The sequence below is a fragment of the Mustelus asterias genome, chromosome 13, assembly GCF_964213995.1.
Source record: "Mustelus asterias chromosome 13, sMusAst1.hap1.1, whole genome shotgun sequence".
NCBI lineage: Eukaryota > Metazoa > Chordata > Chondrichthyes > Carcharhiniformes > Triakidae > Mustelus > Mustelus asterias.
The window spans coordinates 47,242,790-47,299,823 of record NC_135813.1 but is presented as its reverse complement, the minus strand read 5'-3'; the positions used below and the strand labels follow the sequence as shown (position 1 = coordinate 47,299,823).

The 57,034-nt window shown below is 46.8% G+C and overlaps 1 protein-coding gene across 3 annotated transcripts; it reads right to left on the bottom strand.

Moving 5' to 3' along the window:
• Positions 1–13,344: 13,344 nt before the first annotated feature.
• On the bottom strand, positions 13,345–54,108 carry ndor1 (NADPH dependent diflavin oxidoreductase 1). 3 transcript variants are annotated; one of them, XM_078226704.1, is made up of 16 exons: positions 54,032–54,108; positions 48,274–48,337; positions 46,538–46,672; positions 45,436–45,513; positions 43,280–43,377; positions 38,074–38,172; positions 36,127–36,228; positions 35,358–35,567; positions 31,559–31,680; positions 26,917–27,137; positions 25,902–26,009; positions 23,471–23,585; positions 19,151–19,297; positions 17,691–17,809; positions 15,788–15,882; positions 13,345–13,792 (listed from the first exon to the last, which is right to left on the bottom strand). In XM_078226704.1, exons 3-16 carry the CDS (start codon positions 46,670–46,672, stop codon positions 13,648–13,650), a joined length of 1,794 nt encoding a protein of 597 aa, XP_078082830.1. In that variant the 5' UTR covers positions 48,274–48,337; positions 54,032–54,108; the 3' UTR covers positions 13,345–13,647. The 3 variants fall into 3 exon arrangements, with proteins under 3 accessions (XP_078082830.1, XP_078082829.1, XP_078082831.1); XM_078226703.1 differs by having other exon boundaries at positions 53,857–54,064; XM_078226705.1 differs by lacking the exon at positions 48,274–48,337 and having other exon boundaries at positions 54,032–54,054.
• Between the last annotated feature and the right edge of the window lie 2,926 nt (positions 54,109–57,034).

Here is a 57,034-nt window from a genome sequence, read left to right as displayed (position 1 = left end):
TTTGGTAGCACAAGGCTCTAACTTTCGGAGCGCTGCCCCTTCATCAGGTGAGTGGGAGTTCTGTTCACAAACTGGGCATATAAAGACACAAACTCAATTTACAAAATAATGTTGAAAGGCGAGTCTTTACAGGTAATCAAAACTTGATTACCTGTAAAGGATCAGCTTGATGAAGGGGCAGTGCTCCGAAAGCTCGTGCTACCAAATAAACCTGTTGGACTTTAACCTGGTATTGTGAGACTTCTCTCAAAAATTATTGGGACATGAACATTTCTCTTAGGTATAAAAATATTGAGAACACAGGAACATGGCTGATAAGCTGAGAAGTTAATTCTATTGGGTAATGAATCTTTTAGCACAGGGAGGCAGTACATCACAATGATGGATGTGTGGCTGGAGCATGGGGGCAAGCCATGCGATGAAACCTCCAGGAATAGATTTAATCATAATACAGCCCTTCCTGGGACCCAGAGAGAACCCCCTTGGGCGGGACTCCTCAGACTCCTGGTGGGGCAGCAAGATCCCTATGGTCTGGTCTCTAGCAACGCACGGCAGTGAACTGTAACCTAAGATTGACAGAGATCAAAGCAGGTGCACAAAACTGGAAGTGGAAATTAAACATGATAATGGCAGGCCCTGAACTGGAGGGATTTACCTGATCCATGAGTTGATTTCAGTGATAAGTGTTCTGGTTAACACAATCTGGCCCATATCTTGCAGACCTTCCAGATATAATATCATACACAAGTGTAAATCTTGTTCATCACCAAGATCACCTACAGACACCTCAGTAACAATGCCCGTCTCTGATATCTGCACTAGAAACCCTCATCCATGCCTCTTTGTCTCCTGATTCATCTATTCCATTGCCCTCCTGGCTGGCCTCCCATCTTCCAACAGCCATAAACTTGAACTCATCCAAAAATCTGCAGTCACCATGTTCAATTCTCCATCACTCCTGTGTCACTAACATCCATTAGCTCCTGGTCCGGAAATCGATTGAATTTAAAAGTCACAATCCCATGTGTTCAAATCCATCGATTGTCTCATAGAAACATAAAATATTACAGCAGAGAAAGAGGTCATTCAGCCCACTGTGGATGTACTAGCTCTTTGATAGAGCTATCCTATTAACTCCAACCCCCTGTTCTTTCCGCATTGTAATTGATTTTAGTTTCCATAGTAAGGACTTACCAATTCATGTTAATGTTGACTCTTTCCCTCACTCTTTCAAGCAGTCGGTTTCAAGTCATAACACACTGTATTCATTATTTTATCCTCATTCCAGCTCTATTTGTTTTGCCAAATCACTTTAAATCTGTGTCCTCTGGTTACCAACTCACTGGAATCAGTTTCTCTTTATTCATAAGAACGTAAGAACATAAGAAATAGGAGTAGGCCATCTAGCCCCTCGAGCCTGCCCCGCCATTCAATAAGATCATGGCTGATCTGAAGTGGATCAGTTCCACTTACCCGCCTGATTCCTATAACCCCTAATTCTCTTACCGATCAGGAATCCATCTATCCATGATTTAAACATATTCAACGAGGTAGCCTCCACCACTTCAGTGGGCAGAGAATTCCAGAGATTCACCACCCTCTGAGAGAAGAAGTTCCTGCTCAACTCTGTCCTAAACTGACCCCCCTTTATTTTGAGGCTGTGCCCTCTAGTTCTAGCTTCCTTTCTAAGTGGAAAGAATCTCTCCATCTCTACCCTATCCAGCCCCTTCATTATCCTATAGGTCTCTATAAGATCCCCCCTCAGCCTTCTAAATTCCAACAAATACAAACCCAATCTGCTCAGTCTCTCCTCATAATCAACACTCATCTCTGGTATCAACCTGGTGAACCTTCTCTGCACTCCCTCCAAGGCCAATATATCCTTCCGCAAATAAGGGGACCAATACTGCACACAGTATTCCAGCTGCGGCCTCACCAATGCCCTGTACAGATGCAGCAAGACATCTCTGCTTTTATATTCTATCCCCCTTGCGATATAGGCCAACATCCCATTTGCCTTCTTGATCACCTGTTGCACCTGCAGACTGGGTTTTTGCGTCTATTCAATTGGACTCTTTGTGAGCTTGAACACCTCCAGCAAATCTCCACTTAATCTTTTGTGTTCAAACGAGAACGATCTCAGTTCCTCCACATAACTGAAGCCTCAGATCCCTGGCACCAGTCGAATAAATCTCCTCTGCATCCTCTCCAAGGGTTTGACACCACAATCCTCCAGTTGCGGTTTAACTGTCTTTTTTACAAAGGTTTACGGTAACTTCCTTACTTTTCTACTGTCCATCTCTATTTCTAAATCATGGAGCCTTTCCAGCAGACTTCTCGAGTAATCCTGCCACCTTTATAGACTTGTGTACATGCACCGCTAGGCCTTTCTGTTCTTTTTAGTTTATAATGCCTCTCCTTATTCTTCCTACCTCTCTATGGTGAATTTCATTTTACCATTTCACCCATTGATCAATGTCCTCCTGCAGCGCAGTCCACAAATCCTGACCTCTGGGGATCATCTGAAAAGCAACCATTCACCATTACCCCCTGCATTCTGTTCCTGAGTTTATCTCTTATCCAAGCAGCCAATGCCCCTTTAATCCAATGAGCTTCAAATGTGTTCTTTATTACACAATTTTTGGAAATTCATGAGAACATCAATTTCACTACCCTCATCAAACCTCTTTATTACTTTATCAAAGAACTGAATGAAGTCACTCAAACATCACCCTTGTAAGAACTCTATGCTGGCTTTCCGTTACTAACCCACATCTTTCCAAGGACAATTGATTTTCTCTCAGGTTATTCTCTCTAGATCTACATTAGCTCCTGGTACAAAAATAGGTTGAATTTAAAAGTCACAATCCGTTTTTCCCCCACTGTAAATCTGCCTGACATGTACCTGCCAGGATTTGAACAGGACCGTTACATTTCCAGTCCTCCAGGACTCAGGCTCCCGTATCCAACAAAGATTTTGGCCCGTTCCACCACAACTTCTACCCAATATCTCTCGGATGCATCCCAACCAGACCGGACGACTTTGCCCCTCCCTAACTACAAAAGTATGACAAAAACAACATAGAAAGAGACCCCTTGGCCAAGCAGATTCATGTTCCACAAGAGCCCCCACCCTCCTTCAACTATTCCCAATGGAAAATAAAAGGATAAAACATGTGAATGCATGGCTGGGGACTGATGTTGGAGGGATTCTTTGACATTAGGTTTTTATTGAGGCGGGGGGTGGAGGGGGGGGGGGGGGGTGGGGTGGAGAGCAGGGGGATGTGGAACCTGTACAAGATCAGATGGGTTGCACTTCAACAGGGGGTCAGGACCTTAATCGCAATGGACAGATTTGCTGGCTCAGCTGGGCAGAGTTGAAACTAGCTTGGTAGGGGAATGGGGGCCTCAGCACAGATTCAGAAAGGAGGGAAACAAAGGTGGAAATGAAAGGCAGGAAATTAGTAAACAGGTTTGGCAAAAACAAAGACAGAGATTAATGGTATAGACTTCAATTCAAGGAGTCCAGTGAATAAGGCAGATGAACATAGGGCAGAGATAGAAGTTTGGAAGTATGATCTCACAGCTATTACTGAGACACGGCTTAAAGAGGAGCAGGAATGTCAGCCTAACATTCCGAGTAGTGAATTTTTAGACAGGATGGATAAATGGATTGGGGGGGGGCACAATATTTGGGGGCTGAACAATAGCAGACCTGTAGAGAAATGTATGCTCAAAGAATTATCAAATATGGCCATACAGGTTACAATGAAGACTACAAAAGGAGCGATCACACTGCTGGGAGTGAGCTATAGACTCCAAATAGTCAGAGGGAGGTAAAAGAGCAAATTGCACACAATCAGAGTGGGTACAGCACAGAAGGAGGCCATTCAGCACATTGTGTCTGTACTGGCTCTCTGAGGAGCATTTCATTTAGTGCCACACCCCTGCCTTTCCCCCACAACCCTGCAAAGATTTCCTCTTCAGCAAATGATCCAATTCCTTTCTGAATTCCTTGATTGAATCTGTCTCCACCACACTCTCAGACAGTACATTCCAGATTCTGACCACTCGCTGTGTGAATCTGTCTCCACTACACTCACAGACAGTACATTCTGGATCCTAACCGCTTGCTGTGTGAGAAAGTTTCTCCTCATGTCTCCATTGCTATTTTTGACAACTACCTTAAATCTGTGTCGTCTGATTCTCGATCTGTTCCCAATGGGAACAGTTTCTCCCTATTTACTCTGTCCATACCTCTCATGACTTTGAACATCTCTATTAAATCTCCTCTTAACCTCTTCTCCAAGGAAAACAGTCCCAACCTTCCCAATCTATCCATGTAACTGAAGTTCCTCATTCTTGGAACCATTGTCATTAAACTTCTTTGCACTCTCTTGAATTCATCGAATCTTTTCTAAAGTGTGTGCAAGAACTGGATACAATACTCCAGTTAAGGCTCAACCAGTATTTCAATATTTAACAGAAAATGCTGGAAAACCTCAGCAGGTCTGGCAGCATCTGCAGAGAGGAACAGAGTTAACATTTTGAGTCTGAGGACTCTTGTGTCTCTCTCTTTGCAGATACTGCCAGAACTGCTTAGATTTTTCAGCATGTTTTGATTTTTCAGATTTCCAGCATCTAGTTTGTGGATATTTTAATGATTGACATCTTTTAGATTCATTCATTGATTCTCTAGGCCAGTATTTATTGCCCATCCCAATTGCCCTTGAGAAGGTGGTGGTGAGCTGCCTTCTTGAACTGTTGCAGTCCATGTGATGTAGGTACACCCACAGGGAGGGAATTCCAGGATTTTGAAGGATGGTGAATGACTTGGAGGGGAGCTTCCAGTTGATGGTATTCCCAGGCATTTGTTGCCCTTGTCCTTCTAAATGGTAGCAGTCTTGGGTTTGGAAGGTGCTGCTTAAGGAGCCTTGGCAAGTTCCTGCAGTGCATCCGATAGATGGTACACATGGCTGCTACTGTGGTGGTGGGAGTGAATGTTGAAGGTGATGGATGGGGTGCTAATCAGGTGGGCTGCTTTGCCCTGCATTGTGTCAAACATCTTGAGTGTTGTTGGAGCAGCACGCATCCAGGCAACTGGAGAATATTCCATTACGTTCCTGATTCGTGCCTTGTAGATCATGGACATGCTTTGGGGAGTCAGGAGGTGTAGGATTCCTCGTGTCTCACCTGCTCTTCTTGCCAAAGAATTTGTATAGCTGATCCAGTTCAGCCTCAGGTCAATGGTAACCGCCAAAGTGTTGGCAGTGGGGGATTCAGTGAAGGTAATGCTATTGAATGTCAAGGGGCGATGGTTAGATTCTCTCTTATTGGAGATGGTTAGTGCCTAGCACTTGTGTGGCACGAATGTTACTTGCCACTTTTCTGCCCATGCCTGGATATTGTCTGGGTCTTGTTGCATTTAACATGACTGCTTCAGTATCTGAGGAGTCACAAATGGTGCTGAACATTGTGCAATCATCAGCGAACATCCCCATTTCTGACCTTATGATGGAAGGAAGGTCATTGATGAAGCAGCTAAAGATGGTTGGGCCCAGGACACGACCCTGAGGGACTCCTGCAGAGATGTCCTGGAGCTGGGATGATTGACCTCCAACAACCACAAACATCTTCCTTTGTGCCAGTTATGACTAACCAGTGGAGTTTTAGAAACAGAAAAACTACAGCACAAATAGGCCCTCGGCCCACAAGTTGTGCCGAACATATCCCTACCTTCTCGACCTACCTATAACCCTCCATCCTATTAAGTCCCATGTACTCATCCAGGAGTCTCTTAAAAGACCCTATTGAGTTCGCCTCCACCACCACTGACGGCAGCCGATTCCACTCGCCCACCACCCTCTGTGTGAAAAACTTACCCCTAACATTTCCCCTGTACCTACCCCCCAGCACCTTAAACCTGTGTCCTCTCGTAGCAGCCATTTTCACCCTGGGAAAAAGCCTCAGACTCCACCCGACCTATGTCTCTCAACATCTTATACACCTCTATTAGGTCTCTTCTCATCCTTCGTCTCTCCAAGGAGAAAAGACCGAGCTCCTTCAGCCTATCCTCATAAGGCATGCCACTCAATCCAGGCAACATCCTTGTAAATCTCCTCTGCACCCTTTCAATCTTTTCCACATCCTTCCTATAGTGAGGCGACCAGAACTGAGCACAGTACTCCAAGTGGGGTCTGACGAGGGTCTTATATAGCTACATCATTATCCCCGGACTCCTAAACTCAATCCCTCGATTGATAAAGGCCAGCACACCATATGCCTTCTTAACCACTTCCTCCATCTGCGGGGCCGATTTTAGAGTCCTATGGACCCGGACCCCAAGGTCCTTCTGATCCTCTACAGTACTAAGAGTCTTTCCCTTTATATTGTACTCCTTCATCCCATTTGACCTTCCAAAATGGACCACGACGCATTTATCTGGGTTGAAGTCCATCTGCCACTTCTCTTGCATCCTATCTATGTCCCTCTGTAACTTCTGACATCCCTCCAGACTATCCACAACCCCACCAACCTTTGTGTCGTCGGCAAACTTACCAACCCATCCCTCCGCTTCCTCATCCAGGTCATTTATGAAAATGACAAACAACAAGGGTCCCAGAACAGATCCCTGGGGCACACCACTGGTGACCGACCTCCATTTAGAAAAAGACCCATCTATACCCACTCTCTGCCTCCTTTGGGCAAGCCAGTTCTGGATCCACCGGACAGCAGCCCCTTGGATCCCTTGCCCTCTCACTTTTTCGAGAAGCCTTGCATGGAGGACCTTATCGAACGCCTTGCTAAAATCCATATAAACCACATCTACCGCCTTCCCTTCGTCAATGTGTTAAGTCACATTTTCGAAGAACTCCACCAGGCTCGTAAGGCACGATATGCCCTTGACAAAGCCATGCTGAGTATTCTTGAGCAGACTAAACCTCTCTAAATGCTCATCAATCTTGTCCCTCAGGATCTTCTCCATCAGCTTACCAACCACTGAGGTTAGACTCACCGGTCGGTAATTACCTGGGCTATCCCTATTCCCCTTCTTGAAAATAGGAACCACATCTGCAATCCTCCGGCACCTCTCCCGTCTCCATCGACGATGCAAAGATCATCGCCAGAGGCTCTGCAATCTCTTCCCTCGCCTCCCACAGTAACCTGGGGACATCCCATCCGGACCCGGCGACTTATCTATCTTGATGCCATTCAAAGATTCCAGCACAACCTCTTTCTTAAAATCCACATACTCAATCCTTTCAGTCCACCGCACGCCCGCAGAACATCCACCCAGGTCCTTCTCCTCTGTGAAAACCGAGGCAAAATACTCATTGAGCACCTCTGCCATTTCTACTGGTTCTGTACAGACTTTCCCGCCTTCACCTTTTATAGGCCCTATTCCTTCACGTCTCATCCTTTTACTCTTCACATATTTATAGAACGCCTTAGGGTTCCCCTTAATCCTATCTGCCAGGGCCTTCTCGTGACCCCTTCTGGCTCTCCTAATTTCCTTCTTTCATCCCTTCCTACAAGCCATATACTCTTCTAAATCCCTATCTTTGCCAAGCTCTCCGAGCCTTTTGTACGCTTTCCTTTTCTTCTCGACTAGGTCCCCCAGATTCCCATTGATTTCAGTTTTGCCAGGGCTCCTTGATGCCACACTCAGTTGAATGAGGCCTTGATGTCAAGGGCGGTCAATCACCTCACCTCTGGAATTCAGCTCTTGTGTCCGTGTTTGAACTGAGGCTATAATGAGGTCAGGAGCTGAGTGACCCTGGCTAAACCCAAACTGGGCATCACTGAGCAGGTTATTGCTGAGCAGGTGCTGCTCGATAGCACTGTTGATAACCCCTTCCATCACTTTCCTGATGATCGAGAGTAGACAGAGGGGGTGATAATTGGCCAGGTTGGATTTATCCTGCTTTTTATGCAAAGAACACACCCAGCAATGTGGAAAATTGCGCAGATAAACGTCAGTGTTATCGTTGTACTGGGATAGGTTCACTAGGGGTGTGGCAAGTTCTAGAGCACAATATTGCTGGAATACTGTCAGGGCGGCATGGTAGCACAGTGGTTAGCACTGCTACTTCACAGCGCCAGGGACCTGGATTCGATTCCTGGCTTGGGTCACTGTCTGTGGGGAGTTTGGACGTTGTCCCTCGTGTCTGCGTGGATTTCCTCCGGGTGCTCTGGTTTCCTCCCACATTCTGAAAGATGTGCTGGTTAGGTGCATTGGCTCGAAAAGGCGCCGGACTGTGGCGATTAGGGGAATTTTACAGTAACTTCATTGCAGTGTTAACGTAAGCCTTACTTGTGACTAATAAATAAACTTGTTACTTTTTAAGGGCTAATAGCCTTTACAGTATCCAGCGTCTTCAGCACTTTCTTGATATCACATGCAGTGAATTGAATTGACTGAAGACTGGTATCTTTAATGCCGGGACCTCTGGGTGAGGCTAGATTGATCATCCACTCAGCACTTCTGGAAGAAATTGCTGTAAATGTTTCAGCCAGATGTTTTGCACTGATGTGCTCGACTCCCCCATCAGTGAGGATGGGGATATTTGTGGAGCCGCCACCTCCACTGAGTTGTTTAATTGTCCACCACCATTCTTCACTGGATGTGGCAGGACTGCAGAGCTTAGATCTAAGTAAGTAATAAGTTTATTTATTAGTCACAAGTAAGCTTACATTAACACTGCAATGAAGTTACTGTGAAAATCTCCTCATTGCCATACTCTGACGCCTGTTCGGGTACACTGAGGGAGTATTTTGCATGGCCAATGCACCCAACCAGCACGTCTTTCAGGCTGTGGGAGGAAACTGGAGCACTCAGAGAAAACCCACACAGACACAGGGAGAACGTGCAGACTTCACACAGACAGTGACCCAAGCCGGGAATCGAACCCGGGTCCCTGGTTCTGTGAGGCTGCAGTGCTAACCACTGCACCGTAACAACAGCGTGATCCGTTGGTTGTGGAATCACTTAGCTTTATTACTTGCTGCTTTTGCTGTTTGGCTGGCAAGTAGTTCTGTGTTGTTGCTTCACCAGGTTGACACCTCATTTTCAGGTATGCTTGATGCTGCTCCTGGCATCTTGTCCTGCACACTTCACTGAATCTTTGTTGATTCCCTGGCTTAGTGGTAATGGTAGGGTGGGAGATATACCAGGCTGAGGTTACAGATTGTGAGTACAGTTCTGCTGCTGCTGATGATCCACAGCACCTATGGTCGTCCAGTTTTGAGTTGCTGGATCTGTTTGAAGTCTATTCCATTTGGCACTGTGGTAGTGCCACCAACATGATACAGGATGTGAAGATTGGACTTTGTCTCCACAAGGACTGTGCAATGGTCACTCCTAGTGATGTCATGGACAGATGCATCTGCAGCTGGTGAGGGTGAGGTCAATTATGTTTTTCCCTCTTGTTTCCCTCTCCACCTGTCCCAGTCTAGCAGCTATGTCTTTTATTACTCAGCCAGCTTGGTCTATGGTGGTACTACACGAGTCACTCTTGGTGGTAGACATTGAAGTCCCCCATCCAGAATACATTCTGCACCCTTGCCACCGTCAGTGTTCCCTTGAAGTGGTGTTTAACATGGAGGAGTACTGATTCATCAGCTACGGGGGAGGTGGTACATGGTAACCAGCAGGAAGCTTCCTTGCCCATATTTGACCCGATGCCATGAAACATTATGGTGTCCAGAATCGATGTTGAGGACTCTCAGGGAAATTCCTTCCTGACTGTAGACCACTGAAATCACCTCTGCTGGTCTGTCCTGAAGTTTTCCATCTTGTATTCATCAGGTCAAACACAAGAATTCCAAATTTCAAACAATCAACAATTGGATTGAATCAATCAACACAGGATAAAGGTTGCTGATTGGTTGGCAATTTGACTCTGATATTACTCTTCCTACCAATGATGTTAAAGTAATTGAGTTGGAATTTCTTCAGCATTTCTATCTCCCTGCTGAAATACAGGAAACACGTTCGCTGCCAGTCTTCTGGCACTATTTCCATTTTTAATAAATTATCAAAGGATTACCAAAGTGAACCCATTTGGTCTGTTAGGTCTATGTCAGGTCTCAGAGAGAGCAACAGAACCACCCCCACTTCCCTACCGTTCCCCCCCGCCCCCAAATCACAGCAAATCCCCTCTCTTCAAATAATTATCCCATTCCATAGAATCCCTACAGTGCAGGAAGAGGCCACTCAGCCCATTGAGTCTGCACTGACTTTCTGAAAGAGCATCGCACACAGACTCTCCCTATCCCCATATCTTGCACAATGACCATGGCCAGTCCCTCTAACCCGCACGTCTTTCAGACTGTGGTAGGAAACCGGAGCACCCGGAGGAAACCCACGCAGACACGGGGGCAACATGTAAACTCCACACAGTGACCCAAGCCGGGAATTGAACCCAGGTCCCTGGCACTGAGAGGCAGCAGTGCTAACCACTTTGGAAAGCCATGATTGAATGTGTCTTCACCACACTCTCAGACAGCATATTCCAGATTCTCAGCACATGCTGCGTGAAAAAGATTTTCCTCAAGACGCTTTTGCTACTCATCTTCAATCAGTGTCCTCTGGTTCTCAATGCTTCCAAGATGACAGTTTTTTATTATAAATGTAATAATGCCTCTGCTATCGCTTCCCTAACTTTTAGTATGTGTGGATGTATCTATCCAGACCCAGGGTTTTAACAGTTTGATTTGTGTACCAATTATCTCTCCCCTTTCTAATCTCTTATTCTGATGTCATGCCCACCAAGTCAGTTTCTCTTGTAAATACTAACGCAAAGTAATTATTCAAAGTTCCTGCCATTTTGTTCCCATTATTTGAGAGTTTATTGTGTGTGTCCCTCACAAAAGATATCCTCTAATAAGAACACAAAAGATATCCCTTATCGCCTCTATCCTCATCTTGACTTTTCACCTGTTATTCAGGTGTTTTTGGAATACCTGAATTTTCTTTTTATCTTCCTCAATATTTTAATTTTCCAGATTTTTTTGTTTCCTAACTTTTTTTTAACCTATTCCCTAATCTTTCTGTATTCACTTTTGTCATCCAGTCCTTTGGTGCCTTTGTATTTGATTAATTATCTTTCTTTACATTCAATTATATCCTTATCTTTTTATTCATCTATGGTGCATCATTACTAGATTATTCCTGTTTTTCATTGCAATATATACCTCTAGGAGTAGATTATCATGCCCCTCGGATGCCCCACCAGCAATTGTTAACTCACACGCAGTAGCTCACTGTCCAGGCTACCTGGTAAGAAGTCTCACAACACCAGGTTAAAGTCCAACAGGTTTATTTGGTAGCAAAAGCCACTAGCTTTCGGAGCGCTGCCCCTTCGTCAGGGGAGTGGGAGATCTGTTCACAAACAGGGCATATAAAGACACAAACTCAATTTACAGAATAATGATTGGAATGCGAGTCTTTACAGCTAATCAAGTCTTAAAGGTACAGACAATGTGAGTGGAGAAAGCATTAAGCACAGGTTAAAGAGATGTGTATTGTCTCCAGACAGGACAGTTAGTGAGATTTTGCAAGTCCAGGCAAGTCGAGGGGTCAACCGGGATCTTGGGTTCATGTCACACTATCTGTAACCCCCACGACTTGCCTGGACTTGCAAAATCTCACTAACTGTCCTGTCTGGAGACAATACACATCTCTTTAACCTGTGCTTAATGCTCTCTCCACTCACATTGTCTGTACCTTTAAGACTTGATTAGCTGTAAAGACTCGCATTCCAATCATCAGGTCTTGCACTTTGGAAAAAAGAATAGAGGCATGGACTATTTTCTAAACGGTGACAAAATTCATAATGCTAAAGTGCAAAGGGACTTGGGAGTCCTAGTCCAGGATTCTCTAAAGGTAAACTTGCAGGTTGAGTCCGTAATTAAGAAAGCAAATGTAATGTTGTCATTTATCTCAAGAGGCTTGGAATACAAAAGCAGGGATGTACTTCTGAGGCTTTATAAAGCACTGGTTAGGCCCCATTTGGAGTACTGTGAGCAATTTTGGGCCCCACACCTCAGGAAGGACATACTGGCACTGGAGCGGGTCCAGCGGAGATTCACACGGATGATCCCAGGAATGGTAGGCCTGACATACGATGAACGTCTGAGGATCGTGGGATTATATTCATTGGAGTTTAGGAGGTTGAGGGGAGATCTAATAGAAACTTACAAGATAATGAACGGCTTAGATAGGATGGACGTAGGGAAGTTGTTTCCATTAGCAGGGGAGACTAGGACGCGGGGGCACAGCCTTAGAATAAAAGGGAGTCACTTTAGAACAGAGATGAGGAGAAATTTCTTCAGCCAGAGAGTGGTAGGTCTGTGGAATTCATTGCCACAGAGGGCTGTGGAGGCCGAGACGTTGAGCGTCTTCAAGACAAAAATTGATAAATTCTTGATTTCTCGAGGAATTAAGGGCTATGGGGAGAGAGCGGGTAAATGGAGTTGAAATCAACCATGATTGAATGGTGGAGTGGACTCGATGGGCCGAATGGCCTTACTTCCGCTCCTATGTCTTATGGTCTTATTATTCTGTAAATTGAGTTTGTGTCTTTATATGCCCTGTTTGTGAACAGAACTCCCACTCCTGAAGGAGCAGCGCTCCGAAAGCTAGTGGCGTTTGCTACCAAATAAATCTGTTGGACTTTAACCTGGTGTTGTGAGACTTCTTATTGTGTTTACCCCAGTCCAACGCCGGCATCTCCACATCAAGGCTACCTGGAGCAGTGACATCCTCCGCAAGCTCAGTCTTCCCCCTTCTCCGCTAATGGAAAGCTCACCGAGTATTAAGAAGCTGGCTGGTTGGAGGAGTGTGTTCAGAATGGTTGAGGAGAGCCAGGTGACCGGGAAGTGCGGGGGGGGGAGATCAATAACCAGGGGGTATAGATTTAAGGTGAGGAGCAGGAGATTTAGAGCAGATTTGAGGAAAAACTTTTTCACCCAGAGGGTAGTGGGAATCTGGAACTCACTGTCTGAAAGGGTGATAGAGGCAGGAACCCTCACAGCATTTAAGAAGCATTTAGATGAACACTTGAAATGGCATAGCGTACAAGGCTACGGACCAAGTGCTGGAAAATGGGATTAGGATAGATAGGTTTTCAATGGCCAAAATAGACACAATGGGCTGAAGGGCCTCTTTCTGTGCTATGAAACTCTGTGACTCTATGAGTCCGTGTTCTGTAGCTCCTCTGGAAGCATCCTTCACTTCTCACCATCCTCCGAGGAGTCTGAGCTCCACCATGACATGGAGCTTGTTGTAGCTGTGGCATGTTCAGCACCAACATCGCACACAAGGGAAATAGAACTCAATTTCTGGCCCAGAGCTATTTTTCTCCATTTTATTTAATTAAATTGTAACCTTCAGTGTCCTCACAATTGATTCTGAGTAATCAGTGATCCTCTGGGACAATTTTGTGAATGATAAATTACAATACAACATTCAAACACATTCCTTTCCGCTCCTCAGTGGCAGAATGATCAGTCAGATAAGCTAACCCAGGGTTGAGTGTTGTGTAACCGGACTGCACTCACTGTCGCCTCATTCCAGGACAGGCAGAACGTGCTGCCTGGGCTCCGGGCCCCATGTAACTGACGCGCTGCTACATCCCGGGACACTCAGGACCAGGTCTCTGTCTGGAATCGACCACATCGCTCCAGGTCTACAAGAAGGTTCTCGGACTCAGCTTCAGAGAGACCACCCTCTGACTGGAAAATAGATTTCAGGGAATCTGTGACCTGCGCTGGCATCATCTTAGCATTGCTGTGGGAGAGAAAAAACAGAACAACTCAGACTCGGCAAATGGTCAGAGAAAAGCAAGATCATCAAACCAACAAGCCACCAATAAATCCAACAGAAAATTCAAGAGAAACATCTTTCCCAGGGAGAAGCTAGAATGTGGAATTCATCACCACAGGAAGTAGTCGAGGTGAGTAGCAAATGGATTTAAAGGGAAGTCCAAAAAACACAATAGGGAGATGAGGGAGAAAGGAAGAGGGGTATAGGGACAGGGGGACTCCTCAGATACTGAAGCTGTCTGTGCCAAATGCAGCAAGACCTGGACAATATCCAGGCTTGGGCTGATAAGTGACATTCACGCCACACAAATGCCAGGCAATGACCATTTCCAATAAGAGAGAAGCTAACCATTGTTCCTTGACATTCGAAGGCATTACCATCACTGAACCCCAACTCCTCACCATCAATACCCTGGGGGTCACCATTGACCAGGAACTGAATGGACCAGCCATATAAATCCTGTGGCTACAAGAGCAGCTCAAAAATCAGAAAGCTTGCGGTGAGTAACACACCTCCTGACTCCCTAAAGCCTGCCCACCATCTACAAGGCACAAGTCAGGAGTGTGATGGAATAATCTCCATTTGCGTGGATGGGTGCAACTCCAACAACACTCAAGACACTCAACACCATCCAGGACAAAGCAGCCGCTTAGGCATACTGCACAGTAGCAGCCGAGTGTACCATCTACAAGATGCATTGCAGCAACTGCCAAGGTTCCTTTGACAGCACCATCCAAACCCATGACCATTACTGTCTGGAAGGACAAAGTGAGCAGATACCTGAAAGGCAATAAATTCTGGTCTAGCCAACGATGCTCACGCCCGTGAAAAATAGATGAAGTACAGTGGGAGGATGGTCATGTGGAGCATCAAGCCCAGCATGGAGTTATTGGGCAGAATGGCCTGGTTATGGTGTAAATACTTTGTATTCTATAAGATAGTGAAATAGATTCACTCCAACACTAACATCTCCTCAAAGACTACAGGGGTCATAAACTGCTCTGTGACTGATATTTTTGACAGTGTTACGAGTGAAGTTTTCCATTTGGTCCATTACAAGCACCTGACCATCAACTCCCGGGAGACCCAGACTGCTATCTGCCTATGGCTGCCCGGGAAGATGTATCAGAAAGGGCAAAGGTCAGTGATAGAGTACAATCCACAGTAAAACCCCACAACAGACTGAAATATTGCGCAGAATCTGGGCTGAGACATGCCAATGCTGGGGATTTGAACTGAGGGAGAAGTGTTGGAACACAGCTCTAACTAGGACATAGTGAGGACTCTATGAACCTGGATTCATGGCATATCTCCCAATCCTATGGATAAAACATAATGGCATCAACAATACATCGACAATTTCAGCATCTGTTGTCCCAAGTCTTTGGGTTCCTCTGTAATATAATGCTTAATTAAGTTAACTGAAATATCATAATGTAATATCACTATCGATTGTTAGCATTTAGCCTTTATTAGATAACAAAGTGTGTTGAATCTTAATTTAGCTGCAAGATTCTACAATGGTAATTCTGCCCATGTGAACCGAGATCAGTCCGTGCAGCATCAGCAGGTTCCAATGCAAAGTAACCATCTGCTTTATGAGAGACGTTAACAGGAGCTCAGGAAGAAAAGTCTCTCTCTGCCAAAGCACAAAAAACAGCGTGACTACTGTCCCACTGGAAACCAGTGCAAAGGCCCCAGCTAATGGACACACAGAAGCTGTGTGAAGACACTTAGACCCATCTTGAACATTGTAACAGGAATCTGTAGCTGCCGGGAACTATGCAGAACGTGGGTGTATAAAATTCATCTTGTACAGCAGCACAGAATCACCAGCAGCAAATCAACAGCACGTTTCACACACGGTCCATTTATCATTTCCGTTCACAAATTACTGTCACTGGCCCTCCTCACAATGGGACAGTCCATCGCTAATATCACCACCACTGCCACACTCACCCTGCTATGTAGAAATACGCCTGTTCCTTCTGAATTAGGTTCCAGATGAGGGGTCCTTGTTCCTTTATCCGATGTTGGACATAGATTTTATCCTCCTACATTAAAACCACACAGAGGGCGGCTCTTATTTAAAATGAAAAATGGAAGCACATCAGGAGCCCAGTCCATCATGGAAACCAGCCTCCCACCCACTGACTCTGTCCACACTTCCCGCTGCCTCGGAAAAGCAGCAGCATAATTAAGGCTCCCACGCATCCCGGACATTCTCTCTTCCACTTTCTTCCATCGGGAAAAAGATACAAAAGTCTGAGGTCACGTACCAACCGACTCAAGAATAGCTTCTTCCCTGCTGCTGTCAGACTTTTGAATGGACTTACCTCGCACTAAGTTAATCTTGCTCTATACCCTAGTTATGACTGTAACACTACATTCTGCACTCTCTCGTTTCCTTCTCTATGAACGGTATGTTTTGGCTGTACAGTGCGCAAGAAATAATACTTTTCACTGTATGTTAATACATGTGACAATAATAAATCAAATCAATAAAAGATTGCAACATGAGACAGGGACGATCCTGCACAATTTGTCCCAGAGCCTGGAGTTCTCATTGTTGATTTGATTTGTTTCTTTGGCTCTTTCTCACTCAGCTGTGCTCAATGAGTCAGATGATTAAATGTTACTCGCACTCTCGTCCAGTACTGAAGGGATAATGCACTGTCAGAAGGGCTGTTTTTTTAGATGAAGCACCGTCTGCCCTTACACAGAAGTAAAAAATCCCGGGGTCACTATTTCGAATAAGAGCAGGGGCGCACCCTGGAATCCTAATCTCTAAACCAGCATCATTAAAACAATTTATCTGGTCATTTATCTTATTGCTGGCTGTGGAACTGGCTGTGTTTCCTACATTACCTCTTCTCAAATGAAGCCTTCACAAGGCCTCAATGAGACTCATTCCAGGTCTCAGCCTGTGCGGGTTCAGTTAAGGCTTGCCAAGGCTGTGATGGGTGAAATTTCACAGGGAAATCATAGAAACCCTACAGTGCAGAAGGAGGCCATTCGGCCCATCGAGTCTGCACCGACCACAATCCCACCCAGGCCCTACCCCCACATATTTTACCCGCTAATCCCTCTAACCTACACATCCCAGGACTCTAAGGGGCAATCTTTTAACCTGGCCAATCAACCTAACTCGCACATCTTTGGACTGTGGGAGGAAACCGGAGCACCCGGAGGAAACCCACGCAGACACGAGGAGAATGTGCAAACTCCACACAGACAGTGACCCGAGCCGGGAATCGAACCCGGGACCCTGGAGCTGTGAAGCAGCAGTGCTAACCACTGTGCTACCGTGCCGCCCCACGGGGCTGATGCCACCTCTCACCCTATCAACATCTAGATCTTGACAGAGGGTGGAAGCAGCTCCCTACAAAACAAAACTCAAAACTTCAGCCCACATTCTGGAATGGCACCCAGCCTCAGAAATTTTAGGGCCTTGTCATCATGGATCAACCAGTTTTCAACTAACTCCGCTACTTCCCGAAAGAATTCCAGTAGACTTGACAATCTGCAAATCCACATCTCTTCATCACTCCATCTTTCCTGAAGCTTCTCTTGTTCAAGATCCTTTCTGTTCCTTTACTTTTAAATCTCTTTTTATGAGCTACCTGGGTTTTGCACAGCAGATCTGGCAGTAGACTAGATTTATTAACAGAAGTTTGTTCGCAAGTACAGAAATGACTCTCAAAATAAGCAGTAACATTAATGAAGGATCAGACAGAGAGTTTCTTTAACAAAGATACAGGTGGAGTTTAAAAGGTGGCGATTTTTCACCACTTCCCCACCTGTCACAAAACAGCAAGCCCAGTCTCAGTTCTCTCTCCCGATCCCACTGCACAGCCCTTACCTGGTCCCGGGAAAAAGCTGTGAATAGGGTCAGGACACCCTTCTGATTCAGCTCCTCCCACTCTGTTTGGCAAAAGAAATCCTTTGACTTCCCACGGCAGCCAAAAAAGAGGTAGTTGCCTAATAGAGGAAAGAGAATGTCACAACGTGAGATTCGGTGACCATTCCTAGAGTTCCGAAAATCATTTACCAATGATTTAAATGTGTGTCTGGGGGCCTCTTTTCCCCAAGCAGCCCTCAATGCTGAACATTAGACTCGAAACGTTAACTCTGTCTCTCTCCCTCTCTCCACAGATGCTGCCAGATCTGCTGAGTTTTCCAGCATCTTTGTTTGTATTTCTGTCACCACGCTGGGTTTGAGCAGGCACAGGCAGGCGAGGGGTGGTTTAAATATTGGACGTGCAGTTATTTTGGGCGGACATCATTCATTAATAAAGCCTCAACATTCAGAAGACAACAAACACTCGACTGTTGCCTAATTTCTTTAATCTTTGCAAATCTTCGAGGTATTGCCTTTAAGAATCAACACAGACATCCCACATGGGTCAATAACTAGGTTGCGAGCATTGAGAGGGAGACACTGTCATTAGGTTAAGGATGTACTGGAGTGAGGGAAAGTGTTTATTTGTGTTGTGGTATGTGAGCACTTGTTGAACTGATTGATTCTGATGAATGTAACAGGCTTGTGATTGGGGAATAAAACAACTTATTAACTCCATCAAATTTCCTATTTTCTACGTTTCTATGTTGTGTTTCAAACAACACTGCTTTTAATATTTGCTTGGTGATTTGAGAAACTGAAGGAGCACTCACGCTCCGGACACAGCGACCATCCCAGAGCAGGGGAGAGCTTCCTTGTTACCCTGCCAGCTCAGGCTATCTTACCAGCAAAGAAAGGGGCATTGGTTAGCATGTTGTGTCAGAAGGTTGTGGGTTCCAGTCCCACTCCACAGATTGGAATACAATATTTAGGCTGACACTCAGGTGCAGTACTAAGGGAGCACTGCACTGATGGAGTGACTGCCTTTAGTTGAAATGTTTAAACCTAGATCTGCTTTGTTCTCTCACAGACATAAATGATTCCATGGCAGCAATTGGAGGAGAACAGGGGAGTTTTCCTGGGTGTCTCAGTCAATATTCATCCCTCAACCAACATACATCACAAAAAAAACCAATTATCTGGTCATTTCTCTTTGTGGGATCTTGCCGTGCACAAACTGGCTGCTGCATTTCCTACATTACAACAGTGGCTACACTTCAGAGGTAATTGATTGCCTGTAAAGTACTTTGGGACATCCTGAAGTTGAGGAAGGTGCTGTATACATGAAAGTTCTTTTCTTTTCCTGTGAAGAGGCAGATAACCAGACATTTAGGATATTGCAGACCATAACTGATAACGAAGTTATTACAGACAGCGGCCACTTAACCAGCAAGATGTGCTTTGAGACAATAACCTCTGACCTTTCTTTCCCTCCGCAATACGTTCCTGTATCGCTGCTCGGAATGGCGCCACCCCCGTGCCGGGGCCAACCATTATAACGGGGATTTTGGTGTCTGCGGGAAATTGCAACATCCCTTTCTTCACCCACAATGGCACATATACAGAACCTGCAGGCGGAATTGAAGGAAAGTGAGGCACAACAATGAGTCTTTCCAAAGGAAATCAGGGAAAGAGGGAGGGGATTTCAGATCTCATCAGGGAACACCAACAAACACAGTCCCCCAGAGCCAAAGGGATAAAGCACAGTAAATAGGTCAGGAATGTTAGAGTGAGAAAGCAGTGCAAACTTCTGCATGCAGTCTTTCTAAAGCTCCTAAACTCAGGATAAAACATCCTGAGCAAACCACACAGGAAGCACAAGTTTAACATTTGAAATAGTTTTCTCTGCGAGCTATGAAGGTATTTTGGCACCACATGTGCATTGAAGGTGTTTGACCATTCCAGAAAGCCAGTTGGTGAAGGATAGAACTGGAGCCAATCTTCCTACACTATATTTCCATAGTTCCTCCAAATCCAACAACCAGGGTTTTAGCTTGTATCTGTTTATACTTCTTCTGTAAACCTATTACAAATTAACTGCCCACATTTGAAAGGGTATCAAAACAAACAAATCAACAAATTGAAACTTTGAGGGAAACAGCTTAATAATTTAAACTGGGAATGTCATTCCCAGGATTAATAATGCACAGGCACACAAGTGAACTCCAGTGAATGCCCACTACCTGCATAATGTAAACACAATTCATAACCATTAACATATCACTGCCTAAATAGTAATTTTAGACAATGCACCAAGATATTGATAAAGATAAGGTCTCTTTTGCTATGCGTGTTTAGCAATCTGTTTGATGAACTTATGGTTATAAGATGCCCAATAAGTTCAACTCAACGATATAAGGGTCACAAGCTAAAACTCGATGATTTATGTGAACTGTGAAGGTTATAACTGTGGCAGTAAATCGATGACGAAATGACCATAAAGAGCAAACCATGGTGGCACAGTGGTTAGCACTGCTTCCTCACAGCGCCAGGGACCCGGGTTCAATTCCGGGAGTCTGCATGGATTTCTCCAGATACTCTGGTTTCCTCCACACACCAAGATGTGCGGGTTAGATCGACTGGTCATGCTAAATTGCCCCTTAGTGTCAGGGAAATTAGCAGGGTAAATCCGTGGAGTTACAGGAAGAGGGTGGGTGGGATTCTTGTTGGTGCAGGCTCAATGGGCTGAATGGCCTCCTTCAGCACTGCAGTGATTTTATGATTCTGGTACTTCAAGATGACAGGTACAGAATCTGAACCCAGCTGAGTGTCTCCAGTGTGATTCTGCTGTCACCAGTTTGGATCAGAACAGGACAGACAGACAGACTCATGTTGACCGTCTATTGATGAACTGTCCAATTAAGTGCACGACCTTCTGACTAATCAAGTAATTTGTTGAACTAATGTCCCATTAGTTCATTAAAGCCAGGACTTAACACTTCCTCCATGTTGTCACATAACAATAGAAAGGGTCAGAGAATGAATTTAACTGCACCACTTCAATCATTCTTCACCCACCCGACACTCTGCTGGAGTCTGAGACAGGCTGTTCACTGAGAGGCAGCTATAGAGATCATAGACTGCATTGCCACTGCCGACAAAGATCCAGGAGTGATCCAGTGACACGAGCAATGTCAGCAGCACTCCTTCCCCCTCACACAAAAATAGGAAACTGTCAAAATCCAGCGGGAAGGGAGATGCTTTTTATTGGCACTACCTCTCAGTTATCAGGACACTGTATATTTTATGCTTTCAGGGTCAGCTCCAGGGTTGCACCCTCACCTGATTCAGTAGGTTGTGGAGTTGGGTCCCACGCTGGAACTTGAGGACACAATCTAGGCTGACAGTCTAGTGTAGTACAGAGGAGAAGCTACTCTGTCGGAGGGGATGCCTTTCTAATGAGATGTTAACATGGTCTGTCTTTTCAAGTGGATATAAAAGATTCCACAGTATTATTTCCCAACAGCAAGAAAATTCTCCCCAACATCCTAGCCAATATTTATCCCTCAACCAACATGACCTGAAAACAGGCCAATTGGCATAAGACATGGTTCTCATGAAATCATGAGACAATGACCAGTTCCAGTCATAACCACTCACTGAAGAGGGTTTGGTTGACAGTCAATGACAATGGGCATTATTTACAGTTCAATTAGCACAGACAAAGATTTCAGGCTCTTTATGAGATAAACTTCCAGCGACAGAGCTTTTGAGGAGGTTTCCGAAGTGGAGAGAAAGAACTAAATTAGAGAGGGAGAAATTCTGGAAATGAATTCTTGAGAATGGAGCCAAGGTAAAGGGGAGCCTCGCAACCAAGAGCAGGCTAATGACACACAAGGCTGCAGATCGACATGTTATTGGGCAGGGTCTAGGGCTGGAAGAACATGGTCAATGAGGGATTTATAGACAAGGATTTCAGCTTTTGGGTACAGGCAATCCTCTATTTAACGATGCTCAAGTTATGATGAATGGAACTTACAACGTTTATAAATTGATACTTTATTTGAATTTACAACTTTACAATGCCACGCCAGTGAATAAGATCAAATATTCGTACATGGTCACTGATGTTCTACACGGTCCATCTTCCTGACTCAAGACTCTCAGTTGCCATTTTCACTTGGTGAATCTTTATGTTTATCTTTATGGTGGAATACAATATGGAAAAGTGTGAGGTTATGTATTTTGGAAGGGGGAATGGAGGCATAGACTATTTTCTAAATGGGAAAATGCTTAGGAAATCAGAAACACAAAGGGACTTGGGAGTCATTGTTCAAGATTCTCTTAAGGTTAACGTGCAGGTTCAGTCAGCAGTTAGGAAGGCAAATGCAATGTTAGCATTCATGTCGAGAGGGCTAAAATACAAGAGCAGGGATGTACTTCTGAGGCTGTATAAGGCTCTGGTCAGACCCCATTTGGAGTATTGTGAGCAGTTTTGGGCCCCATATCTAAGGAAGGATGTGCTGGCCTTGGAAAGGGTCCAGAGGAGGTTCACAAGAATGATCTCTGGAATGAAGAGCTTGTCGTAGGAGGAATGGTTGAGGACTCTGGGTCTGCACTCGTTGGAGTTTAGAAGAGTGAGGGAGGATCTTATTGAAACTTACAGGGTACTGCGGGGCCTGGATAGAGTGGACGTGGAGAGGATGTTTCCACTAGTAGGAAAATCTAGAACCAGAGGGCACAACCTCAGGCTAAAGGGATGATCCATTAAAACAGAGATGAGGAAGAATTTCTTCAGCCAGAGAGTGGTGAATCTGTGGAACTCTTTGCCACAGAAGGCTGTGGAGGCCAGGTCATTGAGTGTCTTTAAGACAGAGATAGATAGGTTCTTGATTAATAAGGGGATCAGCGGTTATGGGGAAAAGGCAGGAGAATGGGTATGAGAACAATATCAGCCATGATTGAATGGCGGAGCAGACTCGATGGGCCGAATGGCCTAATTCTGCTCCTATGTCTTATGGTTTCCAAACTTTTGCTTAAAATTTAAATTTTATGTTAATTTATTGCTATTTATTTTATAATTGATTGAGTACAAAATTCTCAGTCATTTGGGTGAAAATAGTGCATCAATAGTTTCAGGAACCAATCCCTGATTTATAACAATTCGACTTGGATGCATTTTTCAGGAAGCAATAGAGTTGTAAGTCTGAGGACTGCCCACGTAGGGATTCAGTGGAGATCAGCAAGGGCCAGTGGGTGACTGGGACATTGAAGATTGGGATACAGGCAGCTGAATCACAACCTTCTATCAGGCAAGTTGTCACGGACACCTAATGGCAAGGAGTGGAATCACATGAGGAAAATCCCATGAAGATTTTGTGGTCAACCCTATATCAAGCAAGACAAACAGGAAGTCAAAAGTAGAATGGGTTTGATTCTCTATTCCACCAAGTGGGTGATCTCAGCCACAACACCAGGGCTAGGCGTGTGCTCCGATATCTGTTAGCTCCCTGCAGCTCAGGAAGAAAAATATATGGGTGAAGATCACCAGGTCACAATGTACTGAAAGGATGATAAACAAGTCCACCCACCTCAACAGGAGGAATATGGAGAGTCATCTAAGATGCAAACCCTCACACAAAACCATAAATTGGTGTATGCAATCCCAACATCAACCACCCATTGCTATCTGGCTGCAACCTTCAATCTCAACATACCGAGCTGGGGAGTGAGAATCAGCCTTCAAACAACAACTGATGATCGTGGGTTCCAGAACCGAGGGAGCAATGGGTGAGACTTACTCTGCTGAGGGTTCTGGGATGCTAGCCAAGTGGAGCACAGGCCGCTGCGAGGCTTCTTTAACTTGGTTCTGTACTGAACGACAGCCATCAGAATCTGAATCTGACTGGGATAAGCCTGAGAAGCAGAAAGCAGAGTGAGAATCTTGTATTCACATTGATTTCCATCAACCATTTGATTGTTCCACTATTTTGGGAGGAGGGGAAAGCTCGATCCAGCACCTGCAGCATGGAAACCTGGATGATCACGAGACTCAACTCTACTTCTGTATCAGGGCAATCAGCCAAAGTTACAATTCCTGTACTTCTCAGAGCCATGATTTTTACAAGGGCCATTGCTATTCATCAACACCATAATACCCAGGCTACAATACGTTACCACATTACATCAAATTAACGTTTGTGGGAAAATCCATAGGGAGGATCAATGAAGAGACAGGAAAAGGAATTAAGCCAGGGAAGTTTACACCTCACTGCTTCCAATGACTTGTTGGAAGAACAAATCCGGGTGAAACAAAGGGGACTCAGCTGGGATATTCTCCTAAAACACGAATGTTTGAAGTTGAAGTTTTAAGTTTATTTACAAGTCACAAGTAAGGCTTACATTAACATGGCAACGAAGTTACTGTGAAAATCCCCTAGTCACCATGCCTGCTCGGGTACATAGAGGGAGAATTTAGCATGGCCAATGCACCTAACCAGCATGTCTTTCAGACTGTGAGGAAACTGGAGCACCCGGAGGAAACCCATGCAGACACGGGGAAAACGTGCTGACTCCGCACAGACAGTGACCCAAGCCGGGAATTGAACCCAAGTCCCTGGCACTGTGAAACAGCAGTGCTAACCACTGTGCCACTGTGTCGCCCATGTTGCCACACAGGTGGGATGTTCTATAACCTGCACACACTGCCTGTCTGGCATGACAAATGCAGAATAGCTGCTGGGTCAAGCTTTGGAAGGCTGCTAGCCCTGTGATATCTGTACCCCAGGAAGAGTCACTGCCTTCAGCACGGACTGGGTGATGAAGGTGAGGGAGTGGTGGTGGAAACAATGGGGATAAAATGTGGCAGAATTCCCCCCTGTTTAAGTGTGAGAGCTTCACATGAGGCACTTGGGTCCATGAGGGCTGCTGAGTGCGTCATAGGTCCAGATCAACCTTTGTGAGCAAACACGCTGCAACATACCAATAACATACAAGCAGGAGACAGAGAATGTTTCCCACAGTACAGCCTCTCGTCCCTGCTGATGGGAGACAGTATTTGCTGTTAAACGTGTGCACATTATAGAGTGTCTGCTCTGGTGCTAAATTAACACTCACTCATTTGGCGAACAATACACTGAGAATTTAAAACACAGAGTATTTCTGAAAGATGTGACTTGCAAATTGAATCATTATAAGGCTGGGATTTATTGTCTATCCTTCTTTGTCCTAAAATAGTTAAAATAAAGAAGGATCTTGTTAGACATCTTCAGAGAATTAATCTCCTGGCACAGGTGTCACATATAAAAACATACGAGGCAGGAGCAGTTAGCGTTGCAGTCCCTCGGACCTGCTCGGTCAGTCAATGAGAACACGACTGACCTTCTACATGAATTCCACTTTCTTTTCCTTTATCCATCAAGACCCAGACTGGGATAAGGGCAGCAGGTTTCCTTCCCTAAAGGACACGAGTGAACTGGATAGGTTTTTCCAACAATCCAATAGCCTCATAGTCACTTTCACTAATACTAGCTTTTCACTCCCAGAATTATTAAACTGAATTCAAGGGTACACAGATTCAAGATAAGGAGCAGTAGGTGCAGAGGGGACATGAGAAAGAACTTATTATGCAGAGCATGGTGGGTGTCTGAAATTCACTGCCTGAGTTGGTGTTGGAGGCAGAGACCCTAAACACTTTTAAAAGGTACCTGGATCCTCACCTTAAGTGCTGTAAGATATAGGGCTATGGGCTGGCATAGACAAGATGGGCCAAATGGCCTCCTTCGATGTTGTAGCTTTTGAAAAGAACAAAGAAATTTACAGCACAGGAACAGGCCTTCAGCCCTCCAAGTCTGCACCAACCACGCTGCCCGACCGAACTAAAACCCCCTACCCTTCCAGAGGCCATATCCCTCCATTCCCATCCTATTCATGTATTTGTCAAGACTCATGAATAGGTTCTACGATTCTATGGTATTGAAACGGCCTCAGTGGAATCTGAACTCAAAACGTCTTGGTTATTAGTCCAGTAATATAATCACGACACTATCAAACACTGAACCCTTTCACCCTGTACGCTTATAGGGGAAGTCACCTGATCTGCTGTTCTGATAGTTTCTATAAAGGGCAATCTAATTGCAAGGCCAGTTTGATGCCTGGGCATCAAGTTGAAAATCTACCCCACAGTGAACAACAGTGTCTCAAATGAATACCATGAAGGAGTGGGGTCCTTACCAGCTGCGATGAAGCAATGGAAAATGCCCGTGGTCGGATTTCAGGAATGAGGTCGAAGAGATAATCAGGTGGAATGGCAGAGGTGGTCTGGGGAAAGTCGTACAGAATCTAGGAAAGAGCACAGGAATTTCAGAACTTTACAGAACTGAAAGTAGACCCAGAGAGAACAGAAACTAGTACAGGATTAAAGCAATGCCTTTGTCCTGAAGCTGTGCTGCTGGGTTACAGCAGGATGCACTGAGAACCGAGTACTGTTGGCTCTCCTCCAAGCTGGTCCTCAGAATGTCTTTGCTTATCCATTTTCAGATGAAGCTGCTGTTCCTAGCCATTTGTATATGAGGAGACAGTTGGTAACAGGAACTTCCTACTCCTTCTCCAGTGTCTTCCCTTGGCTCTGGAAAATTGGCTGCCTCAATCTTGAATAGACATCCCCTCCAAACTCCTTCTTCCTCCCAAGATATCCCCACCTCTGCCCACTTTAGAATAGGTGGTTCCCCCTGGGCCACCCTCCCAGACCAATGGCTGCCAAACTGCTCAAGGTATGCCTGCCCCAACTCACGTCAATGATGATCCCCTCACAGTGGAAGGCTTTGGGCAGCAGATCACCCAATTTCTGTCCACCAGCTGCTCCTGTAGGCTTCATAACTTAACCCTTGACCTTCAGAGCTTCCCATCTCTGTGATCTGCTCCAGCTCTACAGCCATTCAAGATATGTGCGCTCCTCTAACTCAGGTATCTTGTGCATCCCCAGAATTCTTTGCTCAACCATTGGTTTCTGCGCTTTCAGCTGCTGGAGCCCCAAGCTCTGGAATTCCCCCATAAATTTATGACTCTCTGCCTGTCAAAGACGCTGCTTAAAATCTACTACTTTGACTAGGTTTTGGTCACCTGTCCTAATAATTCTTCTGGTTCAGTGTCATATTGGGTTTATTAACAGGGCTGTGAAGCACATTCAGACATTTTACTCGATTTAAGGTACTAGATGAAAGGAGAATTGTTGTTTCCTCTGGCCTACCTCCAAGGTGGTCCTACGAAGCCTGTTGCAGTAGCTGTACAACTCCTCTTGGCCCTCAGCTGAGCTGAATTCCTTTAGCTTCTCCAGCTCCATCTCATCAGGTGAGAAGTATGACAAGAGTTCGAAGAAGGAACGTCGCGGGACACAGTTAATATCCAGATAATGTTCCACCAGGTACTGAATTGTACAGGGTTGTGGCAATCGAGTAGGAAGAGCCATTGCTGAACAGAGAACGTGTGGGATGTCAGTCACAGCAGCAGGAGGTAAAAGGGAAGTTCAAAGGCATATTTGATTGCAAATTACAAGGAAGCTGAGCCCTCATCACATCTTATTTCCTACATTTACAACTGGATATGAGTAGGTTAGGTGAATGGGCCAAAATTTGGTAGATGGGGTTAAATGTGTATAAGTGTATACATTTTGGTCAGAAAAATAGAAGGCAAATTATCTAAATGGAGAAAAACTTCGGAGTGCTTCAGTGCAGAGGGAACAGGGTGTCCTCATGCACGAATCATAGAAAACTAGTGTGCAGGTACAGCAGATTATAAGGAAGGCAAATGGAATTTTGGCATTTATTGCCATTGAAGAGAGTGTAAAAGTAGGGACGTGTTGCTGCAACTATACGAAGCATTGATGAGACTGCACCAGTATTGTGCACAGTTATGGTCCCTTTATTTGCGGAAAGATGCAGTGACATTAGAGGCAGTTCAGAGAAGGTTCACCAGATTGAATACAGACATGAGTGGTTTGTCTTATGAAGAGAGATTGAGCAGTTTTGGCCTATACTCTAGAGTTTAGAAGGAGAGATCTAATTGAGGTATATAAGATAATAAAAGATATTAACAAAGTAGGAAGCTGATGCTTCCTCTTGTGTGGTAAACTAGAACAAAACGCCATAGTTTTAGCATAAGGGGTGACAGATTTAAGAATGAGATGAGGAGAAATTACTTCTCTGTAAGCGTTGTGACCAGTGTGGTGGATGCTGGGACACTGAGTAAATTTGAGGAGATAAACAAATTAACAATGGGTTCAAGGGTGGCGGAGAACGGGCAAGAAACTGGAATTAAGGTCGAGATGAGATCAGGCTCGAGGGGCTGAATTGCCCACTCCTGTTCCGAGTTCATATATTCTGATATTGATTGTTTTGGAATGATACGGATTGTCTCAGCTGTCAAAATGTGAGCAGATTTTTCAGAGCAGGTAGTTAGAGTCATAGAGTCATAGTCATAGAGGTTTACAGCATGGAAACAGGCCCTTCGGCCCAACTTGTCCATGCCGCCCTTTTTTTTTAAACCCCCAAACTAATCCCAATTGCCCGCATTTGGCCCATATCCCTCTATACCCATCGTACCCATGTAATTATCTAAATGCTTTTTAAAAGATAAAATTGTACCTGCCACTACTACCACCTCTGGCAGCTTGTTCCAGACACTCAACACCCTCTGAAGAAATTGCCCCTCTGGACACTTTTGTATCTCTCCCCTCTCATCTTAAACCTATGCCCTCTAGTTTTAGACTCCCCTACCTTTGGGAAAAGATATTGACTAACCTACCTTGTCTATACCCCTCATTATTTTATAGACCTCTATAAGGTCACCCTTCAGCCTCCTATGCTCCAGAGAAAAAAGTCCCAGTCTATTCAGCCTCTCCTTATAACTCAATCCATCAAGTCCCGGTAGCATCCTCGTAAATCTTTTCTGCACTCTTTCTAGTTTAATAATATCCTTTCTATAATAGGGTGATCAGAATTGCACACAGTATTCCACGTGTGGCCTTACCAATGTCTTGTACAACTTCAACAAGTGTCCCAACTCCTGTATTCGATGTTCTGACCGATGAAACCAAGCATGCCAAATGCCTTCTTCGCCACTCTGTCCACCTGTGACTCCACTTTCAAGGAGCCATGAACATGTACCCCTAGATCTCTTTGTTCTGTAACTCTCCCCAACGCCCTACCATTAACTGAGTAAGTCATGCCCTGGTTCAATCTACCAAAATGCATTACCTCGCATTTGTCTAAATTAAACTCCATCTGCCATTCGTCAGCCCACTGGCCCAATTGATCAAGATCCCGTGGCAATTGGAGATAACCTTCCTCACTGTCCACCATGCCACCAATCTTGGTGTATCTGCAATCTTACTAACCATGCCTCCTATATTCTCATCCAAATCATTAATATAAATGACAAACAGTGGACCCAGCACTGATCCCTGAGACACACCGCTGGTCACAGGCCTCCAGTTTGAAAAACAACTCTCTACAACCACCCTCAAGAAGCCAATTTTGTATCCATTTAGATACCTCACCCTGGATCCTGTGAGATTTAACTTTATGCAACAACCTACCATGCGGCACCTTGTGAAAGGCCTTGCTAAAGTCCATGTAGACAACATCAACTGCACTGCCCCCATCTACCTTCTTGCTTACCCCTTCAAAAAACGCAATTAAATTTGAGAGACATTATTTTCCACTCACAAAGCCATGCTGACTGTCCCTAATCAGTCCTTGCATCTCTAAATGCCTGTAGATCCTGTCTCTCAAAATACCTTCCAACAATTTATCCACCACAGATGTGAGGCTAACTGGCCTGTAGTTCCCAGGCTTTTCCCCGAAGCCCTTTTTAAACAAAGGCACAACATTTGTCACTCTCCAATCTTCAGGCACCTCACCCGTGACTATCGATGATTCAAATATCTTGGCTAGGGGACCTGCAATTTCCTCCCTAGCCTCCCACAACGTCCTGGGATACACTTCATCAAGTCCCGCAGATTTATCTACCTTGATGCGCTTTAAGACTTCCAGCACCACCTCCTCTGTAATATGTACACCCCTCAAGACATCAATATTTAATTCCCCAAGTTCCCTAACATCCATGCTTTTCTCAACAGTAAATACTGATGAGAAATATTCATTTAGGATCTCACCCATCTCTTGTGCATCCGTACATAGATTACCTTGTTGATCCTTAAGAAGCCCTACTTTCTCCCTTGTTACTCTTTTGCCCTTTATGTATTTGTAGAAGCTCTTTGGATTCTCCTTTGCCTTATCTGCCAAAACAATTGCGTGTCCCCTTTTTGCCCTCCTGATTTCTCTCTCAACTCTACTCCTACACCCCCTATACTCTTCAAGAGATTCACTTGATCCCAGCTGCCTATGCATGTCATGTGCCTCTTTCTTCTTCTTGACCAGGGCCTCAATATCTCGAGTCATCTAGGGTTCCTGACTTCAGCCAGCCTTGCCCTTCACTCTAAGAGGAATGTGCTTCGGGGAAAAGCCTAGGAACTACAGGCCAATAAGCCTCACATCTGTGGTGGATAAATTGTTGGAAGGTATTTTGAGAGACAGGATCTACAGGCATTTAGAGATGCAAGGACTGATGAGGGACAGTCATAGAATCATAGAAATCATAGAATCATAGAAACCCTACAGTGCAGAAGGAGGCCATTCGGCCCATCGAGTCTGCACCGACCACAATCCCACCCAGGCCCTATCCCTACCCCCACATATGTACCCGCTAATCCCTCTAACCTACGCATCTCAGGACTCTAAGGGGCAATTTTGAACCTGGCCAATCAACCTAACCCGCACATCTTTGGACTGTGGGAGGAAACCGGAGCACCCGGAGGAAACCCACGCAGACACGAGGAGAATGTGCAAACTCCACACAGACAGTGACCCGAGCCGGGAATCGAACCCGGGACCCTGGAGCTGTGAAGCAGCAGTGCTAACCATGTGCTACCGTGCCGTCAGCATGGCTTTGTGAGTGAACCCTGGTTAACATACTTTTGAAAGCATGCCACTTACCAGATGTCCCTTTGCCTTCCCACAGACTCCCCCAATTAACTTTTGAAAGTTCCTGCCTGATACCATCAAAATTGGCCTTGCCCCAACTTAGAATATTAACTTTTGGGACAGACCTATCATTCTCCACAGCTATCTTAAACCTAATAGAATTTTGGTCACTGGCCCCAAAGTGATCCCTCACTAACACTTCTGTCACCTGCCCTTTCTTATTTCCCAAGAGGAGGTCAAGTTTTTGCTCCCTCTCTAGTCGGGCCATCCACATACTGAATGAGAAATTCCTCCTGAATACACTCAACAAATATCTCTCCATCCAACCCTCTAATACTATGGCTGTCCCAGTCAATGTTGGGAAAATTAAAATCTCTGACTATTACCACCCTATTTTTCTTGGAGCTATCTGTAATCTCCTTACATACTTGCTCCTCAATTTCCCGCTGACTATTTGGGGGCCTATAGTACAACCCTATCAAAGTGATTTCCCCCGTGGATATGGATTGGGCTTGAAGCCAATGAGATAGAAGTGCTGAATAAAAATCTTCCTTTTTTCAGCTTTGTAGTTACATAGTGTCAGCCAGGCAGGGATAAGGCCTCTGAGTAGAACTGGATAATTGTAATCAAATTCGGTTAACACATTGTGACAGGGGTATGAATTGTGAGTACCCTCTTCACTTGTTGATAAACATGATTGCAAGAATACTTTAATAGCAGAGGGCTGGTTCATTTATCGCAAAGGTCTGTCCGTTATTCAAAATGCTTCACGTTAGGCTCGGTGAATAAATGACACTTTTAACATTTGCATTCAATACTAGCCAACAATCGGTGAAGAGGATATCCAACCTGCATCATTGGGTTTCAGCAGAAACGTCTGGCGTGGGTCGAGTCGGAGGAGCTGACAGAACTGCTCCACACTCTCCCGTGAGTTTCTCGGTTCAATCATGGCCACATCCCCTGCTGAGTACCTGCAGGTCAAAAGGGAAAATTAACTAGGAGAGGGTTGCAGGGCCAAGGTAGTAACCCTGAGTTTTGAAAACAATACAGTATAATGTCCTGTTCTGGGATCCAAGGACGTAGAGAGCTTGGAGAGGAAGCACCGGGATAATGGTGCCCAGCTTAAGAACTTTCAGTTGCATGGGTAAAGTGGAGAACACAGTAAGAAGTTTAACAACACCAGGTTAAAGTCCAACAGGTTTATTTGGTAGCAAAAGCCACACAAGCTTTCGGAGCTCTCAGCCCCTTCTTCAGGTGAGTGGGAATTCTGTTCACAAACAGAGCTTATAAAGACACAGACTCAATTTACATGAATAATGGTTGGAATGCGAATACTTACAACTAATCAAGTCTTTAAGAAACGAAACAATGTGAGTGGAGAGAGCATCAAGACAGGCTAAAAAGATGTGTATTGTCTCCAGACAAGACAGCCAGTGAAACTCTGCAGGTCCACGCAACTGTGGGAGTTACAAATAGTGTGACATGAACCCAATATCCCGGTTGAGGCCGTCCTCGTGTGTGCGGAACTTGGCTATCAGTTTCTGCTCAGCGACTCTGCGCTGTCGTGTGTCGCGAAGGCCGCCTTGGAGAACGCTTACCCGAATATCAGAGGCCAAATGCCCGTGACCGCTGAAGTGCTCCCCAACAGGAAGAGAACAGTCCTGCCTGGTGATTGTCGACAATCGGGATATTGGGTTCATGTCACACTATTTGTAACTCCCACAGTTGCGTGGACCTGCAGAGTTTCACTGGCTGTCTTGTCTGGAGACAATACACATCTTTTTAGCCTGTCTTGATGCTCTCTCCACTCACATTGTTTCGTTTCTTAAAGACTTGATTAGTTGTAAGTATTCGCATTCCAACCATTATTCATGTAAATTGAGTCTGTGTCTTTATAAGCTCTGTTTGTGAACAGAATTCCCACTCACCTGAAGAAGGGGCTGAGAGCTCCGAAAGCTTGTGTGGCTTTTGCTACCAAATAAACCTGTTGGACTTTAACCTGGTGTTGTTAAACTTCTTACTGTGTTTACCCCAGTCCAACGCCGGCATCTCCACATCATAAAGTGGAGAAGCCAGGGTTGTTCCCCTTGGAACAGGGAAGATTAAGGGGAGATTTGATTGAGGTGCTCAAAATTACAAAGGGTGCTCATACTTTTTCCTTATTTATTCTGTTTCCAGTGTCGGTAACCAGAGAACACAGATTTACGGTCACTAGCCAAAGAAACAGGTGAGATATGGCACAATTTCTTTATATAGTGCGTTGTTCCAAACTGAAGGTGCTGCCTGGGGTTTCAGCGAGGGTAGATTCAATAGCAACTTCCAAAGTGAACCGGATAAACGCTTGAAATGAAAACAATTACAAGACCAGGGGGAGAGAGGAAGACTACAGGACTGAAATAAAAACAAAAAAAGCTGCAAAAAGGTCGGTGATCATTCATCAGGACAGGGAAAAGTTAGATATCAACTGATTTTAAGCAAGTGAAAGAATAGTGAATAGGTTACAGTTAGGTGAATGCTTCACTGTCAGAGGGTCAGTACTGAGGGAGTGCTGCACTGTCAGAGAATCAGTACTGAGGGAGTGCTGCAGTGTCAGCGGGTCAGTACTGAGGGAGTGCTGCACTGTCAGAGAATCAGTACTGAGGGAGTGCTGCAGTGTCAGCGGGTCAGTACTGAGGGAGTGCCGCATTGTCAGAGGATCAGTACTGAGGGAGTGCTGCACTGTCAGAGGGTCAGTACTGAGGGAGTGCTGCACTGTCAGAGGGTCAGTACTGAGGGAGTGCTGCACTGTCAGCGGGTCAGTACTGAGGGAGTGCTGCACTGTCAGCGGGTCAGTACTGAGGGAGTGCCGCATTGTCAGAGGATCAGTACTGAGGGAGTGCTGCACTGTCAGAGGGTCAGTACTGAGGGAGTGCTGCACTGTCAGAGAATCAGTACTGAGGGAGTGCTGCAGTGTCAGCGGGTCAGTACTGAGGGAGTGCTGCAGTGTCAGCGGGTCAGTACTGAGGGAGTGCTGCACTGTCAGCGGGTCAGTACTGAGGGAGTGCCGCATTGTCAGAGGATCAGTACTGAGGGAGTGCTGCACTGTCAGAGGGTCAGTACTGAGGGAGTGCTGCACTGTCAGCGGGTCAGTACTGAGGGAGTGCTGCACTGTCAGAGGGTCAGTACTGAGGGAGTGCTGCACTGTCAGAGGGTCAGTACTGAGGGAGTGCTGCACTGTCAGAGGGTCAGTACTGAGGGAGTGCTGCACTGTCAGAGGGTCAGTACTGAGGGAGTGCTGCACTGTCAGAGGGTCAGTACTGAGGGAGTGCGGCACTGTCAGAGGGTAAGTACTGAGGGAGTGCTGCACTGTCACAGGGTCAATACTGAGGGAGTGCTGCACTGTCAGCGGGTCAGTACTGAGGGAGTGCTGCACTGTCAGAGGGTCAGTACTGAGGGAGTGCGGCACTGTCAGAGGGTCAGTACTGAGGGAGTGCCGCATTGTTAGCGGGTCAGTACTGAGGGAGTGCTGTACTATCAGCAGGTCAGTACTGAGGGAGTGCCGCACTGTCAGCGGGTCAATACTGAGGGAGTGCTGCACTGTCAGCGGGTCAGTACTGAGGGAGTGCAGCACTGTCAGAGGGTCAGTACTGAGGGAGTGCAGCACTGTCAGAGGGTCAGTACTGAGGGAGTGCAGCACTGTCAGAGGGTCTGTGCTGAGAGTGTTGCACTGTCAGCGGGTCAGTACTGAGGGAGTGCAGCACTGTCAGAGGGTCAGTACTGAGGGAGTGCAGCACTGTCAGAGGGTCAGTACTGAGGGAGTGTTGCACTGTCAGAGCGTCAGTACTGAGGGAGTGCAGCACTGTCAGAGGGTCAGTACTGAGGGAGTGTTGCACTGTCACAGGGTCAGTACTGAGGGACTGCTGCACTGTCACAGGGTCAGTACTGAGGGAGTGCAGCACTGTCAGAGGGTCAGTACTGAGGGAGTGTTGCACTGTCACAGGGTCAGTACTGAGGGACTGCTGCACTGTCACAGGGTCAGTACTGAGGGAGTGCAGCACTGTCAGAGGGTCTGTGCTGAGAGTGTTGCACTGTCAGAGGGTCAGTACTGAGGGAGTGCTGCACTGTCAGAGAGTCAGTACTGAGGGAGTGTTGCACTGTCACAGGGTCAGTACTGAGGGAGTGCAGCACTGTCAGAGGGTCAGTACTGAGGGAGTGCAGCACTGTCAGAGGGTCTGTGCTGAGAGTGTTGCACTGTCAGAGAGTCAGTACTGAGGGAGTGCCGCACTGTCAGAGGGTCAGTACTGAGGGAGTGCAGCACTGTCAGAGGGTCAGTACTGAGGGAGTGCTGCACTGTCAGAGGGTCAGTACTGAGGGAGTGTTGCACTGTCACAGGGTCAGTACTGAGGGAGTGCTGCACTGTCAGAGGGTCAATACTGAGGGAGTGCCGCACTAACACGTGTGCTCAGTGTCATGGGGGTTGAAAAGAATGGAATAACTCCCTGGTTAACATTAAGCTGGGGATATTAATATTAATCAGTAGCCCCTGTATGGGATGCTACTGAGATAATAGAGATCAGGTACCGCAGTCTCTGCGCAGTCTGCTAGGTGCACTCAACAGTGTTTTCAAGTTCTATTTGTTTATCCGAGTACAGAATCAGACATTTCTTACTCAATGCCGGAGCCACTAATATCAAAGGTAATGAGCCGCACATCCTGAAAATGACTTTCATCTGTGACCCTTTCATTGGAGATTATCTGTGCAGGGAATGGGCAGAGCAGTGAAGGTGGGCTTTTAGTTTGTACGTTTGTGTCACACGGTGCCACCGAAATACCATTGGCTGCATCATCCTCAAATTGAAAGCTGTACTTTGATGGCAATCTATGCAAAGAAAAAGATGAAGTTGGTGATATGCAAATCACAACATTACATACACAAGAATGCAAATAGCTACAACACACACAAGCTAAAGTAACGCCCATAATAAATCCCATCTTTACTACCATCCCAGCAAAGACAATACCACTCTTGTGTATGTTACCTCCCTTACTGCTGTCCACCCGATGAAATCTGGGGGGAGACAGTGATGTTGTGGTATTGTCACTGGACAAGTAATCCAGAAACCCAGGTTCGAATCCCACCACGGCAGATTGTGAAATTTGAATTTAATAAAACTCTGGAATGACCTAATGGTGACCATGAAACCATTTCTGCTTGTCGTACAAACCCATCTGGTTCACTAATGTACTTTAGGGAAGGAAATCTGCCGTCCCTACCTGGTCTGGTTTACATGTGACTCCAGAGCCACAGCAATGTGAGTGCTAACCACTGTGCCACCATGCCACCCCAATGATCTAGAATTTGGTCAAGAATCCACTCAGCTTTGAATTGATGAAACACAAGAACAAGGCTCTCTCCCTCCTCACTCTGCTGTACTCACATGACATCATCACCAAGCACTCTTAGCCCTGGCGGCAGGGGATAGATAGTCAAGGCTTGCTCCCAGAACTGCTTTAACCAAGGATCAATTACAGCATCAGGCCTGGACAGGAGAAAGAAGTTACATCAAGATCAATACATCACTCTGGAGAAAGCTCTTTAAACCAGAGGTGTCAAACTCAAATGACCCAAAGGGGTCAAATTTCTTTGTGTGAAAATAGTTACCAATATTATTTTACAAAAGAGATATCCTTAAAGATGTATGTAATGAGACAGAGATATTCCAATTAGAAGAATTTTAAAAAGCTAGATTTGAGCATTACAATAGCAAATAAATTTAAATACTTAATCAAGGAAAGAATAAATGATAAATGTAACAGATGAACTATTTAGTTGATCTTCTCATACTTGCCATATATATCAAAGTGGCATGTTTCAGTGTTTTTTAATGTTGCATTCTTTGGCAACAAAAACTGTTTGCAAATTTATTCAGCATAAAGGCTTTTCACTTGCTTCAGTAAAAAAGTACAAGTATTTCCATTTGTCTAAAAATGCAGGACACTGTTTATCTACTTTTCTCTTCATGGACATGGCTAAGTATATTTTTATATGACAAATACAAGTAAGCTATTGACATATGCACAAATGCCCTTACTGATTCCCAGTTAGAAGCATGCCCAGCACAGAGAGACTTCTGCTCAAGAGCTGAGTGCGCCCCTGGCTGTGCCTGTGCAGTTTGTTGTACTGCGCCGACTCAAACCCTGCATCACCATTAATATTTGTACCCACAAAACTGATTGTCATTTTATAAATGTTCAGTGGTCCACATGGCCCGATTCAGTCCGAGACACACTTTTGCTGTAAACTGGTCTGGTAACAGACGGTGTGACCATTTCATCAGAAAACAGAACAAATTACATGAAATCGACAGGTTTAATCAAATAGGGCAATGACAGGAATGGGTGTACCGATGAAACTGAGACATTGTTGGACACCAATATGAGTCTCACTAGCTCACATGAGGAATAATGGATACTTGGGAGCAAGTTACAGGCAGTAATCTAATCAAAGATGTAGAATACTAGTTAAGATAACAGCTTATCGGCTGGTGTTCAACTGAACAGTTTGTGTAACATGATTAACTGGGGTGGTAAAGGTCACATTGATGAGGAGCTGTCATTAAATAGTGGCCTTGTTTTATTTATAAGCCACATGGAGCTTTGTTCTGAAGTTTAGTCTGTGTGATAGAGGGAGAATGCAGTAAAACATTCGCAAAGCAATATCTGTGCCTCCTTACCAAGCTTTAGCTTTGTATAGAATGACTGTCATTTTGATATTACACTTCAAACATTCCCATTCTGCTGCTAGTGCATCTTGATTTTAGTTTCCTTATCACCATGTGTGCGCAGCTCATGTTCCCACACTGCATAAAGAGTCTCTCCCAGCACCCAGTATGAATGCCTGGAATGCGCTGCCAAGTAGGGTAGTGGAGGCAGACACGCTGACATCGTTTAAGACTTACCTGTGTAGTCACATGAGCAGCCTGGGAATGGAGGGATACAAACGATTGGTCTAGTTAGACCAAGGAGCGGCACAGGCTTGGAGGGCCGAAGGGCCTGTTTCCTGTGCTGCACTGTTCTTTGTGAGTGAATGACCCACATAGAGAGGATTGCTATATCAAGACATTAAGTGTTGGTCCACTAATACCAAACAGTCATTTCTAGGCTTCAATGTCAGAAACTTTACAAAGTACATTTAATTAAATTCATAAAAGTAGTCACTGCGTAGACTACAAAGTAGATGGGTTAGGAATAGGAGTTCAGGGAGAAATGGCTCAGTGCTGAGGCAGGTTTGAGATCACACTAGGCCTTCGCCCTCACTTGGTACAATGCTTGTGGCGAACCATTAACCAATCAGCATGTTTGAAAGATGCAGAGGGCACTCTTACCCCAGGTCATGCTGGTCATCGCCCAGTCCCACAGGCAGCAATCCATTGGATCCCAGCTGAATCAAACGTTTACTCAGCTTCTTGGCAACAAAGTTAAACCTGTAATTTACCATAAAAAAGTCATTTTTTTAAAAACAGAAAAGCATGAACTGTGGAAAGCAAGTCACTTAAAAAAGCTATTCATGTTCATACAAAGTTCCTCACTTGTAGTATTGCAGTTAGATTATTCACAAGCCTGCAACAGAATCATGTAGTTTTTTTTATTTATTCATGAAATGTGGGCGTCACTGGCTGGGCCAGCATTTATTGCTCATCCCTAATTGCCCTGGAGAAGGGGGTGGTGAGCTGCAGTCCCTGAGGTGTAGGTACACCGACAGCGCTGTTTGGAGGACATTTCAGGATTTTGGCCCAGCGACAGTGAAGGATTAGCAATATATTTCCAAGTCAGGGTGATGAGTGACTTGGAGGGGAATTTCCAGGTGGTGGTGTTCCCAAATGTTTGCTGCCCTTGTCCTTCTGGATGTTAGCGGTCGTGGGTTTGGAAGGTGCTATCAAATGAGTGTTGTGAGTTCCTGCAGATGGTACACACGACTTCCACTGTGCATCAGTGTAACGGGAGTTAACGTTTGTGGATACGGTGCTAATCAAGCAGGCTGTTTGGCTTGGATGGTGTCAAGCTTCTTGAGTGTTGTTGGAGCTGCACTCAGCCAGGCAAGTGGAGAATAATCCATTACACTCCTGACTTGAACCTTGTAGATGGTGGACAGGGGAGCCAAAAGGTGAATTGTTGCTGCAGGATTCCTCGCCTCTGACCTGCTCTTGTAGCCACTGTATTTTATATGGCTGGTCCAGTTCAGTTTCTGGTCAATGGTAACCCTCAGGATGTTGATAGTGATGGTAATTTATTCAGCAATGGTAATGCCATTTAATGTCTAAATGTCCTAGAACTATAGAGTGGTGATATTAGGGATCCTTAATTACCCAAATATGAATTGGGATAATGATAGAGTAAAGGGAAATGAAGGGTACGGATCCCTAATAAAAGGTTCAGGAGGATTTCCTTTACCAGCACGTTCTCGATCCAACTTGGAAAGCGGCAGAGTTGGGTCTGGTGCTTGGCAATAAGGTGGTTTTAATGAACCTTTTGTTTGTGGGAGAACATTTGAGTAAAAGTAGTCATCATGTTATTAGGTTTAAACGTAGTCATCATATTATTAGGTTTAAATTAGTAATGGAGAAGAGTAAAGAACAATCCAACGCAGAACTTCTAAATTGGAAGAAGGCCAACTTCACTGGACTGAGAGGAGATCTAATCAGGCTGAAATGGAACCAAGTACAGACAGAAAAAAACTAAGGGTGATCTTTAAAGAAGAGATTTTCCAGCTGCAGGCTCAGAACATCCTTGGATGATAACAGAGATAGAGAATATAATGATTCTTTTTAAATGAATGTAAAATAAGATATAATAAAATAAATAATATATAATACAATAAAATAAATAACATGATTTTCTTTTTAAAGTGAGTGCATGATGCATATTAGGTAAATTCTTCAAGTGTGAATCAGACTGAGGGAGGTGAAGAGGAAAGTAAGACAGGCAGAGAGAGAATATGAGAAAAAAAATTACAGTTAATATAAAAGGAGATGCAAACATTTTCTGCCACCACGTAAATAGTAAGCAGGTGGCAGCAGGGGCCTATTCGGGACAAAGAAGATGTTTTGAGGTGCAGGACAAGGTTAGAGTACTGAGTATCAGTATTTACTGAGGAAGAGGATGCTGACGGAATATTGGTAAAGGTGGAGATGGTAAAGGAGAAGTTGGAAATCGAGAGGCAGGATGCACTGGAAAGGTTGGCTATGTTGGAGTGGGTAAGTTGCCAGGTCCAGATGGTTTACATCCCATGTTGTTAGGGAAGTGGGGACACAAACAGCAAGAGGGGGGTTGCCATAATCTTCCCTAGATATGAAAACTGGCAAATGTGACAGCCTCGTTCAAGAAAAGATGCAAGGACATTCCTCAGCACAATGTTCCTAGTAATTACAATTTAATATTAGTGTTGGATAAGGTTTTAGAAACAATACTCAGGGGAAAAATTAACAGGCACTTGGAGAGGTTTGAGTTAATTGAGGTAACGGGGATTTGTGAAAGGCAAATTGTGTTTGTCTAATCCAACTGGTCTTTTTATGAAGTAACGAAGAAGTTTGGTTCAGGAAGTTTTTCTTATACTTATTCACGCGGCTGCACGGTGGCTCGCACTGCAGCCTCACAGCCCCAGGGACCTGGGTTCGATTCCCGGCTTGGGTCACTGTCTGCGCAGAGTGTGCATGTTCTCCCTGTGTTTGCGTGGGTTTTCTCCGGGTGCTCCGGTTTCCTCCCATAGTCCAAAAATGTGCAGGTTAGGTTGATTGACCATGCTAAATTGCCCCTTAGAGTCAGAGTGATTAGCAGGGTAAATACACAGGGTTAAGGGGATAGAGCCTGGGTGGGATTATGTTGGTGTAGGCTTGATGGGTGAATGGCCTCCTTCTGCACTGTAGGTTTCTATATTTCTATGGATGAGGGCATCGCTGGCTAGGACAGTATTTTTTGCCCATCCCTAATTGTCCTCGAGAAGGTTGTGGTGGTGAGCTGCCTTCTTGAACTGCTGCAGTCCATGTGGTTTAGGTACACTTTAGTGCTGTTAGGAAGGGAGCTCCAGGATTTTGATCCAGTGGCAGTGAAGGATCAGCGATATAAGTCAGGATGGTGTGTGACTTAGAGGGGTACTTAGAAGTGGTGGTTCATCATGCCTGCTCCGGCTCTCCGAATGAGCAATTCACCCAGTGCCCTTCTCCCTTCTTACCATAATCCTGCACATTCTTCCTTTTCCAGGAACAGTCTGATTACCTCCTGAATGCTTCCATTGAACCAGCCTCTCCCAAGCTCTCAGGGACAGCATGCCAAACTCCAACCATTCACTGCATCAAGAGGTTTTCCCTCATATTACTTTTTCCTAGTCATAGACCTATACAGCACAGAGGCCCTTCGGCCTTTCATGTCTATCTATTCTAATCCCATTTTCCAGCACTTGGTCCATTGCTTGCATGCTATGGTGTTTCAAGTGCTCATCCAAATGCTTCTTAAATGTTGAAGGTTCCTGCTTCTACAACCCTGTCAGGCAGTGAGTTCCAGATTCCCACCCTCTGGATGAAAAGGTTTTCCCCAAAGCCTCCCCTGCCCCTTACCTTAAATCGATGCCCCGTGGCTTTTGACCTCTCTGCTAAGAGGAAACATTTCTTCCTATCTGTGTCCCTCATAATTTGTGCACCTCGATGAGGTCCCCTCTTCACCTTCTCTGCTCAGAGAACAACTCCAATCTATCCAGCCTCTCTTCATAGCTGAAACGCTCCAGCCGAGGCAACATCCTGGTGAATCTCCTCCACACATTTTCTAGTTCCATCACATCCCTCTTATAGTGTGGCAACCAGAATTGCACACATTGTTACCTAGCTATGGCCTAACAAACATTTTATACAGGTCCATCGTAACCTCCTTGCTTTTGTATTCTATGCCTCAGCTAATAAAACAAGTATCCCATTTGCCTTCTTAACCATTTTACCTACTTGTCCTGCTGTCTTCAGTGATCTTTAGACATGCACCCCAAGGTCCCTCTGGTCCTTTGTACTTCCTGGCATCTTGCTGTTCATTGTGTTTCCCTTGCTTGGTTTATCCTCCCAAAAGGCATCAACTCACATTTTTCAGGCTTAAATTCCCTTTGCCACTGTTCAGCCATTCTGACCAGCCCATCTATATTGCCCTGTAACCGGAGGCAAGTCCTCGCTGTTTACAACACCACCTCTTCTTTATTGAATACTTTAACTCTGTGCCCCTTCATTCTCAGTTATTTCACGAGTGGGAACAGTTCTCTATCCACTCTGTCCTAACTCCTCATGAGTCGTGGTAAATGGTTATTTATCAAACTGTAGGATGGTAGAACATTGGTGTTCCCAACGGTCAGTGCTAGAACAACTTTTGTTTCTCTGACATATATAGATTACCTGAATACTGGAAGAAAGTGTAAAATGTCAAAATGATAACACTCAACTTTGGAGGTGTGACTCAGAGTGAGATTGACACTGCTCAGCTGCAACAGGACATGGATAGGCTAGTAGAATGGGCTGACAAGTGGCAGATGGAATTTAATACAGGAAAGTCTTCTTTTTCTCGAGTTATCTACCTGATTGCAAGTCCTACCCACAATGCCATGCCCCTCCACCCCCATCCAGCAGTGAGACAGGTAGGGCAGTGAGACAAATCCACCCCAGCCTGAACAGAAATTAAACTCCACCATGTCGGCACCAATCTGATCCACACCAGCCGCCAGCCAACCGGACCAATCAGCCTTCAAGGAGTCCAAGTTGCTGTGGCAGCATACACCTTACAGACTGGAGCTATGGATAAAGATGGTAGAAGCTCCAATTTTCTCCCATCACATGGCTGACCAGGAATTTCTCCTGCTCTTCCCACCTGTCATTGGCATATGTTGGAAAGATTACAATACAGGGTATTGGGGACTGAGTGGATGGCTCTACAGAAAGCAAGTATGATCATCCTTTGAATTAGGTATTAAGCCAAGAACTTGTCTGTCTGTATGGATGAATGTGGAAAGCTGGACTGACAGGGAGGGGAAAAAATAAAATGGGTGAAAATGTATCTTCATTCAGACCCATTTCCCCTCCTCTCTGAAAGGGGCTGATTTATTGCTAGGGTACTGTTCCACATCCAGTGGCCAGTGCCCAGCATCCTGCATCAACTTTAACCGTGGGCACCAGCAGGTTATTTGACTGCAGCAGGTTTTTCCCATTCCGGGCATTTCCTGGCCTAGTCACTGATTGGCAAGCAAGTATTGGAATCATGAGTGATTTTACTATTAGCTGCCTAACTATCCCAGCTAATGCAACACAGACAGGGAATCTAACTGGGATATTCCTGTCTTCTAGTGCAAACCCACAGAACGTACCAAGCAACAGGATTCTTTAAAACCCCTTGTTCACAGTTTTGGGGAGAAGGCAGATAGCTTTGACTGACTGTGCCCTGAAGTTGATGCATTTCCTTGCATGGCCTCATGTCGCTGACCAATCATTCATCAAAGACATTAAGCTTCACAATCGTCTAAAAATGATTAGTGGTTAAACCCACTCTCCATAAACTCACCATTCAACTTACTTAGGGTAGGAGGAATCTCCAAGACCTAAGACAGCACAATCCATCAGGGAGAGGGAGGTTGCAGGAAGATTCCGTCGGAAAATAAACCGCCAGAATTTCTACAGGACAAAGAGAGAGAGATAGTCTGGATCAAATCAATCACAGTCAGTGGGGATAGGGGAGTGGGGAGAGGGAAAGGAACAGTGGAGGGTTGTAGAGTGAGTGGGGAAGTCGGGGGGGGGGGGGGAAAGGGAGACAGTGATGGAGTATGATAATACAAAGTGTGAGCTATTGGTACTCGTGTACAACAGGACATGACGATTCAGCTTTGATTGTCCACACTCAGTGACACTAATATTTGCTGGAAGTGTAGGAGGACAAAAATATGGCTGGAAAATCCAGCAACGCTTGGGACGCAGATCCTTATGAATTTAAACATCAAAACTCAATACACTTTTTTCTTTCTGTTTCCCACCGGACAATCGATTGAAGTGACTGATGAGCTGGCTGCTGGCAGTTAGAAAAATTCTTCGGAACGGTGCCCAGGAATCAGGATGTCGGCAGATTGTGGCTGGGAAAGGCCATAACTTGCAGGAGAAACAGAAAGACTTTAACTTCATAAATCACTGATTCACCCTCAACTGAAGCATTGTGTCCAGTTCTGGGCACCACACTTTCAGAAAGGTGCGAAGGCATTGGATAAAGTGCAGAAAAGTTGAATGAGAATGGTTTCAGTAATGAGGAACTTTAGTTACAGATAGACTGGAAAAGTTGGGATTGTTTTGCTTGGAGAAGAGAAGGTTGAAAGGAGATTTGATCGAGATGTTCAAAACCATGAGGCAGCTGGACAGAATAAATAGGGAGAAACTGTTCCCATTCCATTGGTGGAAGGATCGAGAATCAGAGGACACAGATTGAAGATAATTGGCAAAAGAAGCATTGGAGACATGAGGGGGAACTTTCTTAGGCAGCAAGTGGTTAGAATCTGGAATACACAACCTGACAGTGAGGTAGAGGCAGATTCAATCAAGGCTTTCTGAAGAGAATTAAATGATTGACTGAAAAAGAAGAATGTTGTAGAATATGGGGTAACTGTGGGGGTGTGACTTTGGGTGAATTGCTCCTGTAAAGGTCCAGCCCAAAGATGATTGGCTGAATGGCCTCCTCTGTACTGTAATCATTCTGAATGGCAGGAGGGAGAGAGAAAGTGGCAACAATGGGCAGGTGGGGGAGGATGTGAGGCCATGCTCAGATGTAGGAAGAGGCTGCAATCGGCAAAGGGAGAGAAACAGAGGCAATAATTGGCAGAGAGAGAGGGAAGGAGATGGACTGTACAACTGGCAGGAGTGATGGAGTAAGGCTATGGTCAAAAGGACGGAGACAGAGAGGCTGTGATCAGAAAGAGGGAGAGAAGGAGGGATTGAAAGAGGGAGAGAAGGAGAAGCTGCAAACAGCTGTAGGGAGAGAGAGCCCAAAGGTTGGGCTGGGCGGGGTGGGGGGGGTAGTAGTGCAGCATTTCTGTTCCACTTGGCCTACAGGCAGTGCTATAAAAACACTTACCTTCTAGAACTGGTGACTCCTGCCTCCCTTTCACTCTGAGTTTCTGGAGCCCTGAGAAACCTGGCCAGTGCTGTGGGAGCCTGATTTAAATATATTAATGAAAATCCAGGCTCTCCAAGATGGGATCGTCACAGACCTTGCTACCCACCATCATCAAAATGGTGGCAGGTACATGCATGTCCGGCCATGATCACATTTTTGACACTTTAAAGCCCCTTCCCCCATCTCCAACCAGGAACCGTCTGTATTGTGTGGATCATATCAGGGCCTCTCTTACCTAATGCCACTGGTTTTCACATTATAATTCCTCATACTGACATGACTGAGGGATATGCTGGTTTCAGTCTGTCCACACCGTATGGACAGGAGGTGTATTCAGTTCTCAGACTGTACCAGGATTGCACGGTGTGTTGGGTGAGGGAAATTGTCCTCTTAATGATATTGTACATATTCTGCACTGCATGAAACTTATTGATGGCTGATGTCATCCAAACATTCAAGCGAATTACAACCCTGCAAATGCTTCTTTAGCTGCATTCTACTTAAATTTAGCCCTAAACGTTCAGGGTCCTGTTCTCCCAGATGGTGAGAGATGGTTTCAGCTGGTGTTACTGTACCTTCATGTTGTCTGGAGGTTCACCTTGGCCAGTGGTGGAGCACACAAACACCACCAGGGGCTCCTGGATCAGATCAGTCTAAGCCGGAAGAAAGAGGACAGTTACAACTTCAGAGCAACAAGCACAACTCGAGAGCACAGAAGATGAAGATCTGCAGGCAGGGTAAGATCGCAGGCACGACTCCCCCATTTCAGTTATAGCTCCAGCAGTAAATACCACTGAGCTGCTTTGTGCATCTGCACTTCAAGAATATCAGTAGAAATTGCAACCACAACAATCTGCATTTTTGTAGCACCTTTAACATCTTTAAGGCAATTCACAGGTTACCAAACAAAACTGGTCATTGAGGCACGTAAGGCGATATTAGGAGACATGAAACTTGATCAAAAACTAGATCTTAAAGAACATTTTGGAGGAGAGGGAAGAATTAGAGGTGGAGAGGTTTTGGGAGAGAATTTCAGAGCTTGGAAGCAAGACATGGTAGAGTGTCAGGGATGCTCATGAGGCCAAAACTGGAAGAATGTAGAGATCTCAGAGAGATACAGCATTGGGAAATTACATGATAGAAAGGGCTGGGGAGAGATTTGACAATCAGGCTGAGAATTCAATAACAGGGTGATGCCAAACTGGGAAGTAACCACAAGCAGTGAGTACAGAGGTGATAAGCGAATGAAACCTGGAACGTAGAATACAAACAGCAGAGTTTAGACAATCCAGAGATTATTACCTTTGCAGTCCCTTATCGTATTGCTATTTGTGGGAGCTTGCTGTGTGTAAATTGGTGGCAGAGTTTCCTGCATTATAACACTGACTACACTTCAGAAGGACTGCATTGGCTGTAAAGTGCTTTGGGTTGCCTCGAGGTCATGAATTGGACAAATAAAATGCAAATCTTTCTTTATTATTTTAATCTTCAGGATGTCCCAAAGCACTTCACAACCATTTTTTGAAGCGTCCTCATTCTTTTCTGACACACTTCACCCTCACAAGTGTGCCTCCGACATACTGCCACGCCACTCGCATCTCCAGCAGTGAGCACAGCTTGGGAGAGATCCAGTCAGAGGTTGGCCCAATCCATCTCCATCCCGCCATCAATACTCACTATTGAATAACTATCCAATGGCATCACTCTGCACTTGAAGTGCCGCCGTACTCCTTCCCTCCTGATCCGTTCGGCCACATCTTGCGCTGTGCCAGTCTGACTCCCAAATAACACCAGCAGCTTCCGTTCAACCATCTACAAGGAAACAGTAAAGCACAGCGCGTGAGGCTGGGGAAGGGTAAACTGGAGCCTGCACATCCCTGACCTGCCATCAGATGTACTTGTTTTACTTGCTGAAAATAACAGCTATCCCTCACTTAGTGGTCCTAACGCGTTCCTAAAAAAACAGCGCGCAAAACAAAATTCACATTGACAAAAGAAAACATGTAATAGGGGTGGGTTTCAATCCTGACTGTAACTTTTACATCAAAAACCTATCTGCTGCCTTGAAATTAACCGGCCCAAAAATACACTAATTTTTATTAAGCTACAAAGCCCCAATAATTTAAAATCTTACTAACTCTGTCCATTTACCTGCTGACGCTCCCCAACCCAACTCTCCTGAATGCCAACCCTCCCTGCTTCCCTCCCCAACTCCCGCATCCCAATTCCCTCCCAGCACTCCTGCTCCCCTCCCAATTCTCTCATTCACCCTTTCCCTTACCACTGCTCCTGATTGCCAACCCTCCCACTTGCCACCTCCCTCTCCAACCCTCCTACTCATTGCTTTCTTCTCCCACTTCCCCTCGCTTGCTGCATCCCTCTTGTGTTAAATAAATCCGTGCCTATTGGTGAAATTAAAACTAAGATGCAACTACTTTTTTTGCTGGAGAAAGTTTACTGACATAGTTCACAGTCCATACCACTCCAAACCACCAGTGCCCCAGCTATCCCCGTTTATAGGTGTACAAATACCCATCACCTGTTTAACAATGTGCTTGGCATTAAACCTCAACAATGTGATCAATAAGCTATTGACACAGGGAAGGAGCTCATGGGAGGGTCAGTGAGAGGGAAGTACGTAAAGTAGCAGTTTAATTATAAAAACAACTAGGCATGCTCAATAACTACACTAAAATGAACACTGAGCGAGTGTTATTCAGCGAATGTACAAACTGCGCTGAAACAAAGAAACGCTATTAGAATGCATTGTAACTAGGGGATACCTGTACATCACAGTGAAAGTAAAAGATCGAGAGCAGTGCAGAAATGTCAGCACTGAAGCCTGAGCAGATTACAAACATCAACAGCAGTAAGATAGTGTATTCTTCATATTTTATTAAACATTCTGGCATTCCTCAGTGATGGCACGGTGGCACAACGCCAGAGAACTGGGTTCAATTCTGGCCTCAGGTCTGTCTGTGTGGAGTTTGCATGTTCTTCCCTTGTTTGTGTGTGTTTCCTCCGGGTGCTCCGGTTTCCTCCCACAGTCCAAAGATGTGCAGATTAGGTGGACTGGCCATGCTAAAATTGCCCCTTAGTGTCAGGAAGATCAGCAGGGTAAATATGTGGGGTTACAGGACCTGGGTGGGATTGTGGCCGGTGCAGACTCAATGGGCCGAATGGCCTCCTTCTGCACTGTAGGGATTCTATGATTCACTTTAAAATCATTTTTATTTTTTATCATCCAAGAGTATTTGTTGATACAGCAGAAAGAATGACCCTGACATCAGGCTGATGGGTGTCCTTAAAGAATGATTAGCAATTACAACAAAACCCCCAAATCATAATGTAACATTCTGTAAGTGACTCGCAGTTTAGTCACAGCTATAGAATGAAGCATGCTGATCAGTTACCTTTCAATAATCAGCAAAGTCAACTTCAGAATCTATCCTTAAAGAGGTCCCATCTCAGGAAACACTAAGAGAGCAAACAGAAGGTTAATGGTAGAGAAATCATGAGTATTTGAAATACTCACAGGAAATACATGCAGCCACACAAGGAAATATTTCCAAGTTTCCTGAGGACACAAAACTAGGGAGTGAGAGTTGTGGGGAGGATATAAAGAGGCTTTAAGGGGATTTAGACAGACTGAGCAACTGGGAAAGAACATAGCAGATGGAATATGATGTGGAAAAAATGTGAATTTATCCACTTTGGTAGAAAAAACAGAAAGGTAGAGTGGATGTCCTTGTTTATGAGTCACTGAAAGTAAGCATGCAGGTGCAGCAAGCAATGAGGAAGGTAAATAGTGTTGCGGCCTTCATCACAAGAGGATTTGACTTCAGGAGTAAAGGTGTCTTGCTGCAATAGTACAGAGCATTGGTGAGACCGCACCTGGAGTATTGTGTACAGTTCTGGTCTCGTGACCTAAGGAAGAATATGCTGGCCATAAAAGGAGTATAACAAAGGTTCACCAGACCAATTCCTGGGATGGAGGGTTGTCCTGTGAGAAGAAATTGAAGAGACAATCTAGATGCAGGAAGGATCTTTCTCCTAGTTGAGGAGTCCAGAACAAGGAGACACAGTCGCTGAATAGGACCAAGATGAAGAGGAACTTTGTCACTTAGAGGGATGGTGAATCTTTTAAATTCTCTATCCTAGAAGGCTGTAGAGCTCAGTCATTGAGAATGTTCAAGATAGAAATCAATAGAGTCCTAGACATAGAAACTAGAAGCAGGGGGAGGCTAATTGGGCATTGGAGACTGCTCCACCATTCATTGTGATCATAGCTGATCGTCAAATTCAATATCCTCATTCACCCCCTTACCCCCAAATTCCTTGATCCTTTAGTCCTTAGATCTATATCAAATTCCTTCTTGAAATCACACAACATTTTGGCCTCAACTACTTCCTGGGGTAATGAATTTCACACATTCACCACATTCTGGGTGAAGAGATCATAGAATCATAGAAACCCTACAGTGCAGAAGGAGGCCATTCGGCCCATCGAGTCTGCACCGACCACAATCCCACCCAGGCCCCATCCCCACATATTTACCCGCTAATCCCTCTAACCTACGCATCCCAGGACTCTAAGGGGCAATTTTTAACATGGCCAATCAACCTAACCTGCACATCTTTGGACTGTGGGAGGAAACCGGAGCACCCGGAGGAAACCCACGCAGACACGAGGAGAATGTGCAAACTCCACACAGACAGTGACCCGAGCCGGGAATCGAACCCGGGACCCTGGAGCTGTGAAGCAGCAGTGCTAACCACTGTGCTACCGTGCCGCCCCTTCCATGCAGATGCCCACACACTCTGCCTGTCCAAATCAGGCTGAAGCATCTCTGCATCCTCCTCACAGTTCACCCTCCCACCCAACTTTGTATCTTCTGCATTTTGGAGATAATACATTTAATTCCCTCTTCCAAATCATTAATATAGAACATGAACAGTTGGGGGCCTAGCACAGATCCCTGCGGAACCCCATGAGTCACTGACTGACAATCAGAAAACATGGTCTACTTCTGCTTCTAATTTCTATGTTAATTGAACACTCTCCATTTGCCTGGGTGAGTGCAATACTCAAGAAGCTCTACACCACTCAGGACAAAGCAGCCCGCTTGATTGCTACCCTTTCCATAAACATTCACACCCTCCACCACTGGCGCACAGTGGCTGCCATGTGTACCATCTACAAGATGCAGTGCAGGAACTCACCAAGACTCCATCAGCAGCATCTACCAAACCCATGACTGCTACCATCCAGAAGGAGAAGAGCAGCAGATACCTGGGAACACCACCACCTGGAGGTTCCCCTCCAAGCCACACACCATCCTGACTTGGAAATATATCTGTTTCTTCACTGTCGCTGGGTCAAAATCCTGGAACTCTCATTCATAGCAGCACTGTGGGTGCAGTTAGACCACATGGATGGTTCAAGAAGGGCAACTCACCACCCCCTTCTCAAGGAGCAATTAGAGATGGACAATAGATGCTGGCCCAGCCAGCGATTCCCACATCCCATGAAAACTAAAAAAACCTAAATTTGGGTGCAGAGGGCATGATTTCAAAGATTGTAGTTGAGGCAGAACTTGGAAGCATTGTGAAACATGAGGAGGGTGGACAGACTCCAAGAGAATGTGAACAGGTTGGTGGGATGGGCAGACAAGTGGCAGATTAAATTTAATGTAGAGAAGTGGTACATTTTGGGAGAAAGAGTGAAGGGGCAACATAATCTAAAGGGTTCAATTCTAAAAGGGTGCAGGAACTGATGAGCTTGGGTGTCTATGTACACAGGTCAATGAAGGTGGCAAGGCAGGTTGAGAAAGTGGTTATGACAGCATGCAGGATCCCGGGCTTTATAGAGGCATTGAATATAAAAGAGAGGAAGTTATGGTGAATCTTTATAAAACACTGGTTCAGCCTTTACTGGAATATTGTATCCAATTCTGGGCACCACACTTTAGGAAGGATGTAAGGACTGAGAAAGGGTTCAGAAAAGGTTTCTGAGAATAGTTGTGGAGATGAGGAATTTCAGTTATTTGAATTGACTAGAAAAGCTGGGCTAATTCTCCTGAGAGAAGGAAATGTTGAGAGATTTGATAGAGGTTTTTAAAACGATGAGGGGGGTTTAGACGAGAGAAACTGTTCTCATTGACAAAAGGATGGAGAATCAGTCAACACAGTGGTTGGCAAAGGAAGCAATGGTGGCAAAATGATTTTTACAGAGGATTAGGATCTGGAATTAATTTGTAAGATTCATAGAATATATTAAATTGAGGATTTTATATGAATTAGGGCTAACATTTTGGAATCTCATATTAACCACACTTTAAAGACAAAATACTGCGGGTGCTGGAATCTGAAACATAAACAGAAAATGCTGGAGGAACTCTGCAGGTCTGACAGCATCTACGGAGAGAAAATAGAGTGGTGACCAATTTTGGCAGAGGGGAGTGAGGCTCAATAATAATCAATATGGCCCAACCAGATCTGCTGATAGATGGCAAAACTACTTCGGTTCAAGGTACACTTTAAGAGTTTCTGTTGGACTCAAAGCAGCAAAGATTGGGCCAATAGCAATAGAAAAGATTGGGATGGGAGAGAGTAAGGTTTTATTAGGGACCAGGGCATCAAATGTGAGCACAAGGGAAGGACTGAACAAGTCAGTGGTTGGAGTACTGTGGAATATTGAGGGCCAACGGATGACAGTCGGCAGTTTCAAAATGCAATTGTAAGTGACTCAGGCAGGATTTTTTAAAATCTCAGAATGAACGCAGAAACAACTGGGATTGGAAGAATGTACGGGGATAAAGATGATGAGAAATTAAAAAGCAACGGCCTTGTCTGTGTTCAGGACCTTGGGAGCAGAGGGGCCATGGAAGCTGCATGGTCAAGATGGGTTTCTTTCATTCATTTGCAGAATGTGGGCTTCGTTGGCTGGGCCAGCATTTATTGCCTACCTCTTTGCCCTTAAGAAAGTGGTGGTGAGCTTGAGCCACAGCTGAGTATGTTTCGGAGAGAGTATGAGGAGAGTGGACAGAAGGGAAGTGAACTCAGATGAGAGGATAAGGGGAGCTAAGATGGAGAAGGAAATCACCAAGAAAAGCCAACCCATGTTTGCATGGGTTTCCTCCGGGTGCTTTGGTTTCCTCCCACAGTCCAAAAATGTGCAGGTTAGGTGGAGTGGCCATGCTAAATTTCCCTTTGGTATCCCAAGATGTGTAGGTTAAGGGGGCTCATGGGGTAAATGCATGGGGTTAAAGGAATAGGGCGAGGGGGGAGGTGCCTGGCTAAGATGTTCTCTGACTCGATGGGCTGAATGGCCTTTGTCTGCACTGTAGGGATTCTATGAAGAGGACTGGCAGAAGGTGAGATGTTCAAAAGGAGGAGGAACAATAGTGACTTTTAAGGGGCATCTGGACAAATACATGAATAGGATGGGAATAGAGGGATATGGTCTCCAGAAGTGTTTTAGTTCAGACAGACAGCATGGTTGGTGCAGGCTTGGAAGGCTGAAGCATCTGTTCCTGTGCTGTAATTTTCTTTGTTCTTTGAAGTACCAGAGGAGTGAGGGACAGGGAGATCATGACATGATTTGCTGGTAAAGGCACACTGTCACTGTGGTAGTTTGGGCCAGGTAGTTATTGAAAGGTGCAGTCAGATAGAGAGGCTTCAGTGAGGGGCAAGGTATGATCACTGTTATAATACCATATTCTCACAGGTATGGAGAAGTACCAGCTACAGTCACAACTACAGTAATTTCTCACACTAGAACATGTTTCATACAACAATAAACAAAGACATTCACAAGTATGGTAATTACTTATGCTCTGTTCCCAGTATAATATTCATACACCAGTTATTCAAAGATACAAACATTCGAATTAACAGCAGAAGTAGGACATTTGGCTCCTCAACCTGCTTTGCCAATCAATAAGGTCATAGAAACATAGAAAAACTACAGCACAAACAGGCCCTTCGGCCCCACAAGTTGTGCCGAACATATCCCTACCTTCTAGGCCTACCTATAAATAGAAACATAGAAAAACTACAATAGCTAATTTGTTTGTGTTGAATTCTAATTCTCCATTTATTACCAATAACCTTACATTCTTGTTGGGCAAGGGAATCAATCTACCTTAAAAATATTCAGTGATCTCATTTCCATTGTCTTCTGAGGCTGAAAGTTCCAAAGTCGCAAAACCCTCACAGAGAAAAAAATTCTCCTCATCACTGTCCTATAAGGGCGACCCCTCATTTTAAAATGCCAAATACTACACTAACTGCTGAAACACATTTTTAGTGCAGTAACTATCCATTCATTGAACAGCACATTCTTCTCAAAGGTTGTACACTGCTGTACACTCATCACAACCACCGATAACAAACACTCATGATAACTGACAATCTTATGACCACAAATTCTTAAATAATTATATCACCATAATACAGTCCAGTGTCAATAGCACCTTCACAATCATCAAAATGTGTACATCCTTCACATAGTAACTGCAAACTCATTATACAAACACTACCATAATAACTACTTCAAAAATACACACTCTACAATGATGTTCTGGATACTAATAAAAGCATCAGGGCAGTAATTACACAATACTCTAACACAATTTTACATGGTATTGCAATGAAGAAGTGCTTTCACACATTAACTAGTTGAAATGAGACCCTTAAGTTTTGTGATATAGTACTTCACTCAGCACCACTGTCGTCACCAACACTACCACATTGTACTTCTGTCATTCACTTTTGTAAAACTCACTCTCACTTTCTCTTTTAGCAATAACTCATTTAAACTTGACTTAGGTGGGCTCAATTTTGCTCTCCTCATTATTCCTCAATTACTTACATTGGTTTTCCTCTCTACAGTAGTATCAATCCCTGACTGTTCTTATTGTCTCCCTATCACAATACTACCCTGTAACTATGGAGAGCACTCCCTTCTCACTGGAGTAAAATGGATTGCTTACCATTTCCTGGAGTTCACAATATTGTCCTGATACTACCGCGAACCATTTCACATCTCACTCAGTGTCTCACTCTGATCCTCTCCTCTCCATTCCCAGTTATCCCCACTCCCAGTTTATCACCATTTCCAGACTATTCCCGGTTTTTCTTTATTCCCACTCTCTCCAGGTCACTCACTCAGTCTCTCAGGGATTTTGCGACACTCTCGCTGCCGGTTTCTGGGTTCTCGCGAGAGCTGGAACTGCGGCTGCGCGGCCGGGAGGCGCGGCCTGGAGTCCAGGGAAGCCTGAAGCCGGAGAGAGAGGCAGAGAGGTGAGGGGGAGAGAGAGAGAGAGAGGAGGAGACAGTGTGACCTGGTCCCCCCCCCCCCCCCGACGACCGACCCCCACCACTGGAACCCCCCCTGCCGCACCACCCCCCCCCCCTCCCCGCACCACCAGCCCCCCCTCCCCGCACCACCAGCCCCCCCTCCCCGCACCACCACCCCCCCCTCCCCGCACCACCACCCCCCCCTCCCCGCACCACCACCCCCCCCTCCCCGCACCACCACCCCCCCCCTCCCCCCCCCGCCAGACCACCCCCCCCCCTCCCCCCCGCACCACACCCCCCCCCTCCCCCCCCCCCAGCACCACCACTCCCCCCCCCCCCCCCCCAGCACCACCACTCCCCCCCCCCCCCCCCCAGCACCACCACTCCCCCCCCCCCCCCCCCCCAGCACCACCACTCCCCCCCCCCCCCCCCCCAGCACCACCACTCCCCCCCCCCCCCCCCCAGCACCACCACTCCCCCCCCCAGCACCACCACTCCCCCCCCCCCCAGCACCACCACTCCCCCCCCCCCAGCACCACCACTCCCCCCCCCCCCCAGCACCACCACTCCCCCCCCCCCCAGCACCACCACTCCCCCCCCCCCCCAGCACCACCACTCCCCCCCCCCCCCCAGCACCACCACTCCCCCCCCCCCCCCAGCACCACCACTCCCCCCCCCCCCCCCAGCACCACCACTCCCCCCCCCCCCAGCACCACCACTCCCCCCCCCCCCCAGCACCACCACTCCCCCCCCCCCCCAGCACCACCACTCCCCCCCCCCCCCAGCACCACCACTCCCCCCCCCCCCAGCACCACCACTCCCCCCCCCCCCCAGCACCACCACTCCCCCCCCCCCCCAGCACCACCACTCCCCCCCCCCCCCCCCAGCACCACCACTCCCCCCCCCCCCAGCACCACCACTCCCCCCCCCCCCCAGCACCACCACTCCCCCCCCCCCCAGCACCACCACTCCCCCCCCCCCCCCAGCACCACCACTCCCCCCCCCCCCCCAGCACCACCACTCCCCCCCCCCCCCAGCACCACCACTCCCCCCCCCCCCAGCACCACCACTCCCTCCCCCCCCCCCAGCACCACCACTCCCCCCCCCCCCCAGCACCACCACTCCCCCCCCCCCCCCCAGCACCACCACTCCCCCCCCCCCCCAGCACCACCACTCCCCCCCCCCCCCCCAGCACCACCACTCCCCCCCCCCCCCCCAGCACCACCACTCCCCCCCCCCCCCCCAGCACCACCACTCCCCCCCCCCCCCCCCAGCACCACCACTCCCCCCCCCCCCCCCCAGCACCACCACTCCCCCCCCCCCCCCAGCACCACCACTCCCCCCCCCCCCCCCCCCAGCACCACCACTCCCCCCCCCCCCCCCAGCACCACCACTCCCCCCCCCCCCCCCCCAGCACCACCACTCCCCCCCCCCCCCCCCAGCACCACCACTCCCCCCCCCCCCCCCAGCACCACCACTCCCCCCCCCCCAGCACCACCACTCCCCCCCCCCCCCCCCCCCAGCACCACCCCCCCCCCAGCACCACCACTCCCCCCCCCCCCCCCAGCACCACCACTCCCCCCCCCCCCCCCAGCACCACCACTCCCCCCCCCCCCCCCCAGCACCACCACTCCCCCCCCCCCCCCCCCCCCCAGCACCACCACTCCCCCCCCCCCCCCAGCACCACCACTCCCCCCCCCCCCCCCCCAGCACCACCACTCCCCCCCCCCCCCCCAGCACCACCACTCCCCCCCCCCCCCCCAGCACCACCACTCCCCCCCCCCCCCAGCACCACCACTCCCCCCCCCCCCCAGCACCACCACTCCCCCCCCCCCCCAGCACCACCACTCCCCCCCCCCCCCAGCACCACCACTCCCCCCCCCCCCCCCCCCCAGCACCACCACTCCCCACCCCCCCCCCCAGCACCACCACTCCCCCCCCCCCCCCAGCACCACCACTCCCCCCCCCCCCCAGCACCACCACTCCCCCCCCCCCCCCAGCACCACCACTCCCCCCCCCCCCCCAGCACCACCACTCCCCCCCCCCCCCACCCCCCCAGCACCACCACTCCCCCCCCCCCCCCCCCAGCACCACCACTCCCCCCCCCCCCCCAGCACCACCACTCCCCCCCCCCCCCCCCAGCACCACCACTCCCCCCCCCCCCCCAGCACCACCACTCCCCCCCCCCCCCCCCCCCAGCACCACCACTCCCCCCCCCCCCCCCAGCACCACCACTCCCCCCCCCCCCCCCCCCCAGCACCACCACTCCCCCCCCCCCCAGCACCACCACTCCCCCCCCCCCCCAGCACCACCACTCCCCCCCCCCCCCCCCCAGCACCACCACTCCCCCCCCCCCCCCCCAGCACCACCACTCCCCCCCCCCCCCCAGCACCACCACTCCCCCCCCCCCCCCAGCACCACCACTCCCCCCCCCCCCCCCCAGCACCACCACTCCCCCCCCCCCCCCCCAGCACCACCACTCCCCCCCCCCCCCCCAGCACCACCACTCCCCCCCCCCCCCAGCACCACCACTCCCCCCCCCCCCCCCAGCACCACCACTCCCCCCCCCCCCCCCAGCACCACCACTCCCCCCCCACCCCCCCAGCACCACCACTCCCCCCCCCCCCCCCAGCACCACCACTCCCCCCCCCCCCCCCCCAGCACCACCACTCCCCCCCCCCCCCCCAGCACCACCACTCCCCCCCCCCCCCCCCCCCAGCACCACCACTCCCCCCCCCCCCCCCCCCAGCACCACCACTCCCCCACCCCCCCCAGCACCACCACTCCCCCACCCCCCCCAGCACCACCACTCCCCCCCCCCCCCCCCCCAGCACCACCACTCCCCCCCCCCCCCCAGCACCACCACTCCCC

Coding starts and splice junctions, on each gene's coding strand:
- ndor1 (XM_078226704.1), bottom strand. CDS start 46,672: ATGGTTGAACGGAAGCTGCTGGTGTTATTTGGGAGTCAGACTGGCACA. Junction 35,568..36,126: donor GTGCTTGGTGATGATGTCAT/GTGAGTACAGCA, acceptor TTCTTTGCATAG/ATTGCCATCAAAGTACAGCT. Junction 26,010..26,916: donor TTCGTAGGACCACCTTGGAG/GTAGGCCAGAGG, acceptor GCTCTTTCCTAG/ATTCTGTACGACTTTCCCCA.